The 72,089-nt window shown below is 36.8% G+C and overlaps 2 protein-coding genes across 8 annotated transcripts; both read left to right on the forward strand.

The window, feature by feature from the left end:
• Window positions 1-38,576: 38,576 nt before the first annotated feature.
• On the forward strand, window positions 38,577-44,590 carry LOC116257219 (L-type lectin-domain containing receptor kinase IV.2-like). The gene is made up of 2 exons (XM_031633830.1): window positions 38,577-39,445; window positions 43,843-44,590. Exons 1-2 carry the CDS (start codon window positions 38,577-38,579, stop codon window positions 44,588-44,590), a joined length of 1,617 nt encoding a protein of 538 aa, XP_031489690.1.
• Window positions 44,591-63,770: 19,180 nt separating this feature from the next.
• On the forward strand, window positions 63,771-71,324 carry LOC116257026 (protein unc-13 homolog). Of its 7 annotated transcripts, none has more exons than XM_031633620.2 (5): window positions 63,771-63,864; window positions 64,434-64,686; window positions 70,268-70,458; window positions 70,546-70,645; window positions 71,123-71,324. In XM_031633620.2, exons 2-4 carry the CDS (start codon window positions 64,587-64,589, stop codon window positions 70,561-70,563), a joined length of 309 nt encoding a protein of 102 aa, XP_031489480.1. In that variant the 5' UTR covers window positions 63,771-63,864; window positions 64,434-64,586; the 3' UTR covers window positions 70,564-70,645; window positions 71,123-71,324. The 7 variants fall into 7 exon arrangements, 4 of the variants coding, with proteins under 4 accessions (XP_031489480.1, XP_031489478.1, XP_031489479.1 ...); XR_004173289.1 differs by lacking the exon at window positions 63,771-63,864 and adding an exon at window positions 70,711-70,783 and having other exon boundaries at window positions 63,871-64,686; window positions 70,546-70,613; XR_007573772.1 differs by lacking the exon at window positions 63,771-63,864 and adding an exon at window positions 70,711-70,783 and having other exon boundaries at window positions 63,871-64,686; window positions 70,268-70,354; window positions 70,546-70,613.
• The last annotated feature ends 765 nt before the right edge of the window (window positions 71,325-72,089 follow it).

The following is a 72,089-nucleotide window of genomic DNA, read 5'->3' on the forward strand; positions in this document are numbered from 1 at the left end:
CTTTCGACGTTACCTAATGAATCCCTCTTGGTTTTAAATATCCACTTACAACCAATGGGTTTCACACCTTCAGGCAAGGGAACAACTTCCCATACGTCATTGTCCATCATAGACTTTATTTCTTCATTCATGGCATCTATCCACTTATGAGATTTAGAACTCTTTATTGCTTGTTGGAGGTTAATATGATCATCCTCCATTAAGACCATATCAACATCATGTCCTTGGAGATAGACAAAATCATTTGAAATTGACTTCTCTCTCTAGTGGATCTCCTCAATGGCACCTCTACTTGATTTTCATGAGGCTGTTGAGTTTGTTCTTCAGTAGGGAGACCGACATCATTGTCTTCTTCTGAATATGTTGATGAAACAATGGCAGGAACAAAGACCTAACTATTGCTTACAACATCTGTATGAGTAGAGTCACGTCTATCTTCAAAGACAATATGTTTAACCTAATCACCTCCCCTAAACTCAATATCCTCATAGAAATGGTCATTTTCCGTTTCAAAGAAAAACTTACTGGTTGGATTATAAAACTTATAACCCCTTAATGTTTGTTTCCATTGCATAGAGACACTTATGTGAGTAGTAGCACATGAATCTACCCACCAAGTGTCTATGGGTACTGAAGTTAAATTAACCTCAGAACAAACCAAAGTTAGAAGTGTACCATTCCTTTCACGCCATGCGTGAAACTTGGTACAATCTTTTTTCATATGACCTTCACTCATGCAAAAGAAGCAGTCTGATAGGCCTTCCTTATGCTTCTTCTGTTTCTTAACGGATGATTGGTCAACTGCAACTTCCTTAACAGTCTTTCTTTTCTTACTTATAAAAATCGAATCATTTAACTCAGGAATAGTACTCAAATTTGTAAGTATCATAGAAGCAGAACTCACTATACAAAGAACAAAAATACTAAACATGTTCACAATCAAAACATGTACAAAGATGAAATAACAAATATAAATGAATTTAAATACAATGGTTTAAATCTCATCACAAGGTACCGGTGCAACGCTAATATCCAATCTTTGGATTGAAATATTAACTGCAAGTGGTATTCTTGGTCAACAATGAATATAGATAATTAACCCTGTCAAACAACGAGCCCATCTTTGGATTGACTCACTATTCACATGGAAACCTAAAAAATTATCACATATTCATTGCCCTGTATACTTAAACCTGACCAAGCAACAATCCTCCTTTGGGTTGATCATTGCCCGCATGGATCAAGCATACTATCATCTAATGTTCAAAACAGGCAAATTCGTACAACAGTGGTCACTTTGGCAACATAAAGTACAAACCTACTCATTTAAAACAATAGACATGGCCAAAGAATAAATTCATAATCCAAATATTCATCTATGGTACACCCACAATTTTAATAACATGCAAAACATGATACATATATTAAAATTAAATACAAAATTGTCTTACATTGAATCCAAAACCAAATGATTCAATAAAATAGGCCTAAAAAAGTTCAAAATTTCATGAACCGATACCATAATTGTGTTTAAATGGGTCAAGAACCACTGAATCGGACTTAAAATGGCCTGTATCGTTCTTAAACCACAACTAAACCACTCACATGGCCCTAAATAGGCCTGAACCGGTTTAGAAATTGAACGAACCATACAAAATTAGATCGTATCGATTCCAAAACCCACTGAACCGGTTTGAAAATGGCTAGAATCAGTTCAAAAACTGATTGAACCGGTCTGAAAAGCCCTGAATCGGTCTGAAAAGGGTCCGAATCAGTTCCAAAACTGAATGAACCGGTCCTGAAAGCCTTGAATCGGTTTGAAAATCAACTGAATCGGTTCTGAAAATCATGAACCGATTTGAAAATCAATTGAACTGATCTGAAAAACAATTGAACCGGTCTAAAAAGAGTCTGAATTGATTCAGAAAGGTGCGAACCGGTTCTAAATCAAACGGAATCAGTTCTAAGCTTAATGAACCGGTTCTGTTTCAAAACAAACCCTATGAGTACGGGTCGGGTCCTATCGGACCCGACCTGGTCCGAAAAATATAAAGCGGGCTGGCGGGCGGGAAAATTATAAAGCGGGCTGGCGGTCCGAAAAATATAAAGCGGGCTTGCAAATGTTGAACTTGTTCTGCTAATCACCATGCAGGAAAATTTGGTTGCAGAAGATCATAATGTCCTTGTGTTTTCTCAGACACGGAAGATGTTAGACATCATTCAGGTATGGTTTGGCATTGTTTAGAATTATTATTGAACATGATTTATGCCTATGTCTGGGATTGATCTGTTTGAAAGTTGAACTAATCGATCTATTTAGGCCGTTGCTTGAATTCAATTAATCAGGTCTTAAACAACTTTTTACCAGCAGGCAAAAAGTTTATTGCGATCCCAATTTATAAACCCTGGGTCCAATTCTTATCCATTTCTCCATTTAGTTCAAGTCTTCTGAAACACTGTCAGTTGCACTGTACTCCTGGCTGGGAAGCCATTTTAGCTGTCAAGCTGAAGGAGGTCAAGGATTTGGTGATATGTCTCATGGCATATTAAGGTAGCAAAAATGTTCTTTAGGTTGTGAATACAAGGAGTAGAAGAGAAAAGTCGGCAAAAGAAATTGCATGAAAAAGTGAAGGGGACTTACGTATGATGTTTCAATGAAAGAATCTTGTTCATAGAATGAGGATGTCATTCTGGAGCAAATAGAACAAAATTGGACAAATTCGTGCAAATTTAATTGGAATAGCGAAAAAAGCTGGAGGTTTACGGATTGGGAAGGGCCTACATGCATCTAGCTGTTTGGCATTCTCTTCAATCTAAAGACTCTGCAATTGTGGAGGCGTTGCTCACTTACAATTGCAGTGCTACTGATAATGTATGACCTACTACTTTGAAGAAGGAAATTTTGCCAGTTGGTTTTGTTTTGTAGGAGATACTAACATGACACTGTTTTTGCAGGAAGGGAAGGCTCCGCTAGATCATCTTTTACACGTCCGTGAATAAATAGTTGATTTTTATGTCTTTGTAAGTGTTGGGGGGCTGGAATGTGATTCTGTGAATTGTCATGGATGTGATAAGTTTAATTTTTGTTTTCCTTTGTGACCAAAATCTTGTTTCTGTTGTAATAGATAAGTTTTCTTTTTGTGTTCCTTGGTAACGAGTTAATCGAGCCTTAATCGAGCTCGATAAGGATGAGTAGTCCCAAACGAGTTTATCGAGCCTTAATCGAGCTCGAGCTCAACAAGGACGGATGAGTAGTCTCAAACGAGTTTATCGAGCTTAGTCGAGTCGAGCTTGAGCTCGACACATGACTATCGAGTCGAGTTCGAGCTAGTGTAGTCGAGCTATTTTCGAGCTCGAGGTCTTACTTAGTCGAGCCGAGTTCGAGCTGGCCGAGCTCGGGCTCGACTCGGCTCCTGTTCAGCCCTAATCATAATTAGAGAACATATAACAAGTTTCTTTACAATGACAAATACAGAAACTTGAGTTACATTGAATATGAAACTGGAGCACCATTCTTCGTTTCTCTTCCTCAAAAGGCATAGCATAGCTGGTTAAGGAATGAGCATGGGCACTGTTAACACCCCAAATTTTTCCACATCAAAATTGAAGCAATGTGAAAATTTCACAAAAGAATGTGAAAATTTGCAATTTCAAAGCCAATTTCGAATCTAAAGAACAATTAGATTCAAATCGTGAATTTAACCCGATACACGAATCCCAATGCAGGATTACGAGTCCAAATTCAATTGCAAATGTCATTTGAAATCCAAATCCAATTGCAAAATGCAAATTTTGACTTAGATCCAAGAATTGGATCTAATTCAGTCTAAAATGCTACGTGGGACCCACGTGTGGGCCCCACCTAGCCCGTGTGGTCAAGAGCCCCCCCAGGGGCCATGCCCCCTCCATGTCAAAAAAATAATAAATAAATATTTTCTCTCAAATTAATTGAAGAAAAGTCATTTTCAAGAAGAAATAAAGGAGAAACCTAGGAAAAGAGAGACATTTATGTCTCTCTCTCTTCTTTAACCAGGTCCTCCTTAAAGAAAAAAATCATTTTCAAGGAAGCAATTACTAGACTGGTCAAACTCACCTAACCTACTTAATCCAAGTAGGTTTGACCCGGGTGCACTCAAATGTGGTGCCAATTCCAGCTAGGTTCGGTCACCATGGGCTCAACACAGTCAAAACGTAAGTCTGTCTCATGATCCAATTAATGGACGAAAATAGACTTTGACCGAACCAAACCCACTTTGACTAAACTCAGTCAAAGTACAATTTAGCTCAATTAAGAGCTTTCTTGACCCAAATTTATCAAATTACCTCAAATAAAGTCAAACTACTTGCAAATGAGCTTTGACTTTGGTCAATTGGTCGAAATTGATCAATTTGGACAATTTTGCCCTTCTGCGGTCAACTTAAGATTAAAAAGCCTAAAATGGTTTATGAAAGGCAAATAAACATTTGAATTTGTCAAATGCTTGAATCAAATACCAAATTTAAATTGAATTTCTCAAGTGAAAGTTTGATTCAGTTGAAATCCATTTTCAATCAAGTTTTGGACGAAAATACCCTTTTCGAACCAAATTTGATAAAATTTTTAAATTTTATTAAAATTTAAATTTAATTATCATAATTCAATGGCATTTGGAGCTTAGTAACTAGGTTTTAACCTTATAAGCTCGATTTCAAACAAAAAATAAATAAATAGTACAAAATAAGGGCAAAACCCTGTGCAAGGGCATTTTCGTCCAAAATTTTGGTCAAAATGGTCACCTAGGTCTGAACCCAAGTTGACCAAACCTAGCCCAGCCCACCTAGCTCGTGGAAATGGGCTGAGAAATGGTCAATTAGAGCCTTTAAAGTCTATTTAACTCATTTTACAAGTCCCCAAGGTCTTAAGTAAGTTCCCAAGGTGAGTTAAGAAGGTGGTTGAACCCACCTCCTCCTCTATATAAACCTCCCCTTGGCCACCAAGGGGGAGGACGAAATTTTGGAGCATTCCATCAAATTGCTGCAGCCAAGGAGCTAGGAGGGAGAAGCCAAGGAAGAGAGAAGAGGTTCGTCCAAGCCCCCTTCCCCTTTTTCTCCCATTCTCTTCTTCACTTTCTTCTATTCTCCCCATTGATTTTGCTAAGTTAGGGTGCTTAAGTGAACCCTTACTTAGGATTTTCGTGGTGAGAAGCCCTCTTTACCACTCCAAATTCCAGCAAGCAAGCTATTTCTTATTCTAGCTTTGCTAAGCTTGAATCCACGGTTGGATTCTTGCTTAGGATTGCTTGGGTTAGAAAACAAGTGAAGACGAAGGACAAACATCAAGACCGACCGCAAGGTAGGTGATCTTAACTCACTTCTCTTCTACTTTAGCTTATTGTTGATTTATTTTAATTCCAGCAATTCGTGGGAGGGTTTATTTTCATTTGCTTACGGCTGGGAATGATGTCCAGCTAAGGGAAACCTACGCTTCAATGTACATGTTAATGCATAATGCATGCATATGTCGGTTTTTTTCTTAAATATGAACCCAAGTATCAAATTTTGAAATGGGCCCCAAGGCCACGTCCCTTTCAAAGGAACCAACTTAATACCATTTTGAACTCCCTACCATGAGAGAATCCCACGGTGAGAGAGTGATTTTGCTACATCACGTATGATGAAAATGCCTATAAGGGATGGATACGTTTTTATGAATGTGATCCACCCTTGCATGGCGAAATGATGGACGAATAAGCTTGAGTATTGTTTTATTTTCTTTCTTATTCACAGTCATTTCGATTCATGTCTTTCAATTTAATTAATCAAGGGTAGTAGGGAAGATTTGAAACAAGTTCTCAATCTTCCTACATAAAAGAACCCAGCCATGAATCATCATGATTCATGAGTCATGCGGTCCCTTGATAAACTTTCATTTTGAAAAGTATGGTACGTATATGTATACATTGTTATATATGTACATATATGTATCCAATTTCTTGTCAAAAATTACATTCCTCCCTTAAAATCAGGTTGGAACATGTTTCCAAACCGGTCTTTAAGGAAATGGGCCATTTTTATTGATTTTTCTAGTGCAAGATTATAAATTATTTTCATTTCATTTTTACTTAATTTCAGCAAACCCATACGTAAGATGTATGTATGTTGTTGAAATCAGACCATGTTTCATAGGAATTGGTTCAAGAATATCAAAATTTACATATTTGAAATACCAACCATCCTAGAATCATCCAAAGGAGTTGATGATTTCATTACTACGAAATCTGGAATTTGAATAGATTTGAAAAACTCATTGTTTCTATCTAAGAAACAAGTCCTTATTGGAATCAATGTCCACAATTTTCAGCTATTTAAATCAACACAAGGTCTGATTTTTAGCTATTTTGAGACAAAAGTGGACGTCATCCATGTCTCCCATCAATTTCAAAGATTGAACTTGACATCATTTATATATTTTCATCATTTTGATAATTTTATGTCAAGCCTCAAGCTTATGGACTACATCTCTAATTCATGTGCTTAATCATATAATGAGCACATATAGAGAAAGTCCTACATTTTAATCAATCTTCATGTATAGATTGTATGACGTGCAATACGGACTTTGAGAGATTATGAGGGAGTGAAGAATGTATGTTTCATATGAATGAATCTTGATGGATTATGAGAGAGAGAAGAATGAATGTTCCATATAGTTTCCATTCTCGTTTCATGCATTCACTTTCACTCAAAATCAATGGCACCACATGCACATTCTCAAGAAATTAAGTGATTCAAATTTAAGTTGCAAAAAGTGACCAAGTCATATTGCAATGAGAATTTGTAAACTTCACTTAACTTCAAAAGAAAACACATTCATAATCTTTTGGCCAAAGTGCATTTGAAAAACATGTTTTCTAACAATTTGGAACCTATGTTCTTTCAAAAGAATGAATTCTACAAATCACATGATTTGACAAAAGAAGAGTTCAAAATCAATTTTTATCATCATCTAGAGTTCACAACAAAGAACTCAATTCCAAATCTTCAAAAATCCTCAAGAATTATGTGTTTCAAATAACACCAAAACAAAGGTTTTTAAACGAACTTGAAAACCCCCAATATTCAAATTCATTTATTCAAAAAAATGAATTTCGGTTCTTGAATCCAAAACCTCAATGCATAAGTATATAGGACTTACATCAATAACTCGTATATGATCCAAATGATCCTTAGTCCTTGGTCTAATTACCCCTGTTAAAGGCGGCAGGAACGGTTGGACCTCGTACCGACGAGCGGATCCCTTTCTCTTGAAAATTTTCTCAAAACCCCAATTTTAAAAGAATTTTGCTGACTCGCATTTCGACCTTCTTGAAAAAGGAGTGGGGTGCGAACAGGCACCAAATGCATCTCCTTTTCAATTTTAAAGACAGTAATGTTTCTTTCTTGTGGTGTTGAGATGGATTAGAGGGAGAAAAGAAATGCACCTCCTTTTCAATTTTAAAGACACTAATCGTTCTTGTGGTGTTGAGATAGATTAGAGGGAGATTTTTCTCTCTCATGCACGTGCTTGCATGCATGCAAACATACACACAAACACACTTTTTTTTAATGTAATATCTCGAAGAAATCTCCCCCAAGCAGTGGCGGAGCCAGCGTGGGCGCCTCCCCACGCTGGCCCATCGTTCCCCTCCCAACACCTTACTCCCACTACCTCCAAAAGCAAACCGGGAAAGAGAAACTAATTCCTCTGTTTCCCTAGGCGCCCATGCCAGCCCATCATTCCCCTCCCAACACCTTACTCCTGCTACATCCAAAAGCAAACTGGGAAAGAGAATTCCTCTGTTTCCCTCTCAAATTCCCAACGAAATCTGAGTGAAAAACTGCAACAAAGGGGAAAAGGACTTAGAATTTTCCTTACAGAGAGAGAGAGGAGAAGGGGAAAAAAGAAAAAGCAGTCAATGTGTAGCTTTTTCACCAGACCTCAGTGGGAGGAAGAGAACGACACAGAGACTGTCGAAGAAACCAACCTTTCAGAGGCTCCTCCCTTTCGTCGTACCACTTTCCTTCTCCTCTTTCTCCTTTTCTCCCCTTCTTCTTTTCTTCGTTTATTTTCTTGCTTCGAGGTTCCCTTATGCTTGTTGCATCTTCATGTACTATGTACTCCGCCACTGCACCCAAGTCGAGAGGTTTTTGGTGCTGGGCTGCTAGAGTACAACTCCGTTGTCAGTACTTGCTCCAGGGTCGATACTACTTCTAAACTGGTGACATGAATCCCAATAGGGGTGAGATTTTGCCTCATCTGCCATTTTTGTATGCTCTTTTTTGTATGTTTTTCTTGGGGTCCCCGGATGACTATCCCAGATTGTCCAATCGCACTTTTATAGATTTTGCAGGTTGGCTGCAATGGTTTAGATAAGAGGATCCAAATGGGTGGCAACGGATCCTCAGCAGCTCTTTCAAAAAAAGATGAATTGAACGACTTAGAAAGGTGATGAAGCCAGAGGAATTTATTTGTCACTGACATGTTAGAGGGCATGAGAGAGTTGTGGCATTATTTGACATAAACTGTTGCAGCTATGTGGTCGGTAGAGAAGTGCGCTCCATCACCATCCACGTCGCCGTCGCTGCCGGAAGGCCTATTTTCAGCTTCCAAGTATGTTGATACTACAAAAGGCATCGGCTGGCAAGTGTCATGCATGGATGTATGTGATGCATGATGACATGTGGCTTATGGGTTTGAACTGGTGACATGAATGGCAGTAAGGGTTGGGGCAGAAATTTTTTACGAGGATATGCTAAAATTTTGACATATGCTAAAATATCATTTTCAAAATTTTTATATAAAAAATTAAATTTTTTAAAAAATCCTTATAAGTAAATTTAAGATTTTTTTTTTAAAGGGGTGGGACACATGGCACAGCTGTTCTTCCCTCTGCCCCTGACCCCACCAACCCGCCCGGCTGCACTAAGCCCCTCAAACCAAGATATAAAGTCTTTTTAAAATGACAAATTGCCATTTTGGGCAATGCAACTATTTCAACGAATTAAAAATAAATGAGTTCTTTAGAAGTTTGAACGGGGAACCGACACGTAGACCACCGGCCAGACGAAGTTAAAGGCAGTCCAGGAATGGCTGTTTAACATTTGACCAAGGGTTTTGATATTTGACCAAGGGTTTTGATATTCAAACATTACCAAGCGTAGTATTGGTCATACGCCTATCGCTTCTCCCACGTGCATTCTACTCTCGCAGGCCGTTGGAACCTTTTGAAGTTCCAAACAGACTAACAAAGGCTTTTGGTCATAAGAGGAAGTCAGGAAGAAGTGTCGTACTTGCCAATTTTGGAAGCAATACACCAAATGAATCTTTCCCGAACATGTGATTGCCGATGCACGGAAGAGCTCGTCTAAGTCACATGATTTGAAAGGTTAATAGGGAAACATGAGAGACAATGTCTAGGGTTTCCTCTCATCGGAAGGTGCTGGAAGATTTCTGGATATCCCTCGTTGTGAATGGAGATGGAAGTACACATGGAGATGGCAGGTGGAGATATGAAAAGTTGCGCAGAGATTGTTGAACAACATCAGTTGCAAATAGGGACCTTATGCCGTGTTGGACGTGCAAATCTGTGCAGATTAGGAAATTGCATAATGTTAGGAACCATTGTAACATTAACTTTATTTTTGGTAAGCTGCTATATTTGTGTGAAGTCAGGGATATGGACATTGCTAGTCCTTATCCTCCATCATTTTGAAGTCTTGTATTGTTCATAGAAAAGTAATGAAATTGTATTGCTTTCTTTTTAGTTTTCTCTTATCGCACATTATCATGGTATCAAAGCTAAAGGGACTCTAAAGATCAACCGAGGTAGAATCTCGTGGAGCAACGAGGCCTTCATTAAACTCAATGTCGTCCACTCAAGATGATAGCCCATCTTACCTCCATCATTCAGATAATCCTGGTACTTGTGCTGTTTCTCAACAACTTTCTGGAGATACTTATGAAACATGGAAAAGAGCCATGACCATGGCATTTTTAGCCAAGAATAAGACGGGTTTGTCGATATCTTTTATCTATTGCAGTCATCAAAGGTTGGAGTCTTTTTCAAGTTGACGTCAACAATGCTTTCCTCCACGGTGATCCACATACTGAAGTCTACATGACTCTTCCTCCCAGCTTTATCAAACATGGGAAGAATAAGGAGTGTCGGCCAAAAAGAACATTTTATGGTGTCAAACAGTCATCTTGCAATTGGTTTTTAAAATTAGCAGAGACTCTCAAACAACTTGGCTTCTCTCAATCCAAGGCAGATTATTCCTTCTTTTCTAATGTCAATAAATGGGGTAGTGCTTTCATCATTGTATATGTTAATGACATAATCATCGCAAAAAGACAAGCGTGATGCCATCAAAAAGTTGAATGTCGTCATCGATAGTAAATTTTGGTTGAAAGATTTGGGAGAATTAAAATATATTTTGGTCATGGAAGTAGCTCAATCCAAGAAAGGGATTTTTTATTCCAAAAGAAATAGACAATCGATGTGGTACATGAAACCGGATATAGTGGTGCTAAAGCTAGTAAAACACCCATAGAGCAACATTCGAAATTTGATGATGAAAAGGTAGAACCATTAAAGGATCCCACATTTTTCAGAAAAATAATTGGTCATTTGGTCCATATAATCATTACACGACTCGGTATTTTGCACAGTGTTCACACGTTGAGTCATTCATGTTGCAGTCAAGAGCAACACACTTAGAGGCAGCTTTCAGGATTCTTTGGTACAACAAGTCCATAAGTAGTTATGGGGTTCTTTTATCATTCCATAGTAACATCTTGGTCAAAACGTTTTATGATTCTGATTGAGCATCTTGCCCAATGACAACGAGGTCCTCTTTAGGTTTTTGCATTTCCATCAAAGAGAGACCAATGTTATGGAAAGTCAAGAAACAAACAACTATTTCAAGGTCCTTGGCGGAAGCCAAATATAAATCATTGGCATTGATCTCTTGCGAGATGACTCGGATAAGGTACATTCTTAATTTCCTGGGAATTGTTCACCACCAACCAATGGAATTGCATTGTGACTGTGAAGCAGCAATTCACATTTCTGCCAATCCGGTGTTTCATGAAAAAACTAAACATATAAAAATCGATTGCCATGTTGTTCGAGAAAAGATCCAAAGCAAAGAGATTTGTGCTAAGCAAATTGACAATGAAAATCAAATTGCAGACGTATTTCCAAATGCGTTGGGAAAGGACTCGTTCATCAAATTCAGATGCAAGTTGGGTCTACTTGATCTTGGAGAAGCAACTTGAGGAGCAGTGTTGGACATTGCAAATCTGTGCACATTATGAAATCGCATAATGTTAGGAATCATTGTAACAATAACTTTATTTTTGACAAACTGTTGCATCTGCATGAAGTCAGAGAAATGGACATTACTAGTCTTTATCCTCCAACATTTTAAATTATTGTAGTGTTCATGAGAAAGTAATGAAATCGTATTGCTTCATTTCTTGTTTTCTCTTATTGCACATATTCATGTTGTGGTCAATAACTACCCTTAGCATGCATGGCCATAGGCTGCCCTTGCCATAGGTTTTGTGCTAAAAAATAATTAGGCAAGGTAGCAGCCATGGTCAAAAGGTTTTTGGTCACGACACATCTTTTTATTGGCCATGATGCAGGCAACGGCTAATAATATAATTGGTGGCCTGAACCAAATCGAGTGACTATCAATACTACAAAAGCTCTTTTCGTGCATCATATATATATATATATATATAATGAGAGAAAAAAAATTCCACAAACTAAAATTTCATTACAAAAGAGTTGCACAATATTGAGTTCAGTTATTTATATAAAATAAAAAGTTTATGCATGCGTATAGACTGTCCCCATTGATCAAGTACCATTTCCATATTTTCAACTTCAAATTGACTTGTTGCATCCAACTCTTGGCCCATAACCATCAAATACAACTTTACTTGTTCTTGAGCATGCTAACCTATTGCTGCATCACATTATTCTTATAAAAGCAGTGAGATTAGATTAAAAACTCTATAAATTAACTTCAAATATTTACATTAATTGCTATCCAAAAAAGCATCATCAAAAGTAATGGAATTGATGTAGTGATGATTCAGGGCATCAATTGAACTGAAATAACTTTTGAATTGCTAAAAAATTATGCACTTTAGCTAAACAAACAAAGTAAACATAATTAATAAACAAGTGGTAGCATTGTACAAGAGCATTAAGCTGGATTTAAGGCAGAGTTGTTGCAAGTAATACCAAACTTTCATTGAACAAAAGTTTATAGTGGGATATGTCTTCTATATCTATAGTTACCAAATAAGCAAAATGATAGCAAACTTTCCTAAAAAGAAATTGCTTGCTCGGTAACAAAAGTCTGGAACTATTCTATTTCAAGTTCATCAAGTTTAATTTCCAAAGTGATCTATATATAATACCTTCTACCCCTATGTGCAAAAAATGATATTAAGATCCATTGCAACCTTTTTTTTTTCAGAGATTTCTTCAAATCAGCAAATTTAGGAAACTTTGTTACAAGAAAATAGCTAAGAAAGAGATAGCACTAAAGTAGAAGTTGTAACCTTTATCTCATAACTTCCTTCAGTTTCTCCTGAAAGCATATCAAATATGAATAATAGCAAGGTGAAAACCATCTTCACACCCCTTTGTAGATAGCATAGGCTAGAAAATTGATGATGGAAGAGTTTAATATGTAGCATTCCAAACAAGCCAGAAAATTGAATATGTAATGAAGCTTAAATAGATGAGAAAAGTCTATGCAAGAAGATGTTTTCAAAAGTCAAAAAATGTAAATAAAATGTTTAAGGTCAAAAATATAAGCTCTTGAACATGAGATTTTGTACACTTATAATCATAAAATTGAAATAACAAATTGATTTCAAATTTCAAGTGATCTCCATGGGCATTTTGGATCAGAATATTTATAAGTAGTAGAAACATGTTGGAATTTGATATTCAATCAAGAAAATTAGACTGATAATTGTAAATGATTACCTCTTACCAAAGATGAGTAATGATAGCCATAGAAGCTACAACCATAGTATAGAACACTTCATCAGCATCCCTTAATTCATCAAAAAGAACTGGGCACTTCCTGACTTGGAGAGGAAAGAGAGTTTTCAGTTAACCATGGTTTTGAGCATTAACGGAACATTTGTCGAAATGGTTTTGAAATATCATATTTGCAATGAGTTACATTTCAATTAAGAAATAAATTTAGCTAGTAAAACACATAGCTCAAACTCAAAGATTACTGCTTTCAATTATTTTACTTAAAAGATATGTCTCAAATAGAGATGTAAATGTAGATATTTGGAGGATGCATGTACTGTAACTAACAACTGCATTTACTATAAATAACAATAAATGCTAATGTAGAAGTCAAATGATAGTTTTATGGAAGGCCAATGAAAAACACATTCATCTTTCAATTAAAGGAAGAAAGACAACAAAGATTCTAAACAGATCATATATATCTTCACCAAGACATTGTCATAGTATCAGTCATTTCGATATGCTGTAGCTCATACTAATTTTTCATAATGAGGAACAACCTTATTGTTGGAAACTATGATGAAAATAGGATCTTAGATCAGTTAACATCTTATTATATAAGTAGTAAAACAGTTTTAAGATGTACTATTAGATATCTGCACAAAGTTTTGTTTGAAGTATCATATTATCCCCTTGCCCAAATAATGAAAGTAATCTTGAATAATGTGAGGCTATATAACTCTGTGACCGTTTAGTACTTAACTGAAAAGATGACATATACCATCAATCCATACAGTGAGAGTTAACATGACACTTAGACAAACAAAACCACCAATTAAAAGGGTATGAGGTTTAAGTAACCAACAAACGAGAGATTAGTTGTCTTGAGACTAGCAGTCATGAACTAAGAGATCAAATCTAGGCTGGACCCACAACATTACACAAGTGCACATTCAAACCTTGATGTAGTAGTCAGAATCCAAAAACTAGACCTGATCAACTCATTTTAAACCCAAAATGGGAGCTGGGAGACAGGCAATTATAGTGCATGACAAAACTAAGTGGAAGGAAGGTTTTAGGAAACAATTTACATATTATTGCAAGATCATGCTGCACACTCATATAAGTGCTTTTAACATTGTTTTGTAAAGGTTCATGAAGTTGACATGATATTGACAATTATTTTGTAGAATGTAAGGCTTACTAAGGACAGTGTCCGATTAATCATTGTCAACTTGATCATGTTGCAAGGAGATATGTTCTTATAAGTAAGTTATAGAAATTAATTTATCTCATTAACACGGTTCAAAATTTCATAGAAACAAATAAGCAAAAAAGACAATTAACTTACACATAGTCAATTTAGAGAAATCATATGCAAAATGAAGTGATGACATCTGCTTCACAACTGAGATGTAGTTTGGTTGCTGCTCCAAAATACGCTTATTTATTTGTTGCATTGGACTGATTTAAAAACCATTCATTAATGTATGCAGATGGTAAGACAATGACTTAAGAGGAATATACAAGATGTTAGTTGAATATCTTACATCAAATTCTAAACTTGTCATTTTTATTGCTTATGCTTTATCTTACTGTTAGCCCTTGTAAACATTTGTAGTTAAGACTAAGCTTCAATTTGAAAAAATGGACACAATAATGAATCTAGATGGAAACAACTTGGCACTTCCTATTTTACATTCAAGCATCAAAGCACATGGAAATGTAGCTACTAATTTCAGTACGCAACAAAAATGATAGTTAATGGAAAGAACTCATGCATCATCTTTTCTTTTTCCATGTAGCTATAGGAGAATAGCTTTCAAAGACAACAAGTCTGAAAACACAGGGAGTCTTATGGACCTTATTTCTTAGTATGCTGTTAGTGGAAGTCATCAATAAAATTGGTGTCTAAAGGTAAAAAGGGTAAACCATACACAAAACTGTCCATATTCTCCATTTCTAGCAGCAAAGTCAACTCACACACTGACACATATCCATACTTACCATACAATGAATACTAAGGCCAATTATAAATTAGAGACAAAGATTAAACAAACCTTTGAGTATAAAATTTTGCAATAGAGATCATATAAAAGGGCTTTTAACAACAACCTAGATTAGACACGATTTAAAGTGGCTAAAGTAAATTCATCAGGTAGGAGGGAATGTGTTAATAAACTTTAAAAAATGAACAGAAAATTCAGGAAATTTGGCAATTTGTAATCTTTCTAGGGCTTTGAATAAATAAATTTTATCCGTGTTAACAGTTACATTGATAATGACATTCCATTCCTAAAATGACTGGCTTGTTTGCAAACAAAAGAAAATCTTGGAAAGCAAGCATAGGTAGAATCTGTTAAGGAAATCCCTGAAGTCAAGGAGAAGAAATAATGGCAAGAAGAGATCATGGCTAAAATATAGCAGATGATTGAGAATCTTCAGTTGAGATCAGATCAGAGAAACAGAAAATCTTTGCAGATCCCGTAGGGCTATGAGCTATCCTTTCTTAAATGTCTCTCAATTGTAAACTATATATAGAGGTGTAAACTATCGTGTAAATTATCTTCTTCTTCTTCCTCCTTGCAAGATAATAGAAGTTTATTTCTCGAGCTATCCTTTTATGGTATCAGAGCAAGGGAAACTAATCGCAAGGAAATTGTTGCTGTAGCTAAAGTAGAATTCAACTTGACGGAAGATCTTCTTCGGCATCTCTTCACCTAAAAGAGGCCGGTGTCATTGTTGTCGTCTGGGTTGCGTTATGGTATAAGAAGAAACCTTGAAAAACAGAGCAAGAACAAAGGACGTTATCACCTGTTCATGATGAGACTTTCTACTGGCGTTATCAAACCCAATCTCTGTAGCCGTCGAGTAGGAGTTCAAATGATTCCTGGACGTCTGCAGATCCTTTTAGTGCATTTGAAATTTTTTTTTGGAGCATCGAGGAAGGAGCACTTGATTTTGAAAGAGTCACTAGTGCTTAGACTCTGTCCTGTGGCTGATATGCGTCTGCCGGTGACAGGCGGCAGAGAATATGTCTACAGCTCATTCTGTTGAAGGAGATTGCTGTCGAGCTGAATACGACTCAAATCCTGACTGTTTGAGGATCATCCTGGAGCAATTTCAGCTCCAATCAAGTTAGCAGCTGAGAACGCCCAATTTATCTTCTATCGCCAGCTGCTGTAATTCTGCAGAAGCCTATGACGAGGACATACCCCGACCTTGATTGGATTTTCTACTAAAATATAGTGATGAATCTAGGCTTTCAATCTTGAATTGTTTTTTTGATTTGTTCAAATGGCATCATCTTTCTCCTCTGTCCCTGCTACTCAATTTACTCAAGTCTCTATTGCCTGAAAGAGAGACATGTCAAAATATGCCACAACTGGAAAACCGGACTTCATTCAGCACCTTCAACAATCGAGGAAGAGGACGTGGATTTGGTGGCAGTCATAGTGCAGGACGATTCCAAGGACAGGGACGAGGATACCAAGCTCAAAATCAAGATCGAGGTAACACCAACAATCAATCCCAATATAACCATGATTCTAGAAAAGGCTATCAGAAAAATTCTATTATATGTCAATATTGTGGCAGAAAGGGACATTCTGCTAGATCATGCTATGATATTCCTCAGGCATTCTCTGCTCTGAATATTCAAGAAACTGCACAAGAATATTGGTACCCCGACACTAGCACTACAAATTACATTGTAGCCAATGATGACACGATGAAAAACAAAACAACACATGCTGAATCAAGCGGTGTTATGATCTAATGGCTGCCATCTGTCTATTTCTCATAAAGGAGATTTATCTATTAACATGGATGGAAATTTTTTTCAGCTCAAGAACTCATTACATGTTCCTATAATTGCTCATAATTTATTATCTGTGGGAAAGTTTACATCTAATAATAGTTGCACTTTTGAGTTCTTACCTCATAAATTTATTATAAAGGATCTATAGATGGGGAAGGAACGGGGAAGGTACTACTTCGGGGACCAAAGCAACCTAATGGACTATATCTAATCTCTGCATCAAGAGAAGGCACAAGAAGAGGAGCAACAATGTTCAGTAGTTGGTTTCCATTACATTATAATTCTGTAAATTTTTCTTTGTGGCATAGGCAATTAGGCCATGCAAATAAAACTATTGTTAATTTTCTCAATTCACATAGTTTTATTTCAATAAAATGTTCTAAAGGCTCTAGATTGTGTGAATGGTGCCTCATTGAAAAATCTCACAAACAGCCTTTCCATACTTCTGAATTTCGTGCTACTCGTCCATTACAAACCTTGCATATGCACGTTTGGGGACCAGCCCCTATGGAGGCTAGAGATGGATTCAGATATTTCATGCTCATTGTGGATAACTTTTCTCATTACTTCTAGATTTTTCCGTTGAAGGCAAAATTTGAGGTCACTGAATGCTTCAAAAATTTCAGATTATTTGTGGAGAAGTAACTAGGATATTACATATCCACTATCCAATCAGATAATGGAGAAGAGTTTTGTAATAATGAGCTGCGCCAGTTTTGTAAAGCGAATGGTATCTTACATCGTTTTTCATGTCCATATACCCCTGAGCAGAATGGAATAGTCAAACGCAAGAGCTGCATGTCGTAGAAACTGCTCTCAGTATGATGCATGATTGAAGATTAAAATATTCTTTTTGGATTGATGCTTGTAGAACAACCATATATATTATTAATCGGCTTCCGTCTATTAAGTTAGATCATCAATCTCCTTTTCAAAAATTGTTTGGACAGCCACCACACTATGGTCATGTACAAGTTTTTGGTTCAAAATGCTATCCCTTTCCTACTCCCACCAATTGCTCGAAATTTCAACCCAAGATTGTTAAATGCACTTTTCTCGGATATGCGAGCAGACAAAAAGGATATCTCTACTTTGATGAAAGCCTACAAATAATATTGTCACTCGTCATGTAACATTTGATGAGGCACCCTTTGAAGATCATTCTTCTCATGAGGTCTCACTATCCAAGGATGACGTGGAAAAGGAACTTCAACTCTGGTATCAAGCAGAAAAAAGTCTTGACAATGATCATATTAACCATCTGCCTCCTCAAGGTATTGTTCTACCTAATGTTACCATTACGTCTCCAGTTATGCAAGATCAAGATGATCTCCATGACATTACTTCAGCTCTTCAACCAAATTTATTGTCTTCCAATGAGGGAGCGATATCTCTGGTTGCTCAAGATATTACAGATTCTAATAATGTCAATCATGAATCATTGCTATCACAAGAGACAAGCTATAACAGAGAAATTGACCTACCTATCTCTAGCCCACCTTATCATACTCACCCAATGACAACTAGGTCAATGACTGGGTCATTAACTCCCAAGGCACTTATTGGAGCAATTGAATCAAAGGAACCAGTAGTTGAATCAAAGGAACCCACGACTCGGAAAGAAGCTTCCACCAATAAACTATGGCAGCAAGCAATGCTCAAGGAATTCACTATGCTTCAACAAAATCAAACATGGCACCTAGTTCCACCTATACCAGAATACAATGTCATCAGCTCTAAATGAGTGTATAAAATCAAGCGTAATGCCGATGGGTCCATCGCTCGATATAAAGCACTACTGGTTGCTCGAGGATTCCTACAAGAAGCTGGCATTGATTATCAGGAGACTGTTACTCCCATGTTAAACCCACGACAATCAGCGTCCTTCTTACCATGGCTATGCAATTTGGATGAGATCTATGTCAACTAGGCTTTGACAATGCATTTTTAAATGGCTATCTTGATGAGGACGTCTACATGGCCCATCCTGATGGTTTTGTTGATCCTCAACATCCTACTTATGTTTGCAAACTTGACAAATCACTCTTATGGCCTCAAACAGGCACCAAGAGCATGGTATTCTCGACTCAGTTTCTATTTTCAAAATCTTGGATTCCAGATTTTTCAATCCGATCCTTCGCTATTCATCTACACCAAAGGAGAAGTAAGATTATTCTTATTAGTCTATGTTGATGATCTCATTGTTACTGGGTCTTCTTCCACTTGTATTTCCAAAATAATTCAGCAGCTTGGGCAAGAATTTTTGTCAAAGATTTAGCACAATTATCCAACTTTCCTGGAGTTGAGGTCACTCGAATAGAAAATGCTTTATATATATGTCAACAACAATATATCAAAAATATTATCCGCTGAGCAAATATGAGTACATCCAAAACATCTATTTCTCCAATGAGCCCAACTAATACTAAAAACCAGGATGATTGGTTGTTTCATGATCCATCTCTCTATCGCAGCATAGTTGGGGCCTTGAAATATGCTACTCTTACACGACCTGACATTGCGTTTGCTGTCAACAGAGCATGCCAATTCATGCATACACCTTCGGCTGGTCATTGGACTATAGTAAAGTGAATCCTATGCTATCTTAATGGAACCAGTCACTATGCTCTTAAATTGGTTCCATCTCCATCACTGCAGCTTAGCATCTTCACTGATGCTGATTGGGGTGGAAGTTTTGGGGATTGAAAATCAACTGGGGGATTTGTCACATTTTAGGCAATAATGCTGTATCTTGAGCTTCTAGAAAACAACACACTGTTGCTCGTTCTAGCACTGCGGCTGAATACAAGTCCCTCGCGTGTGCTGCTGCAGAAGTGCTTTGGCTAAAATCTCTCCTTCAGGAACTAGGAGAAAAGGTGGTTCAACCACCTATACTATGGTTTGATAATCTTGGAGCATTATGTCTTGCAAGAAACCCTGTATTTCATGCACACACCAAACACATTAAGTTCATTTTCATTTTGTACAGGACGAATAAAATTCATTCGGACAAACGAACAACTAGCCGATGGTTTAACAAAGGCACTCAGCTGTAGTTCTTTCAGACATTTCAGAACCAAGCTGAATATTGTGGAACCCCCATTCAGCTTGAGGGAGCGTGTTAAGGAAATCCCTCAATTCAAGGAGAAGAGATAATGGCAAGAAGAGATCATGGCTAAAATATAGCAGATGATTGAGAATCTTAAGTTGAGATCAGATCAGAGAAACAGAAAATCTTTGCAGATCCCATAGGGCTATGAGCTATCCTTCCTTAAATGTCTCTCAATTGTAAATTATATATAGTGGTGTAAACTATCATGTAAATTGTCTTCTTCTTCTTCCTCCTTGCAAGATAATAGAAGTTTCTTTCTTGAGCTATCCTTTTAGAATCTAGTTATCCGAGCATTGGGAGGCGGAAGGGTGGGAAAGGGATAGAAAAAGGGGAGAAAAGGAGAGAGCAAGATGAAGAAGGGAGAGAGAGAGAAAAAGAGAGAGTGAGAGAGAGAGAGTAAAAAAATTAGATCAATGTTACTAAAGTAGAGTCCAACAGGATGTTGAAAACCTACATGATGTCACACACAGGGCGCAAAAAATCATAGAACAGAAATAACACCCAACTCACCCACGAGAATTCCACCCCCTCCCCCCATGTATAACCCATACATTAAATAGTATGCCATAACACAAGTTGTTTAAATCCAGCACCATACTTCAAAAAAATACATCATTTATAACCAGCCATATGCGTCACCATGTTAGAGCCAACTAAGTCCTCCATAGTCTTGTAGCATGTTTTTGCTCATCTGATCTCGTATGATTCCATAATTAGGTCCCAAATCCTGGAGTCACTTCTGACAATCACTCTTGGTAAATGCGATGTTCTGTCACAAACTTCCTCATAACTGGGCAGTCCCACAACTGAGTGATGTTTTCCTCTGTCCTACAAAGGCAATGCCAACTAGCCATGTGCATGGAATCCTATCCTTTTAAGTAATGGTCCATGAGCACCAATCCTGTAAGATGAACAAAGTAATAAACTATGACTTGGTGATGGCCCTGTCCCCCATAATGTGTCCCTTAGAAAACACCCGATGAAGACACCATCCACTGAAAAGCCGCTTGTCCTTGTGTAATGTGATCGTTCCTATCTTGAAAAAATTGGAAAGCTTTGTTACATGATGACCAAATATTAGACTTCTATCCAACCATTTTAATGAGGACCTTAGGCTCATTAACAGCTAGTCCATCCTTATTTATGAGAAACACAGCCCAAGAATCACGAGAGATAAAAGTAATGCAATCACCAAATCTGCAAATTTATTCAAAGATGAGTTTGGGCTTACGAGCTCTGGTGGAGTGCAGGGTCGGTTCAGAATGCTCAGGGTCTCTCCTTTTGGATGTTGGATTCTTCCTAGGGTGTGTCTTAGCAACCTAGAACTTGTTCTCAAGCAATAATTCAGTCTGCTTGATTTGAGATTGTGGTATGCTCACACCCAGCAAATGGAGAAATTCACATGCCAATTTACCAAGGGGAAGAGTGTGCTGGATGGGTTCAATAGGGCGCAGTAAATGGGATAGTTGGGATGAGGGCTGCTGAATTGGAAATGCATGTTAACTTTGAAACGAATAAAGAAATACGTCTGAACTTGGTTGGATAAAGATCCTGCCCACAGGCTAGATGAAGAGGACACCAGAAATGAGAAGGGGATGGGTCGATTTATGCTGGGATTAAGAAAGCATGCGGCAGATTCCAGAGACGATGAATGGAGGTCCCTAAAGGGTGAGTGATTGCCTTGTGCGTGTGCCACCCAAATTGTCTGCTGCATTATGCCTTGAACGGCTCAACAACCACATCTGATTTACTAAATTCATTGCAGCCTCCTGTTACAGTATTCCCCATGCCACACAAGGAGCGTGAAGGACTGGCATAATCCTTAACATCTGCCTAGTGCAATAATTGCCGTGCATCACTTTCTTGTGAGGCAATGGAGATTGAACCGTCACCCTGTACCCAGTCACCATCTCCAACAAGCTCACCCTGTTTTGCCTCGGCAATGGAGGACGACAATCAAGAGAGCAGGTGAGAAATGACTGACCATTGAGGTGACCTTGTGTTTCCCTCTCAACCTTTTTTTCTTTTTTATTTTTTGGATGTCATTGAGGCTGTCCAATGAAAATGGAAAGAATGGCTTCAATTGTATTCATCGGATATGTCAGAAGGGTTATATGCCTCTTCCGACTATATATATATATATATATATATATATATATATATATATATATATATATATATATATATGTATATATAAACACCCCCAAGACTATAACCTTTTTTAAAGTTCATAATCCACATATTAGTTTATGAACAAGTTCACTTGTGAAAGGCCACTGCTTCATGTTTTAAATAATATTGTATAGTAGATTTTTTTTTTTAAATTGTATCAAGCAGAACCTTTAGAACCCAAAGTGTTATCGATGATCTGCATTGGCGAACTTGTTAACTACCGATCTTGGTCGTCCATAACAAAAATGGTTTTCAACATAAAAATTGACATCTTATTACTTTATTATTATGTCAATAAAAAGTCTACAGCTGATGTAAGCCAAGCCCGCTAACAGGGTCATCTTATTATCAACATGATGCATAGATATATGCAGACCAACATATCAAAATATATTTCAATGTTGGGGTTCATGTGATGCTGATATTAAGGAAAGAACTTTTTCTTCCTTCACTTTTCCATTTTTATTTTGTGGGAAGAGGATTGATGGGGTTTTTTTTGTTGGGGGGGGGGGGAGGTGGACGGTATGCGGGGGCGGGGCAAGCACAAGGTTGTGGCTTTCAGCATGTTTAAGAGTTTTTCACAAACATTCCAATGAAATTGTCATATTTAATCAGCTTTTCATTGGATTCAGTTGTGAATTTAAAGTCAGGTTTACAATAGATTCAGATTTTGAATTGAAATTAAAATTAGATTTGGATCAGTTTCGGATCTCAAATTTAAAATTGGTTTTGGATCAGAATCAGATTTCAAAAATAAATATCAGATTCATAGTCCAAATCTAAGAGTCAGTTACATATTTGGATTTAGAAGCTGGATTCAGACTTCAAATTTATAAGTCAGATTTCAGATACTATATATATATATATATATATATATATATATATATAGTATTTCATCTGCAGTTAAATCTGAATTTGAATACAAATATATTGATATATGAAAAGACAGATATGGTAAAGGGTACATCCGAATTGAATACAATCCGTTGATATCCCAATTGTTGTCAGAGAAATTGGTAATAAGTTGTTGCATGACAGTATGTGCCTTTCGTGTTTTTCAACTTGAGGTCCTCTCAACAATAATTTAATCCAAAGTGATTCAGATGTAGGTCTTGCAAGAGCATTATATTCCGCTTCTGTTGAAGAACAAGTAGTGTTTATTGCTTGTTTGATGCCCAAGATATAGTATTTGTCCGAAGGTACAAAAGGTATTCGCGAGATGAATCTAAGGTAGATGACTACAATGAACTAAACATTGAAAAGTGTAAACCATAGCCAACGGCTCAGTTAGTATGCCTTAATATGCATTTTACGTGTGGGTAATGCTCATCACTTGGCTACTGCACAAACTGACATGCCTTATCATAAAAAAGGCAACACCATGCCTAGTAAATGTACTAGATTGGAGTCCCCCGACATGTCTGTATAGAGTTGCATATGAATAATCAAGAAGCTGCTTTTCTTGCCTTGAGAGGGTGATATTGGCAGCAATAAGCATTCCCATAACCTTATATTGATCCATTTGAGGTCAACAACCCCCTTAATATACCTTAATATGTATTTTACACATGATTAATGTTCATCACTTGTTTACTGCACAAGCTGACATGCTCTGTCATAGCAAAGGCAATGCCACGCCTGGTAAATGTAGCATATTGGGGTCCCCCCAACTTGTCTGTATAGAGTTGCATATGAATATTCAAGAAGCTTCCTTTCTTGCCTTGAGAGGGTGATATTGGTAGCAATAAGCATTCTTGTGACCGTACATTGATCCATTTGAGCCTTGATAAGCAATTATTTCAAATAGCATTGTTGGTTTAGGAGGATCCTATCATCTTCTTTAGTTCGTTCAGATATCATTGTTGAGTTAGGAGGACCCTATCTTCTTCCCTAATGACTTTTTACACCAAGAAAGTAGTTAAACTCTCCAACATATTTAATGGAAAATATACTCCTGTTGGTTGTTATTACTTATTAAACTTGAGAAGAAGATCTAGTTTCTAGCAGTGATTGTATCGTAAACATAGATAAGAATCTTGACCAACGCACCTCGATTTTCAAGAATGAATAGAAGCATGTCTTATAAGGATTCCTTGAGTCCTTGTTGAAGAAAATATAGCTTTAACTTTTCAAACCATGTTGTCGGTGCCCATTACAGTCCATTTTCAATTTTCAAACATGTTGATGTAGTCACCCAGTATCCAAATTTTGGAGGTTGTGCCATATATGTATAATGCTCTTTCAATTCTCCAGGAAAAAAAACATAGTTTACATCAAATTGCTGCAATAGTGATTAATATTCTAATTATACATGGGTCTTACGACTAGGCTAATGGTCATATACAATAGTCTATGCTTTCTAGTATGTCGCATGCTTTGGCTGTAATGCGTTAATATCGAGTAGTATATGCATATGAGCTTCTTTCAATTTGAAATACCTACTTCAATCCAACTAGATTTTTAGCTTGATTTGTTGGGACCAGCTCCACATGTTTTTATGAAGTGCTTTTGTCTCTTCTTCCGTTTTCTTCACCCAATGATCACCTTTTAAGGCCTCAAGTACGTGTGCACTAAGTTCTTGTCAATTGGACTAAATGCCAAATAAGTTTTAGGGGCATGAGTTCCATCAATGGAGCAAGCTAGAATGGGATGAACTCATTCAATAGTTTATCAATGATTAAGTTGATGCTTGGTGATTATGAACAAGGATTGTCTATCATGCGTGGAACTCAATCAGTAAGTATATCAACGACTAGGTTGATGCCCAGTGGTGGTGAAGGACAATCATTTGCTCCACTGTCTTCAACATAACTCAACTTGCCATTTCAAGGTTGGTTCTTCATCGTCATTTTTCTCCTGCTCATTAAACACAAGTTTGCTGCCATGATTGGGTAACATGGCCATGAAGGATCACATCTTTGTGAATTTTGAGCTTGGGTTTGAGAAAGCTTGAGTTATATCAGTTTGCAACATCTTCTGACACTGGCGGCTGAAATCCATGATAAAAAGCTTAAAACTTTGTTGATTGGAGGCAACTTTTCTGCAACATATCTATAGACACAAATACGTGGTTGGAGAGAGGATCATAAAGTAAGAAGTTTTTGTGAACCATTTCATATACAATAAATTAATATGCAAGGTCAATTGTGATTTTGAATCAAATTTATTGGACTTATATGGCATGAATAAAAGATCGATAGAATGTGCAGCTAAAAAACCTAAGATGCTCATAAGTAGGGATTTGATCTAATAAATGCTCATAAGGAGATTTTTCTTAAAGCCTTCTTAATGGCAGCATGTTAATAAGATAGAAGGTAGTTCTACAAAAGTCTATAAATGCAATGGTAGACTGACATAAGTCATCAAGCTCATTCCCATCTATGTAACACATTGATACTCTTAAGAGCTCTATTTCGATTGAGAGTGCGAGGACATGTTAGAAGTCACTCAATTCCTTTAAGAAATTCATCGAATTGGTAGTTAACAAATTTTCCACCACCGTCTCTATGAAAGATTTTAATAGGAAAACCACATTTCTTTTCCACCTTGGTTTTAAAATGTTGAAAGCAATTGAAAGTTTCTGACTTAGGCTGCAAATGAAGAAAAATAAATTATGTGAAGCATGACAAATTATCCACAAAAAGGATTAATATTAATGTGCTTCTTGTACCACACAAGGGACCAGTCCCCAGAGATCCGCATGCAACTTTCCAAGAAGAGCATTAGCTCAAATTTCAATATTCTCCAACAGCAGTTTATGATATTTACTAATTTAGTAAGTACAGAAAAACAAATGATTGAATTTTTTTCAATTGGAACAAGTTAACTTTTATGTAATCTATCTAGGAGTTGTTTTCCTATACTCAATCCAACAATACTACAATTAACTTGGCCTTTTATTTTGAGCAGCAACACAGGCTAAAGGAGCATTTTCTTAGTTCATCCTCCATTGATAGAGATCATCATGAAGCTGTCCTTGATGCAGGATTTTCTTGGTCTTCTTATTTTTTTACAAGAAACTTTGAATGATGAGATTTGAAATAACAATTGTTATTTGCAGACTTGCAGTAAATTTGTCAACAAGAAGCACATGAAGAACATTTCTTAATGTAAACTTGAAATTCATGAAATGCACACATGTTCTGACCATGGTTAAGGCTGCTCTATTGTCAATGGTGACCTTGTTTGGTCTAGAATACTCAGTTTGATCCTTTACATTGGATGCCTCGGCTGCCATATGGTTGGACACTATAGTGCCTTGATGCTGATTAGGATCATAAAAGGTTTCTATAGACCATGTAGCAGATGCCTTATGTGTCTCATAACATTGGCATGTCATGTGGTTTTGAACCACAAAATTGTCGAATTATATTATTTATGTCCAAAGAAATAGAATTTTGATTTTGTCGCTCAATTAGATGAAGTTGCTCCTAATTGATTGTCGTAGATTACTGAAGTTGGGCTCACTGTAACTATTGTAGTTTAATTGGACGATAGTTGTTGAAACGTCACTACTCCCCTAGCCATGGTTATTGTTCCACATTCCTATAGCTTGAGGAACAAAAGCAACAACCGATTTTTCTAATGCTAAACAGAGTTTATAAGAACTCGTTTTTCTCCACTAAAATGTAGGTTGTGAATTTTATCAGTGTGAATTGAAAGCAGTCACAATAGTGATAATGCCTTCATAATTGAATTGAATATATATATATATATATATAATATATAATATATATATATATATATGTACATATATACATATATATATATATATATATAAAGAAATTGGTAGAAACCAGAACATTACGTCAGGAATAAAATCTGATGCTTTAATTTTTGCTAAAAATTTGCAGCTAAATAAATTATAACAACTTAATATGTTTAAAAACTATACCGATATTAAAATTTTACAAGGCTGGGCCAGCCCGAGCTGCAAAAATGGCACCCGGCTTGAGCCCGACTTCTAGTCGGGCCAGCCCAGCCCTGCCTGGCGCCCACCCCTAGTTGGGCACCTCCAGCTAAGTACTCCACACAGGTCAAGTGTGTCATGTTGGTCCCTTGACAACTATCAAGTCAGCAAGCATGGTTGGTTATGTTAGGACTAAGCGTAATCTTAAACTTATCATGGAGCAGGGATTCCAAGGCAAATATAATGCTATTTTGAACTAGTAACTTCAACTAGAATGGTTAATAATCAACAAAATGATCTAGTCTATTCTCATCATCATCATGATATGGTTGGTTATGTTAGCTTTTCTTTTTTTTTTTTAGCAATAGCCATGCACTTTAATCCATTAACCCATTGAAATAAAATGCAAGATGAGGAGGATGACCTGAGTGAATGGAAAGGTTGAGGCGAGTGCAAGGTGGACCCTAGAGACACTGGGTTTGGTGGAGCCAATATGCCTCAAGAGGGAGATAGGAGCACTTGGCTGCAGCCCTCTATTCCGGCACTAAGTCGCTGAATCGAGGGTTGAGAATGCTGGAGCTGGAGGCATTTGAAGCAGGGAAGGAGGACGCCTGGAACAAGCAGAACAGGGTCCGTCGGGCTCTATGACATGGGTTCAAGTCAATGCCATTATTTGTTTAGTTAAAGTCATGTTATGCTCTATGACATGGGTTGATCCTCAAAGTGTCTCTTTCTATCATTTTTTATTTCAAATATTTATCTAGTCGACAACTATATCCATACATTCTTCTGTAATGATGTGTATATAATGGCAGAGCCAATATAAGAAAGATGCCAATATTACTACATAGTGTATAGAATTAGGATGGTATGTTCCCTCTATTATCTTTATCCTTAACCTTCGTTCATTTTTGTTGGAAAAATTTGTTTGAATTTGAAAGCTTCCTATTTGGTGTGTGCAAGCCTTTGTGTGTGTGTGTGTTTGTCCAGTCCCATATGCAATGGAAAGAAAGTGGTTCAATGGTGATTGCTTACTATTACCATTTCTTGTAGTTATGTAATACTCTTGAAATTAAACATTATCAACAAGCTATTACTTATGTCTTAAGGTTTGAATTTCCTCCATGTTAGGTCGAAGGCAAAGATTTCTTGTTGCTGAATCTCTAGAATGGTTTTCAAAAGAGAAACAAAATTTGATGTAGAAGCTCCTGTGCTGGCCAAAACATCCATAGTGCTTAACCATAACGGAAATCCATCTTTTGTCATTTCAACTGGGCAATCAAGGATATCAGCTCCATCGTATATAGCTTGTTGTTAAAAGTGTATTTGTGTCTTATCATAATAAATTGATGCACACCTAGGACTGAGGTATGATTTGAGACCTCACTGAAGAAAACTGAGGCACCAAGTTTGCAATGTTAGGCATGTAATGAAATGACAACTCAGCAAAGACAACATGGCATATCATAAAATGACAAAAAATATTATCTGCTGGTATTAGATTATATTCATAAGTTCATACAACTTACATAATTAAGCCCTTTTGGCAAAATTTATTATGCTCCCATCTACTGAATCTAGTAAACTGGAAGAAGCTGGAGAGCTTAACAGGCTTTCAACCAATAATCTAAAACCATAACAAACTGCTTATGAAGGGAACTACATATTATACACCAAGAAGAACTATGCCTATTTGCTAAGACGATGTCACAAGTATGAGTTGAGACTTTCCATGGCATGTGTACCAAAAGGTAAGCACAAACACATGTACATAATATGTACACAAGGTGAGTGGCACTTGAGAACTTTTTGTCCTAAGCATGTCCTAGCACCTCAAAGAATAATATTTTTGTTTATTGATTAAGACATTTCTTCCTTAGATGAGCTTTAGCTTCACTGGAAGCCAATAGATCAACTTGCACCAAAAGTTTCATGAAATAGAAGTGAAGGTTCCTTTTCATTGACAGTTTGATCTTAACCATGTTTTACTTTAAAGCATAATGATATTATGAATGGTAGATTGTACAAGTGTAGGTATCATTTTGTAGCCTTGTAGGTAAAGCGACTATGTCCGCAAAAGTTTACGACTCTTCTATCCCACAAACTATTCACGCTGGGCTCTTCACAAATTTTTATAGAAGATGGTAAAAGCACACAGACCCATGTCGTGTTAGCTGGAAAATAATCGACAAAAATGGTCTCTTATTCATAAAATAAAGAAACACTATCATCATCATAACCAGGTGGAAAATTAGGATAAGTAAAGAAGTTACGTAAAACACATATATTGCAGTATTTATCTTACAACATTGAATAATTTGCACAACTGAAGGCAATTCCCAACCTTAAATTGAGGTTTTCGATTTTACCAAAACTTCCAAAAACAGTTTTTGCAAATACTGTGAAAACGGGTTAAGAAAATGCTATAACAGGGAAATCTAATCGTACACCATCAATAGAGAAATTTGTACCGTTGACGTAGGACAGTGTTAACACCTGAAATTTTTTGTTCAACTTCAGGAGGCAATTCCAGAAACATACGAAGAACAAAAATGATTGTGAAAATGCTTAATTTCAAATTGAATTTTCAACCCAAACTCAATTAGGTTTGAATCTTGAATTTAACTCATAGCACAAATCCTAATGCAAAACTACGAGTCCAAATCTCATTCCAGTGCACAATATTGGATCTAAATTAGGTTTGCAACCCAAATCCATTTGCAATTGTCATTTTGAATCCAAATCAAACTATGAATTCAAATATGAATTACAAATCCAAAATAGTATCCAACAAGATATAAAAAATGTCATGTGGGACCCATGTGTGGGCCCCACATAGCCTGCACGGCTTAGTCTCACCCAATGGTGAGGCCAATCCTAGGAGGCTAAATCAAACTTGAACCTATTGAACCTGTCAATCAATCTAGTCATGGACCAAATACTCTTTGACTAAACCCTACATACCTTTGACTAAGCTTAGTCAAAACACAATCCAAATTGGAATTAGCAAATAAACTAATTGAATGTTGTCTAGTGTCAAAATCATCAAACTGCATTGGATTTAGTTGAAGTCAAAGCGTGAATTGGACATTGACCATGGTCAAACCATCCAATCAATTCAATTTTATGACAAAATTGTCTCTATGAATCAAGCTCAAATGATAAAGTCCTAATGTATGGTTTTAAGCAAATCAATTACGTGTTTGAACTTGTAAGTCATATGATTCAAATATACAATCATACAATCTCAATTAGGGTTTTGACCAAGGTAAACCCATTTTCACTCAAATTTGGATAAAGATGTCTTTTATAATTCATTTGACATAATAAATTTAAAAAATGAATTGAATTGTTGAATTTATCGATAAGGGAAGTCTACAATTCAATGAAATTTAAATATAGGTCTATAGGTCAAAGCCAAGCAGACCCAAGTCAAACTGGAACACACCCAAGAGAGAGTGTGTGTTCAAAGTCAAAGTGAAAGCTTTTCTCGTCAAAGTTTGAGTTATAATTTGAAACTATGTTTAAACCCAAAGTTTTAAATTAAAATCACAATTTTGTTTGGTCAAAATCATGTTAGACTTGACCTAAACCAAACCTACCTAGCTCATGCATGTGGACTAGGTGAGACCATTGTCGGAATAAAAAAAGTACTAAAATTTCTTGGGAATTAACATGGGTGATGTGACAGCCACAATCACCCAAGTAGTGATGACAATCTTTCCACCTAGACGACCAACCATTGGTTGGTCCATGCCACCTCAAAAGGGTGGACCAGCCCAAAGATGTCACACCAAAAGAATGTCTCCCAAGGAGGGGGATTTTCTTTTCAAAAACTTTTGAAAAAAGCAAAAAAAAAAAAAAGAGGGGGTGCAGCCCATCCTTGCTCCTCCATTGTAGGCAAATCAAAGTCAAAATGAAAAAGAAGAAGAAAAATCCTTTTTAACCCCCTTGAGGCCCGGGCCATCATCCAACCTCTCTCTCTCTCTCTCTCTCATTTTCCCATTTGATTGCTCCTAGTCTTGCTAATTTAGTCTACTTCATTGGACTCTTGCTTAGGATTTCTAGTACAAGGAAATCATCTTTGTACCCCTTTTTAAGGAAGAAGACCTTCTTCTTCTAACTTTCCTAAACTCGAATCTAAGCTTTGATTTTTACTTAGGATTGCTTTATTTAGAGAACTAGAAAAAAGAAGTTCCAAACACCAAAGCCAACCACAAGGTAAAGGGTGATTCTAGCTTGTTCTTCATCCATGTTTGCTTCTTTCTATTTCTTTTCAAGTTCAATATTTATGGGAGGGTTTCATTTTAAGTTCTTATTCACGGCTGGGAATAATGTACTGTTAAGGTGTGCTATGTTCCAATGTACATTTTAATGCATTTTTCATGTATCAATCAGATTTTCTAAAAAAAAAAACCCATGGATCTATCTTCTAAAAGGGCCCCAAGGCCCCACTCCTTTCAAAAATAGCTTGCCTAAACCCATTTTCAACTCCTCACCATGAGAGGATTCTATGGTGAGAGTGTGATTTATATTTTCTGCAATATATAATCTAATCTTCTATTAGGGATGGATGCAATCTCATGAATGTGATCCACCCTCACATGGAAAAAAACATAGAGAAACTTGCTTGAGCATTCTCTTAATTTCTTCTATTTTGAGTTGTGCATTCATTATCTAATTGATTAAGGGTGGTGGTGGATCATCATGGTTTGTGTGCTAAGAGGTTCTCTTTCTTATTTTTCATTATAACAGGCAAAACATGTGTGTTTTGTGTATATATGTACATATATCTATATATATATATATAACATCTTATTGAATCTCATTTTTTCTCATTAAAATAAGGTCAGAACTTGTTTTCAAACTGGTTTAAGAAAGTAAATCTTCATTTTGGTCTTTGTAGTTCAAAACTACAAGATTATTTAATATTTTATCTCAAAACCTTGCCTATTCCAGCAATACATGTGTAAAAGTGCATGCATGTTGCTAAATTCAGACCTTAATGCCATGAAATTTAGCTTAAAACGTCATAGTTTAGAGCTACTGCAAAGTTAATTCAGCAACGACTTTGCTATTTTCTAAAGAACTAGAGAAAGTTTTAATCTCATTCAAACCAGCACCCTAAAAAAAAATTTAAAAGTTGTTGGTTTCATTCATACATTTCTAGATTTGCATGGGATTAATCAATATCTCAAAGTGTTCCAAAATTATATTCAAAACCTAATTTTCATTTTTACCAAAATAGAATATCAAATGTGTGAAAATCATCCATAGAATGGATGAATCTTTTCGCAAAAACATCTAAAACCAATTTCGCTTTTAGAAAATAAAGTTTCCAAAACTTTATGTCTAAGCCCAATATGAATGCCCAACATGAATGAGAGCATGCCGTCAAGAGGAACATCCCTTGTGCTGATCTAAAGGCTTAACTTATAGAAAGACAAGCAAAATTTTAATAATTTGTCATCATTTTCTAAGGAACAAGCTCTCTAAAAATCGACATTTCTGATTTTCAGCTACATAAATCAGTATGAAACCTGATTTTATGGATATTTAAGATAAAATTTGATGTTATTGACATCTCCCATATATATCATTTACATGATTTTCATAATTTCGTTGATTTGATCTCAAGTCTCAAGCTTGTGGACTGCCTCCCTAACTCTTGTGCTTAATAATATATCAAGCACACTTAGAGAAAGTCTTACATTCCAACCAAAAATCAATCTTTGTATGTGTGGATTATGAAATAAATATTTACATTGAATGAATGTTGAGAGATTATGAGAGAGAAGAATGAATGTCTCATTTAGTTTATCTTCTCCTATCATGCATTCAGACACCAAAATCGATTGCACACAAGAACATTCTCAAGAAATTAAGTATTTATATTTCAAAATACAAAAAAGTGGCCAAATCATATTGTAATAAGAATGTGAAAATCTCACCTAGTTTCAAAAGAAGACAGAAGAATCGTATCATAATTTGACCAAAATACGTTTGAAAACAATATATTGTCTAACATTTTGGAAACTACATTTCATCATAAGATTGAGTTTATTTGGTACCTAACTCTTCCCTAAAAAGAGAATTCACTTTAAATCATGTTCATATCTGATACCAAATCATGTGATTTGGCAAAAAAGGATTTCAAAATTAATCAGTTTGCTAAGAACACTTAGCTGTCTTTTGTCTGAAATCAATACATTTGCTACATGAACCTAGCCATTTTCCCAAAAACTTGATCACAAGTTGATCTTAATTCAATTCAAAATCATGCAATGATCTTGAGTTCACAACAAATAACTAGATCTCCACCTCTAAAACCTCAAATTTTCAAATAATTTTTCAATTTATTATATAATATTTAATTCAAAATTACCAAATTATGAAGAAAAGGTCTAAACTCTTGGGTCAAAACCACATTCCAAGTCAATTTTCAAGACCATTGCCATCTGATGACACATTTTTGTTAATAAAAAAAATGGTCTCCAATTTGAACATTGTTCAACTTTTCAATTTTGTTAAAATTTACCCAATTTCCCAAACAAACTAGTTGAATTTCAAATAGTTTACCAAAATAAGTAAATTTTAAAAAAATGTGTCCGAATTCTGTTCCAATTTACTTAAAAACAAGTTTAGAAATCACTTGCTCAAAACCAAGTTCAAAATGAACTTTCAATTTCAATTTCAATTCTCTACGCACAAACTTATCAGATTGTGCAAATGAGTTGCAGATGATCCGGGAAATACTTAGCCCCTGATCCAATTGCCCCTACTAAAGACGACAAGAATGGTTGGACGTCGTACCGGTGGGCGGGTCCCTTTCTCTTAAGATTTTCTCAAAACCCAATTTGAAATTGTGCTGCTTTGTGTAACTCCCCACACTCAATCAACACCTTAAGGACAGGAGGGGTGCTAACCAACAAGCATTCAACCATACGATTGTTGGAATAATTGTAGCTTAAAGCATTGTCATTTGCAAAACCAGATGCAAGGACTACCAATCCTGGTGTATAAGCATATGAAACAAGATATGTATGAGGAAGTAGATATTGATATGCACTAGTGGGTAGTCTTAGTAGCATGATTGAAAAAAAGAAAACCACCATTCTATAGACTGAGAATCAACATGAATAACATCAAAATTACCTATCTAAATTTAACAAGCATTCTTTTCAAAGGCCTCAAGATAGTTCGACATGTATAATGGACAACTATTAGACAGTGAAACATTGTCGCACATGAAGAATTGTTAAGACAACTCAAAAGGAAAATTGTAACCAGCTATAAAGAAACCCGATCATATGTAGACAAAAAAGAGTGAAACTTTCATATCATGCTAATTGATTTCATACGCTGCTTTAGGATTGATAAATTGTCCACAATGCTTTGAGATGCTGAGTCGATGGAAAGAGGAAGAGCATGAGTTCAGGTATCTTTTCTTTGTCATTGGCCTTTGCTTGTGCAGAAACCAAAAGGTTTGAGAGACTAAGGAACATTTGATAAGGATAACTTACAAGTGACCCAAAGGTGTTGTCTGAGTCTGGTTCACTTGAGAAGAATATGTTGATGTCTGGCAAGATTTCCATGAAAACTGTATTTGGAAGAAGAAAAAATTAGGAAAGTTGTTATTGAAGGAAACATAGAAATACTTGACACTACTTTGTTTGTATTAACCCTAACAGAATGTATCATTTCCTAGTTTTAACATCATTGTTGAGCCTTTTTGTATCTTGTAGCTTTCAAACCTTGAAGGCTCGAACTGAGTTGCCATAGAACTCAACCTACGTTCAACTATTGATAAAAGAATCGATTACTCCAATTGACAAACATTTTTTTGGTGTCTGGATTTGCAGAAAAGCTACCTCATATGCTGAAGGTTAATTTCTTTATATTCTTAAGGCACTTGGCAGTGAATCACAAAGGCATCTAGAGGACTGTTTATAAGAATATTGGCATCACTCTCTTTTGCCATAGAACACTTAAGATAGATATTATGTGTTATGAACTTCATTTTTCTAAAGAAAATCTGTTGTCTTACATTGATGAATTCCTACCTATTGGTGCCTAAGGGTTTGCTTTTCTATCATCTGTTAGAGGTCTCTTGCTCTGTTTCTCAAACCCAAGAAGGATCACAAGTACCGTATCCACTGAACTTCTACCACCATTCTATGGGCTATAGAGCCTTCATCTTGAGCATTATTAATGTCTTTAAAGGGTTAAACATATTTCAAAAGAAATTGTATTCAGAGCCATCATCTACCACCCTATCTACTGAACACCATTCTATTGGCCACATAGCCATCGTCTTGAGCATTTAAGATTGTAATCAGCTAATTCTACGTTGGGTTATGTTTTAAATTTCAGCTATGAAATATGTAATCTACCAAATTTTAGGTGGTGTCTACATATTTTCTTAATGAAAAATTTTCGTGCAGCCTTCACTTCTTTTTTTTACAGGCTGAATTATTAAATTTGTTACAAAATCATCAATTTGGAGAGACGAAAGTTAGCTATTGGTGATGAAGGTTCAAAAATATTGTTTAGGAAATTGTTATGTACTTTACACATTGCTGATCAACTCTGCTGTTGAGGTAGTATAGAAATACATTTATGTTTGCTTTTCATATGCTATTTTTATCGATATCAATTTTGATTCCTTCCGGTTTTTACAGCCTTATGACTGTTTGCATTCAAATGGCATCTTATAGAATTTGAATTGCAGCAACACTATATGTAGGTACTTTAATGTACGGAACAAGGACAAGCATAGGAGTTGGAATGGCCTCCTAAATATATTGATGTAGCGTTAATTTCATTAGATGTATGCAATATTTAAATCCTTTATAGAATTTTACTATTGGGTTTTTCTTTTTTCATTCATAATGGACATACTAGTGATAAAGTGCATCGAAAAAGGCAAAGAATGGCGGGGTCACCTCTAAACAGTGAAATAAATCACCTCTAAACCTAGAGTAATGGCAACCTAAGCTTTTAAGGTGACTTTTTCACTGGTGGTGCTAGCCGTAGTGATGAAATAGTCGACAACTCTACCGATGACACGCATTCACCGCTATAGGCTACCCGAACACGACAAACAGTAGTGACAGTATCGGCATTACTTTCACCGGTGTAGGCTTGTTTTTGTAGTGAATTCTAAGGAAGGAGAGTTTTATGCAGATATAGTTATGTAGATGTGAAGATTGATACTGGTTAAGTGGTATAGCTGCCTTTCCTCATCAGTGTGTTTCACTTAGTGCCTGATGCCTGAAATTTTTTTTTGGTTTCCTGATCCTTTTTTTGGAGTAAAAGTAGGTAAACTAGCTACCACCTGGCATATCCTTAGTTGGAAATTTTTCTTTGTTAAATTGAGCATTAACTCATCCTATATGCATCAATTGTTATAGCATAATTGTTGCATGGGCAGATGTGTAGAAGACATGTTGCTTGTTTGGTTCCCAAGGGTTTTACATTCCTGGGCTTGAGAAGTGAGATTCTGACACTCAAGTTCAAGGGTGTCCCACACCCCGGCCCACCCAAATTTGATGCAAGCGGGGAGGGTGGGGGTGAGGTTCTTTTCGATCTTTTTACGTCAATTCACCTTAGCAAATGTTAAATGGTAAAAATACCTACACTAATTACAAGACACAAAATCAATGGAAAGAACTGATCTCAACAAAATTGATAGCCTCAAAATTAAGAAATATTGTTTTAAATTAAAGATATTATGAATAGGTCAAAGGCCCTCTTCCCTTATGCTGGCCACTTAGATTGATGTACACATCGGGACCTGGGTAAGACTTCGTCTACTTTACTGTTTATGAGTTTTTTTCTTTCATTTAAATGTACGTTTTTTCAAAAAATAAACAACGAATTAAGGAACACAAACGTTCAAAGAAAAGAAAACAAGTACACGATATGTGTGCACAAGGTTTATTAATGTTAGATTTAGTTGCTACTAATCAAAATCTTTTTCAAATATATTTTTTGGACTTTTTAATTTTCTATGTCCACTATAATTTTCATTACATTAAATAATTACAGCATTGAATTTATTCTAGTTGAGACAAAAAAGTGGTTCTAAAATCATTCTCTTCCTTCTTGTTGTAATGTTTTATTTCCTAAAAATCTTATAATTTGTCATCAACTTTTGGAAAACTTATTTTTCCTCCAACGCAGCATCTTTATAAAGCTATAAATCCTTGAAAATTTCTCTATTTTATTTATGTGGCAACATGTTGGTTGAAGAATAAAGTTTGTTACTTAGAGCTACATATCAAGGGTACATTTCTTAATCATTTTCATTTCTTGATAATAAAGAGAAAAAATCCATGAAAATTTCTCTATTTTATTTTTGTGGCAATATTTTGGTTGTAAAATAAAAGCTGTTATTTGGGGCTACATATCAAGGGTACATTTCTTGACTGTTTTCATTTCTTCACAGTAATTATAAGCGCATTCCTTCCCAGTGCATGTAAATTACATAACATAAATTAGTAATGCTTTGTAAAAAATTTAAAAAATTATGTTATCGCTTTGGTAAATATTCCATTCCAACATTTTGATTTCCACTCATATGATACAACAAATGAATCTCTTACTTGAATTTTTCCTTTTCATTCCATTCCAAACCAAGTCTTTTCATTTCAAATCAACCATTGATGTCATTCTAGCAAAAAAAAAAACTGACGCAACTATCCCTTTCTTCCGCTTGTTTGCAAAATTCCTTTTTATTTTTTTTCGAAAACACAAAGGGCTTGCTGTGTACACTCAGCCGTTAGCGTCAATAGTGGACGACCTTGTGAAAAAGCAAATTGAGCCCTTCAAGCTGCTAAGATCTCATCTGATGCGATAGAGCATTAAATGCATGGTCGGAATTCATTTCTTCGATATAAAATTAAGACACGATCTAGGGCTCACAAGGGCTGACAAGGATTACAAATAGTTTGAACTCAAATCGAATTCCCTCGCCAAAATTGTATTCAAACTTGACTCATCTATAAGTAAGAATTTAACTTGTAAGAATTCGACTAGTTTAAACTGGATTCGGTTTGGTTCGGCTACATAATAAATGTTCAAATATAATAAAGAACTAAGAGTAGCAACTAAATGAGTTAAAGCATACGACGCAGGTCTAACATTGAGTTAAACAAGTTAAGCAAGTAAGTCGAGCTCAAACCCAACACTGACTTGAGTTCAGTTTGAGTCAAAGCTCAGAGTTTTCTAAGTCAAGTCCAACTCGAGCTACCCAGTGCCCCGTCTCCCCTCCAACACGCAAGTGGGCCTCTAACACTATCATGAAAGGAACTTTTTTTTTAATGACCCACCAATAAATTCCAGTTGTTGGCCCAACCAAAGACCTCCGGGAAATATGTTTCGCGCTTCTCATTGAAATGGTCTTCGGAAAATACGTGTCCCTTTGTCCCTTCATCATCGAACATAAGAGGGTGTCGATTGACGCCGAAAGGTGGAATTGAAATATCGAATACGTCGTGCTTCTGGTGATTTTCTGTCCTCTTCCTAGTCATGGCCCTTCAGCTTTCAAGATTCCTCATATTCTTCCTTTACATTCTAGCTCATATCGCTAGATCACCTGCAACTTCACCCAATAGCACCTTTCTCTTCAATAGCTTCCGCCAGTCAGACCTTAACTTGTCTGGCTCTGCAACTGTTACTAGGACTAGGGCTCTTCAAATGACTAACGGTCAACATTCCATGGAACCAGGCATCAAAGGCAATGCATTCTTCACTGCCAGTCTACAGTTTAAGAAGCCTACCGCTTCCAAGAGAACCAAATCATTCAGTACTCGTTTTGTGTTCACAATTGTCTCCAAAGCCCATCAATCAGGTGGCCATGGCTTCGCATTCATCGTTGCGCCGTCCCCCAACTTCTCCAACGCCATGGGAGGTCGCTTCTTTGGCCTCTTCAGCATCAGGAACAATGGAAACACAAGGAATCAAATATTTGTAGTTGAATTCGACATAGTTCAACAAACAAATTTGCATGATATAGATGAAAGCCATGTGGGTGTCGACATCAATGGTGTGAACCCCAGTGCCTCCGAACCGGCTGCTTACTATACAGGGAATCGCAAAAAAGAACAGGGGGTCCTAGACAGCCAGACACCCATTCAAGCATGGATAGAATATGATGGGCCGATGAAGCAGCTGAATGTCACCATAGCTCCATTGTCACACCAACTCAAGCCTAATTGCACACTCATTTCACGTTCCATTGATTTGTCCCCTGTTCTGCTTGAACACATGTATGTTGGATTCTCTTTTGGTACACAAAAGCTGGTAAGCAAGTGCTATATTTTGGCATGGAGCTTTGCAATGGATGGAAAAGTTCCAGAGTTGGACCTTTCACACCTTCCCCTCTATTCCTCAGGATTGTACTCCTCTGTGGAAGTCTTTTAAGCTGTACCTATACATTTTTGTAGCTTTAGTGGCTCTATTGGTTATCATCGTCACATTTAGCATTTCCTATTTGACCAAAAGAAAGAGAAAGCTGACATCTGAGAAGATAGAAGGCTGGGAGATGGACTACCCACATAAGCTTCCCTCCAAAGTGTTAACCAAAATACCAAGAAGACTCTCAAAGTGAATTACTTGGGAGATGAAAAGTCATGTCTCTTAAGGGATGAAAAGTCACGTATGTTGGGAGATGAAAAGTCATGTCTCTTGGGAGATAAAAAGACATGTTTCTTGAGAGACGAAAAGTCATGTCTGTTGAAAGATGAAAACTCATGTCTGTTGAAAGATGAAAAGTCATGTCTCTTGGGAATTAGAGATCCCTTATGTAACTCCTCTATATAAAGAAGTCTCTCCACCAAAGGAATGCAAGCAAGAAATAATAGAGCAGTGGACGTAGGCCTATTGGCTGAACCACTTTAAAAATTCATGTCCCTTTAATTACTTTTTCATTTGGATTTCTAACATGGTATCAGAGCCACTGGTCTTTGTTAGTGTTGCTACTAGATCCTAAGGATTACATCTTGTGTTGCTGCTTTTCATTCTCATAGAAGATCAAGAAGCATCATCAAATATAGGAGTCAACTCTTATACGGGTATGAATTTCCTTGTTTCTCCTCACCATCAAGTTAAATTCTGAAAATTATCTTATTTGAGAATCTCAATTCACTTCAATCTTGATCTCATTTGATCTTATGGGATACATTGATGGAAGCAAACCTGCTCCATCAATGTGTAGATGTAGAACAACTAAAATTAGTTCAGAATATATTGAATGCCTGAGAAAGGATCAGTTACTTTTGAGTTGGATTAAGTCCTCTCTATCTGAAGCAATACATACCCAATGAGGTTTGGAGTGCTCTTAAACAGTCATATGTTGCTCAATCCAGGGCTCGAATAATGTAATTAAAATCACAGTTTCAAGATTTGAAAAAGGGGTGGAGATGCAGTAAAAATCAGAGATGGATCAGGTTTAAGAATTTTTTATATTGTTTCTTCAAAGACATCTCAAAGTTTAGTTTTAAATGGTCTCCTTCATGTGCCCAAAATAACAAGAAACTTGTTATTCGTACAACGTTTTTCTAAAGATAATGGAGTCTATTTTGAGTTTCATCCTAATATGTGCTATGTTAAGCAACAAGGAATAGGAAAAATTCTTCATCAGGAACTAATAGTGATGGGCTATATAAGATAGACCTTAATAGTAGAAAAAAGGGAGCGCAACTTGGAGAAAGGCAGACTATTGGGCAATGGCACAAAAGACTTGGTCACCCTTCATTTTCCATTGTTAAGAAGGTTTTGAACAAGTGTTATTTGTCTTATTATGATGATTGATTGTTTGAATTATTTGTGTGAAGCTTGTCAAAAAGCTAAGAGTCATAAACTTCTATTCAATGCTATTTCAAATAAGGTGAAACACCCGCTTGAACTCATTTATGCTGATGTATGGGGTCCAGCTCCGGTGGAGAGTGTGAATGGTTTTAAGTACTACGTGATTTTTATGGATGCCTTTTCATGGTATTCTTGGATTTATTTGATGAAGAAAAAATCAGATGTTATTCATGATTTCAAAGCTTTCAAGGAACTTTCTAAAAAACTCATTGGACACAACATAAAATATTTTCACTTAGATTGGGGAGGAGAATTTCAAGGACTTCAATCATACATTATTGATAATGAGATTGGATATAGAATATCATGTCCTCATACCCCTGAACAAAATAGAGCAGCTGAAAGGAGACATAAACATATTGTTGAAACAAGTTTATCTCTAATGGCAGAAGGTAATATTCTCAAGAACTTTTGGTCCTATACTTTTTGTACTGTTGTTTATTTGATTAACCGAATGCCAACGAAGGTTTTTGATTTTGCTTCTCCTTTGGAAAAATTGTTCAAAGAGAAACCTGATTATGACTTCCTCAAGATCTTTGGATGTGAATGTTTTCCTTGTTTAAGAGTTTATCAGAAAAATAAATTAGATTATCGATCTGAAAGATGTGTTTTCTTGGGCTATGCTCCTCAACATAAAAGATATTATTGTTTGGGTGTACAGACCGGTAAAATCTCTATTTCAAAGCATGTCTAATGTAATGAGAGAAAATTTCCTTTTATTGATACTCAAGAAACTAGAACTCAAGATCTAGAAAGTCAATACCTCCACAATATCAGGGGAACCCTTACTTCAGTTTGAAACAAATAGTGAATATCAATCTAAAACTCTTGGAAATGAGAAGTCAACCCAATCCAATGAAAATGAACCAAATCAAGAACGAGTCCATCCTATGACTACTAGATCTCAAGTGAGAACCTTCAAACCTAATCCTAAATACAATGAGTTTCATACATATTTTTCTAGTAAACACTATCTTTCAAAAGCTTTTGTCTCTATTCTTCTTGAAGACAAAGAACCCCCAAATTTCAAGAAAGCATATGAAGATGAAAATTGGAGGAAGGCCATGTAAGAAGCATATGATGTTCTCATTTGAAACAATACTTGGAAACTTATTCCAAAGAAAGAAGCCAAACACATTGTAGGACGTAAATGGGTGTTCAAAATCAAGCGAAAGGCAGATGGATCGTTGGAAAGATACAAAGCTAGACTCGTCGCCAAGGGGTACAGTCAAAAAGAAGGAATTGACTATACTAAAACCTTCAGCCCTGTTGTAAAGCATACTACAATTCAGACAGTATTGACTATTTCTATTAGTCATAAATGGAAAATACATCAGCTGGATATTCAAAATGCATTTCTATATAGATCTATTACAGAAGAAGTTTATATGGTTTAACCACCCAGATTTCAAAATCATTCTTTCCCAAATCATGTATGCAAGCTTGAACGTCTTTATATGGTTTAAAATAGGCTCCTAGGGCATGGTTTGCCCGTCTTAGTCTATTCCTCCAAAATCTTGGTTTTAAAGGGGCTCAAACAGATTCATCTCTTTTTATTTTGAGAAAATGAGAAATACTTCCATATGTTTTGGTATACGTGGATGACATGATCATAATAGGAAGCTCACCTGAATATATTCATAAAATTATTTGTCAATTCAAAAGTGAGTTTGCCATTAAAGATTTGGGTGAGCTTAATTTCTTTTTGGGCATAGAAGCAAAAAGAATTGACAATAAGCTAATATTGTCTCAAAGGAGATATATATTTAAGCTTCTCAAAAGATCAAATATGTTAGGAGCTAAGGGAGTTTCAACTCCCATTGCATGCTCCCCTGCTTCATCTGCTCAAACTGGATCAAATTTTTATGATCCAATTCTTTATCGCATCATTGTTGGTGCTCTTCAATATTCTACTATGACTCGTCCAGACATCTCTTATGCTGTCAACAAGGTTTGTCAATATATGTATCATCCTACTGATGCCCATTGGGATGCCGTAAAGAGAAGCCTAAGATATTTGAAACACACTATTGATTATGGTCTTGTTATTAGACCTAGTTCAGTTCTTAATATTAATGCTTACAGTGATACAGATTGGGCAGGATGTCTTGATGATAGACGGCCTATAGGTGGACATGTAGTGTTTATTGGATCTAATCTAGTTATATGGAGTGCTAAAAAGCAATCAGTTATCTCTCATTCTAGCACTGAGGCTGAGTATCGATCTATTGCCAATACCACTGCTGAAATCATGTGGTTATAATTTTTATTAAAAGAACTTTGTGTTTTTCAATCACAACCTCCCATATTATGGTGCAACAACATCGGCGCAGCCTATCTTGCAGCTCACCCTGTGTATCATAGCCATAGCAAACACATAGAGATTGACCTTCATTTTTTTCTAGAAAAATTGGCCAAAGGAGATTTGAAAATTCAATACATCTCTTCTAAAGATCAGGTTGCTGATATTTTAACTAAGTCACTTAGTAAGCAGCACCATTATCAAATAATTAACAAGCTCAATCTTATTGTTGGAGCATTGAGCTTGTGGGGGGATGTTAACAGAAGTACCAAGAAGGCTCTCAAGGTGAATTACTTAGGAGATAAAAAGTCATGTCTCTTAAGGGATGAAAAGTCATGTATGTTGGGAGATGAAAAGTCATGTCTCTTGGGAGATGAAAAGACATGTCTCTTGAGAGACGAAAAGTCATGTTTGTTGAAATATGAATAGTCATGTCTGTTGAAAGATGAAAAGTTGTCTCTTGGGAATTAGATACCCCTTATGTAACTTCTCTATATAAAGGCACCTCTCCACCAAAGGAATGCAAGCAAGAAATAATAGAGCAGTGGACATAGGCATATTGGCTGAACCACTTTAAAAATTCATGTCCCTTTAATTACTTTTTCATTTTGATTTCTAACACAGAGAACTCTACGGCGCAACCAAAGGTTTCAAGGAGGAGTTGGGGGAAGGAGGGTTTGGCAGTGTCTACAAAGGTGTGCTTTCCAGGAGCGGAATCGAGGTTGCAGTTAAGAGAGTATCGCATGGTTCAAAGCAAGGGATGAGGGAGTTTGTGGTGGAAATATCAAGCCTGGGGAGGATGAGGCACAGGATCGTGGTCCAATTGCATGGTTGGTGTAGACGAGGCGATGACCTGCTCCTGGCTTATGAATTCATGCCATATGGGAGTATAGACAATTTTCTTTTTGATGTGAAAGGTAGAAGCCTGAGTTGGGAACAGAGGTTCAAGATTCTAAAGGGAATTGCTTCCGGCCTGTTGTATCTTCATGAAGAGTGGGAGCAAGTGGTTGCGCACAGAGATGTTAAAGCAAGTAACGTGTTGTTAGATGGTGATCTAAATGGCAGGTTGGGTGATTTTGGTCTTTCCAGACTCTATGAGCATGGGGCCAACCCCAAGACAACCCAAATCGTTGGGAGTTTTGGGTACATGGTGCCGGAGTTCTCCCGCACCTGGAAGTCCAGCACGAGTGCCAATGTCTACTCTTATGGTGCTTTGCTTCTAGAGGTGGCCTACGGAAGGAGGCCTATTGAGCCGGAGAGACATTGTGAAGAGATGGTTCTAGTGGAGTTAGTCCACTCTTTGTGGAAGGATGGACGTATACTGGACGCCATGGCAAAAGGCTTGGGAATAGCTACGTGGTGGAGGAAGTAGAGCTTGTGCTGAAGCTTGGCATTCTCTGTTCACAGGCTGCACCTGAATCAAGGCCAAACATGCGGCAATTAACTCAGTATCTTGACCATGACGCCTCACTACCAGATCTAGAATGCCAGAATCTTGTTATTCAAGACGATCCAGGCTTGGACCAAATAATTGTGTAGTACCCTTCCTCTGAGAACCTGTCACCAACTTTAGGAAACTCAGGCCTGTAACCTATGAACACAACTGCAGCATGTCGTTGCAGACCCATCAATCAAAAGTCATAGATCAGTAAACCATTTCGCAAGTTGTCAAATAGCAGAATACCATGCTTTGCTTTAGGTTCTTCATGTCTGGTTCGCTATAAGATCTCTCATGTCTGTTATTTTTGGAGCCGAGTGCGATACCCCGTTTCTCTACTCTTTGTATAGTCTTGGCCTACCAAAATGTTTGTATGATTTTATACCAGCAGTGTAATATAAAATACAACTAATTACCTAATGACGATCGTTTTTTTTTTCTGTTTTAGTTTTTTCCTGAATCAAGGGTACAGAATAGATTATCTCATTTTACACATTATTTTATCTTTGTTTTCTCGCTGTGCATTTTAGATGTTTGAACGTATACTTGTGATATTGCTATAAATATAAGGTCATTTTTTCTTTACCATTATATTAATTTCTATTAATTTTCATGTTATTTTTATTTATTTATTTGTACTTCCTATACTACTAGTGTTCACTTGTAATTTCTTTGCTTCTATAGTTACTTTGTAAGCGCATGCTTCTTGGATCAAAGAACAATTAAAGAAAACTAGGAAGTATTTCAAACTTGTAAGAAATCTAGGGTCAGTAAAGAACACCAAATATGTGTTGGTGGTACTAGCGGTAACACCATGCATCAGATGACTAAAAGGAAAAGAGTAAAAATTGTCGAGAATGTATGAATTTGTCTACTGCTTATTAATGATCAACATGCTGCAGGCGTTGCCAACCTGCAAGAAAGGTCAGCTGGTAAAGGATGTGTGCACATGAAGTATATAGGTTACATGTTTTCTCATTCAAGCAAAAAACTGCTGGGGGTGCAAACACAGTCTCCTTCTTAGTTATGTTATGCCCCAATTTTATCCCATTTTCCACTTAACTTGATTCTCCATCTTGTGTTGATCTTCATGGCTGGCTTCTATTTGATTGGGATGGTGTCCAGGTACTTGGCTACAGATTTGCTTCCCTTTGTTTTTCTGTATCTAGGATTTCAAGTATGAATTGACGGAGCCAACCAAGTAGATAAAACTTGATAATCATAGTGTAAAATATAATTTAGGTGATGGATTTATGCCTTCTCATTATTCATACAGTCGACTCATGCTTCTTTTGTTGGTAATAAACAATAAAGGAACACAAGAGAGCACTCATACAACTCACGACTCCCATAAGGCTACCTTGGCACACTTTACACTTGATACAAATGGCACAAACCAATGCACCTATTTATAGGCTACCTCAAGACACTCAACTTATAACTCATAAACCTCCACACTAATGGTCATTACAAACATGATATTAAAAGATATTAAAAAATAAAAAACCTCCCCATTACCACAATTTATTATGTCATAACTATTGACATTAAACTCTTAATTCACTATGCCATAACACTATGACATTAAAACAAAAACTACAATATTTATTCCACATATTTACTAAAATTGTTTGCATCGTAGTTTAACACTCTTATTTGATGCAAAACTTGATACTCCAAGAGATGACCTGAATTTTACGAACTTTGAATGGTTGAGTGCTTTCGTAAATCTGTCTGCAACTTGATCATTTGTGGAACAATATTTCATTATTATCATTCCATCAATAACAGCTTCACAGACAAAGTGATGACACAAATGTGTTTAGCTCTTCTGTGGGATACCGGATTATTTGTCATGATGATTGTTGCATGATTATCACAAAAAGTTCAGTCGCCTCATCTTGTTTTTGTGCAAGTCCCTCAAAATTTTTCGAATCCAAATAGCTTGACATGCAGATGTGGTGGCTGCAATATACTTCACTTCAGAAGATGATAGAGTTATAGTTGTTTACATTTTAGACATCTACTACAAAGCCCCCGATCCAAGAATAAAAGCATATTCACTTGTGCTTTTTCTGTCATCAACAAAACCAGCCTAGAAGCTGTCAAAAAAGCCAATTAACTTAAAATTGGAATTAGATCGATACCAAATCCTATAGTTAAATGTTGATCAGATGTAACAAAGGATCTGTTTTGCTGCTCCAAAATGATGTATTGATGGACAATACAAAAACCTTGAAATCAGACTAACTGGGTACACAATATCTGGGCGTGTCTATGTGAGGTACATTAATTTCCAACTGGACTTCCATATAACTTTTCATCAGCTTTCACAGTACCATCATTTATCGTTAACTTCTCATGAGAGTGAAACATAATTTGCATAATAACACATTAAATTTCTGAAGTATGTTAAAAACATAGTTTTCTTGAGAAATAAAAATTCCATTGTTAGTCTATTGAACCTGAAGTTCAAGAACATAATGTAACAATCCCAGATCTGACATGTCAAATTCACACGTCATGATTATCTTAAATTTTTCAATGAGAATATTAAAGGAACTTGTATAAATGATGTTATCTACATAAACACATACTATGAGAATATCATTACATATTCCCTTTATGTATAATGTGGGTTCACTTTCACTTTTGTGAAAACCATTATGCATTAAGTATGTATCTAATCTCTCATACCAAGCTCATGGTGCTTGCCTAAGATCATAAAGAGCTTTTTTCATCCTTGTACCTTCTCTTCTTTTCCATTAATAACAAATCCCTATGGTTGGCAAACATATACTTCTTCTTTAAAAAACCATTTAAAAATGCAGACTTCATATCAAACTAAAAAACCTAACCATTTGGTATGAGAAGCAAATGCTAAAATGATTCTAATAGTTTCAAAACATGCAATAGAAAAAAAAGTTTCTGAGAATTTTACCCCATACATTTGAGCATACCTTTTTGCGACAAGTCTTGCTTTATATTTTTGCATGCTTCCATCAACATTGTATTTTATTTATGTAGACCTATTTTAACACCAATGGCATTTTGGCCATCTGGTAGATCTACAAGTTTCCAAGTGTCATTCCTTTGAATGGCCATTATTTCTTCTTCCATGGATTTTTCGCATTCTTGTTTTCCGCAAACATCTTCAAAACATGTTGGTTTTGTAACCATCAAAGCAAGTGCACAACTATAAAGATTATCAATTCTCCTTACCTTTCTTCAAGGACTATCACTATCCATAATGGGTCTAATATTTTGGTTTCTTTAGCTCTCCAAGGAAATGGTGTTGTTGGTGGAGGCTGAGATTCATCTTTTTCAAATTAATTTGGTTCGTTTAGGTCATTTTCAATAACCAAGTCTCTTTTTTGTTAACTTACTTCCAAAAACTATTTTCATCAAAAATAACATCCCACCGAATAATAAGTTTCTTGGTATCAGGGTTATACAACTGATACCCTTTCGTAACATCCGAATATCCAACAAATATACATTTTTCACTTTTCTTGTCCAACTTAGTATGCTCACTTGAATCAATTAAAGCATATGAAATACATTAAAAAACTCATAAATTAGTTACATTAGGTTTGTGTTTCCACCAAGCTTAATAGCGTGTTCGATTGCGTATTGTTTTAATTGCTATGACATGTTGCACCTATGAACTTGTATGGATCAAATCATTATTGACAGACATGAATATCCTAGTTAGTCAACCCATGGAGCTCAAATGTGACAACATGGCAGCAATGCATATAAGTGTGAATCTGATATTTCATGAAAGAATTAAACATATAAAGTGGACTGCAATTTTGTCTGTGAGAAGATTCTAAGCAAATAAATATTCACCACATGATAGCAGTTGAGTTAAACTTGCAGACATTTTTACCAAGTCCCTACACTGTGATCAGTAAAAGAAGATAATTGACAAGTTGGGGCAGATTAGCACCTGCACTCCAACTTTAAGGAGAGCGTATATACCATTGAAATTCCCTGTCTTTTTCATGTAATCCTCATTCCATTGTAGGAGGAATATAGTTTTGGGCAAGGTCTTGTCAGTTTCCCAGTAAACAAAAAAATGTTTCTTCCTTGAGTAGGAAGGGTGCCTCCTACTCATTATACTTTGATGAGGAGCCATTCCCTTTAATGGTCATCATTGTAATGGTGAAAGAAGGTGAATGAAAAGTAGCAGTGTAAGATTTCCTCACTGTGGATGTAGACTGTATTGCCTAACCACACAAGGTTGGTGTGCTTGTGCTAATTGCTTGAATAGATCTCTTTTAAGAAGGTAATCTATGATGGTTCCCTATTATATAAAATAGTTATATATTTTTTCATTAGGGGCTGTGAAGTTTAAGGAATCCCATTTCAAGAAGCAGATTAAGGTTAAAGGACAACGACTCACACCCTACGTCAAGGTAGTACCATAAGCTACTGATCTTGAAGACATCAACCCATGGTAGACGTGACATAAGCATGAGGATATCTAACTAGAGCACTTGTGTATCATATATATACTATACTAGTTTAGTTAGTAGTTAATTACTTTGCTTTCATTTATTTTTGTATACTTCATCCAGGCATTGACCATTTGTGTTTTAGTGGTGAGTAGTTTTGTTAGACAAATGGATGTTTCAAGCATCTTATTTGGGGCTACTCAACAAGTAGTGCTTTGAGTAATCATAATTATGGTTCGTTGATGATGTAGAAAACTACATTTTCTATAAACACAGTGGTGGTGCATACTATAAAATCGTACCTGACATCAATATGTTTTGTCATCTCATGATACATCTAATCTTTGGTCAAGTGAACGACACTTTGACTATCATAATAAATAATCAACTTTTCTTGACTTGTATAAAGTTACGATAACATGCCCCTCAACTACTGCTTACGAGATTGATTCAAGTCATATAATGATTTCTTTAGAAAACACGCATGATTATCTTTTCCTTCAACAACAAAATCTTCAAATTGATGCATATATATACATATATATATATATATTTTTAATAATTTACCAAATAAAAATGTTGTTTTAACGTCAAGCTATTCTAATTTCATATCATACATGGCAACTAAAGCAAGTATAGAACTATGCTTATCAACAAGAGAAAAAAATATCACTAAAATTAGTTTCTTCTACCTAGTTGTAGCCTTTTGCAACTAACCATGCTTTGTCCTTTGCATCTACTAACTGTGAGGTACCTTCCTTTTTCTTAAAGACACACTTGCAAAAAATCATCATCTTGTCCTTAAGTAATTTACAAGCTTTCATGTTTGATTTCTATGCAGAGATTTACAAGCCAAGGGGAGTTCATGAAAAGTGGTAGAGGTCTTCAGCAAGGTAGTCTTTTATCACCTTTTCTTTTTTTGATTTGATGGAGAATTTTTCAAGGAACCTCCAAGCTAAGATCATGAGGTGGAAAAATGATATTCCTATTCTAGGAAGAGGTGCTCCTAAGTATGGCTCTATCCCGTATGTTGATGATGTGTTGTTCTTCATGCAGGCTAATGATAAATTGTTAAGACATTTGCTGGGATGTCTAAATGAATTTAATAGAGGATCAGGTATGCAGATCTAATTTTGTATCAAGGAAGACTCCAACATACTGATTGGAAGGAAGGGTAGTTTCTATTGGAGTATTTAGGACTGCCTCTATCCCCATATAGGCTAGAGGGAAATGTTTGGGACCCTGTGGTTCTCAAAGTTCAGAAAAAATTGTGCTTATGGAAAGGAAGGCTATTGTCGTTTGAAGGAAAAAATTGCTTGATCAATTTTTTTCTTCACACTCTTCATATATATAGGATGATGGTTCTATTAATATGCACGGATGCCATAGTTAAAAATTTAAAGATGCTCATGTCTGGGTTTTTGTGGGATAATTCAGAAGTTGGCCATAGATCCAATTTGGTTGCTTTGGAGGTTTTGGCTAGACCTCACTTGGAGGGAGGAGTTGGTTTTTGCAGATTAAAAGATAAGAATGTGGCTAATCTTGCTTTTTTGGGATATAAGGCATTGACTGAGGATAATACATGGGCAAAACACCTGTAGACAAAAAGTATCTTAGTCTTATGAGTGCTTGGACTTGCAGGATTGGAAGCAAAGAGTCTCTAATTTGGAAGGACATTAGGAAAATATGGAAGAGGGTTTGTAACAATATTTGTTGGCAGGTGAAAGATGGGAAGAAAGCCAATTTTTTATCTGTGGAATAATGGAATTCTATTGGAATGCATAGAGTTTATTAACTCAGCTGAAATACACTCCAAAGAAAATCAGTATACATTAGATGTATTATGAAATATTTTTTATATCAGGCCTTGCGTGAAAGATTAGAAGTGGCTAGGCATGCTGGAACTCGTGGTGGAGCAGAGCAATGCTGGAATTCGTGGTGGAGCAGTGCAACAACTATTTGTTATAACAGAAAATATCTTTTTAAGAACATTCTTTTGTTTTTAGTATATAAAGCACAGTTGTGCTCATTGTAAAGTAGTGCGACAGAAAAGCACAAATAGAAAAATAGAAGTTCTCTCTTTCCTTTATGGTATCAGAGCTCGAGAGAGCAGCATCCATGGCGTCTCCCATTGAAGCAGCAGTCACAAACTAGAAGTACTCCTACCCGTCCATGCTGAATGTGGCAAATTTTGTGTCCATAAAACTCTCCCCAATGAATTTCCTTCTCTGGAAGACCCAGGTTCTTGGTTTGATCGAGAGTCAAGATTTGCATGGATTCATCAATGACGAAATCTTTGTTCCTGATCAGTACATTATCAATGAAGATAAGCGAGAGATTAACCCAGACTACTTGCAACGGAAGAAATCGGACCGACTCCTACGTGGGTGGATCATGGGCACCCTATCTGAAGAAGTCCTAGGGATCGTTGTTGGTTTGAAAACATCAGAATAGGTATGGAGGACACTCGAGGAGGCATACGCTTTGGATTCTCAAGAAAGAGAATGTTGTCTGCTACAAAAATTGCAGACACACAAAAAGAAGAATATGATTATGGCTGATTACATACGGATTTTCAAAAGTATTTGCGATGAATTGCAGGCCATTGGATGACCGGTGAATGACCATACAAAGGTCTTTCTTCTCTTAAATGGATTGGGGCCTGAATATGAGTCGTTTGTGACGTCAATGTTGAAGCCCCCAATTCCTGTTTATAAGGACGTTATACCATTGCTACAAAGCCACGAAACATTGAAGTCACTCAATCAATATGAAGGAGAAATCCAGCACCAATCTTCATTTTATGCCCAAAGTCAGATGTTCTATGGTAAACGTGGAGGAAGAGGAAGACAATACTTCTCTTCTCAAGGCAGGGGTTTTATCCATATAACCATGGGCAACAAGATAATCAAGGAAACATTGCCAAGGCTTCAACAAATCACAAGAAATTTACAGATGCCAAAAGAAACACCACAGTGAACAAAGAAAAGGGTATGGTATGCCAGATTTGCTTTAAATCGAATCACTCTACTCTTAGATGCTGGCACAGATTTGATAATGCATATAAGGTAGAAGAAGCTGCATAAGCTTTAGCGGCAATAACTATGGTTGATAACCAGGATCATGCCTGTTTTCCAAACTCTGGAGCGACTTCGCACATAGCATCATACTCAGGTATGCTTCTGAACACAACCAAATATAGAGGTACAGAAAGAGTTATAGTGGAAAATGGACAATCTCTTAAGATTACACAAGTTGGAGAAGCAAAAATCGGCTCTAACCAAAATAGATTAAAATAGATTAGAGTTGAAGAATGTTTTAGTTGTTTCTGAAATTAGAAGAAATTTGATTTCACTAAGTCAACTAATAAGAGACTTACCAGTGGATTTTTGTTTTTCGCATGACCATTTCCAAATTAAGATCAGGGAAACAAAGCGAGTGTTAGCTGAAGGACGTCGTCAAGGTGATCTTTACATGCATGACGTAGGAATAAAGGAGGCATGTTTTTCAAACCATCAAAACATAGTCAGTTTGGAGATATGATACAGAAGGCTAGCTCATGTTAACTATAGTGTTTTGAAATTTCTAAATAGATAAAAACAAATATGTAGTTTGAATGTTAAAGAGAAAAATATATGTGTTGGATGTTCTATGGCAAAATCTTCTCGTTTACCATTCTTTACTACAGATAAACAAGAGACACAACCTTTTGATATGCTCCACTGTGATTTATGGGGGCCATCACCAATAGTTTCAGTACAAGGGATGAGATATTATGCAATTTTTGTTGATGATTCCACAAAATATTGCTGGATTTTTGCTCTAAGAGAGAAATCAGATTTTGTGTCTTGTTTTGAGAAGTTTATTGTATACATAAAGAATCAGTTCAATAAAATGATCAAGATCATTCATTCAGACGGGGGAACAGAATTTGATAATAATAGAATGAAAAAAAAATTTGACGACAATGGAATTCGTCATATAATGTCTTGCCCATACACACCACAGCAGAATGGGCAAGCTGAAAGAAGACATCGAATTGTTACTGAGTTGGGTCTAGCGATGTTATTCTATGCAAATTTACCCCTAAAGTATTGGGTGGATGCATTTAACGCTGTTGTTTGGGTTCATAACAGAATTCCTACAACACTCTTGAATATGAAATTGCCTTATGAGAAGCTGTTTGGTGTCAGGCCTGAGTATGATTACATGAAAACATTCAGGTGCTTATGCTACCCATACTTGAGAGATTATGCCAGACATATGCTAGAACCAATATCATTACCTTGTATATTTTTGGGTTACAACACTTTGCATAAAGGCAATAGATGTTTACACCTTAAATTAGGACGAGTTTACATCTCCAAGCATTGCATATTTGATGAACACAGCTTTCCATGCAAGAGTGTGGTAGACACAAAGGTTGAAAATGTTAGAACTCAGTACGATGCTTGGTTTCCTGAAAATGAAGAAACAAAGAAATACTTGGGTGCCAAGACACAAGAACAAGAACCTATGTCTGTTTTGTCAGAAAGTGAAATAGCCAAGATGCATGGAATAGAGGAAGTGGTTGGTGATGAACATAACCACAATACTTCAAGCTCTCACATCAGAAGTTTGAACATTAATGAGCAGGAAAACAACAACTCACAGGAGACAGACACATTTGCAAATGAGCAAAACCTGAAGTAGGCATAACACCAACTCTCATACAGTAGATTGAGACACGTTCGATGCATGGAATAGTTAAGCCCAACCCACTATACCTACTGTCATGTACATTACTTCCTAAAGAACCTGATTCTATCAAAGAAGCCTTATCACATAGAGGTTGGGCAGCTGCCATGAAGGAGGAGATGATGCTCTTAAAACCACTGAAACGTGGGACTTGGTTCCAAGAAAACATGCAAAACACATCATTGGATGCAAGTGGGTTTTCAAAGCCAAAGTTAAAGTGGATGGAAGCTTGGACATGTTGAAGGCGAGGCTTCTGGCAAAGGGCTACAACCAAATACCAAGAGTGGACTTCATTGAAACATTTTCACCCTTTATTAAGCCAACAACAATCGGAATTATATTTACTGTTGCCTTGTCAAGAAAATGGAGGATACATCAAATGTTCATCAAGAATGTTTTCCTCCATGGCGAACTAGATGAACCTGTCTTCATGGATCAGCCACCAGGATTTAGAGACCCAAATAAGCCTAACTACGTTTGTAGACTAAATAAGGCTTTATATGGGCTGCGTCAATCTGCAAGAATGTGGTTTGACAAATTCAGCAACTTTCTAACAAATTATGGATTTTTCTGCAGTCCAGTAGACTCATCGCTGTTCATTTACAAAGGCAAGCATGGAACCATATTGCTGCTTTTATACGTTGATGATATTCTAATTACTGGTGATAGACAAGATATAATCATAAGTTTTATTGCAGATATCAGTTCAGCTTTGCTATGAAAGATCTAGGAGATGTCCATCACTTCCTAGGCATACAAGTACAACAAGAAGAAGATGCCATATTCTTAAATCAAACAAGATATGCAAAGGAAATTCTTCAACATGCAAACTTGAGTGATTGTAAGCCTAGCAACACACCTATGGCAGAAACTCCTCATTGCAATCAGTCGAGCCCATGTTTCCAAGTTGCCACATTTTTTCGAAGCATAGTAGGTTGTCTGCAATATCTTACCTTCACTCGTCCGGACTTGGCATACAGTGTCAATTTTGTGTCACAGTATATGCAATCACCATCTCAATAGTATATACAATCACCATCTCAATTCCATTTTCAATTAGTTAAGAAAATTCTCAGATATGTGAAGGCCACTATAGAACATGGACTCTGGATACAACCAACTGATTGCATGCTTCTTCAAGGGTACTCTGACACTGATTCGGTTGGGTGTCCAATCACCCGATGTTCAACAACTGGATATGGCATTTATCTTGGCCCAAACTGCATCTCATGGTCTGCTAAGAAACAGCCGACAGTAGCACGTTCAAGCTCAGAAGCAGAGTACCGTGCATTAGCCTCGATAGTAGCAGAGATGACTTGGATCACTTATATATTGCATGATATTGGGGTTAGTCTATCCAAGACACCAATATTGTACTATGATAATATGTCTGCATTACACATGACCATTAACCCAGTAATGCACAACAGGTCCAAACACATTGAATTGGACTACCATTATATCAGAGAAAGAGTTGCATCCAAACTCCTTGAAACTAGATATATCCCTTCAGCAGAACAGGTGGCAGATATCTTCACAAAACCATTGGGATGAGCTCGATTTCTTTATTTAAGGAACAAACTTGGACTAAAGCTACAACACCCAATCCAGTTTGAGGGGGGATATTAACTCAGCTGAAATACACTCCAAAGAAAATCAGTATCCGTTAGATGTATTATGAAATATTTTTGATATCATGCCTTGCGTGAAAGATTAGAAGTGGCTAGGCTTGTTGGAACTCGTGGTGGAGCAGAGCAATGCTGGAATTCGTGGTCGAGCAAAGCAACAACTATTTGTTATAACAAAAATATCTTTTTAAGAATATTCTTTTGTTTTTAGTATACAAAGCACAATTGTGGTCATTGTAAAGTAGTGCGACAGAAAAGCACAAATAGAAAAATAGAAGTTCTCTCTTTCCTTTAGAGTTACACAATCTCGTTAATTAGCAGGAAGATCTTAAGGTCAACATGGAAAATGCACTGCTAAGATATAAGGGGGAAGCCAGATGGAAAGTTTTTGCTTCTATAGGAGAAAGGTGTAATGTTCAACTGATCCAGGGTCATGACACCATATGTTGGCGTAACAACAACCCTCCAATCACATCCAAAAGCCAGATTTGGGAGAGGATTTGAAAAAAGAGTACAACTATTAATTGGAGAAAGAAAATCTAGCTGTCTGGCTCCCTTCCTAGGGCTTGTTGGGTAGTCTATATAGGTAGCTTTGGGGTGTCATGACCCAAGTTTTTTTACACCAATTTTTTTTTTATAGATAATAACAAAAGAAACATTGAGTCTTATTCCGAACAAACTTGAGCAATGACCAAAACAGAAAACAAATCAAATGCCAACAAAAGAGACACTCTTTTTGACTCCACATAGAACACTTAGACTAAAACAACTAAAGTATCCATAAAGTCCAAACTCGACGTAGTGTCCAGATTGCCAATGCCGGTCCATCACAAAGACTGAGGATGTCACTCCTGTAGCCACGATCTCTCAAGAACTACCTATAGGGATCGAAAGAAGAGTCAGATTTCTTTTGAGTATGGAAACATCCAGTCATTCATGGAACATGGTCTGACAAAATAAGTTTAGAATTATGTTAAACAATACATATGGGGACTTTATGGTCGATGTCCGTAAGTCATCAATCCATAATGCACCTTAGGGTTGGATCTTATCATTATGAATGAGGTGTAACTGACCTCCATATGTTTGTAGAACTAACCGTGGTCCATTAACAATGATCATGGTCATCGTGACGAACCAACAACAAAAAACCCTATAGGCACAACTCACAGGTTGCACAGATTATATCTTCACCATGCGATCCAAACTGAACAAGGGTAACCTGAAGTGAAGCCTCCTGAGATATCCCAGATCGCCGCTGCAGCACAGGGTCCAACCACCGGTGTTACCCAAAGTGGTAGACCGGCCCCTTTAGGCACTCGGGTTGAGGGATAGGAGACGCCCTGCTCTCCAACCAAAAGCATAACAAAATCCCGAGCCCTTGTGCCGCCCAATACCCTGTGTGTCATCAAGCGCAGACGGAGGAGTGTGCGACTAAAGTAAGCTCGTGCGCATCACCATCTCCCTAGACAAAACCAACTACTAGACCAAAGTTCATGCTCGCACTCGCATGTACCATTGTATAATACATAGTCCACGCCTTGTTCTATGCATTCAAATGTGAGGGTTATCCTTACTAGACATAGTTTATTAACTCTCCCGAAAGCCAACTTTAGGCCCCAATCCCAAAACAAAACCAGTCTAGCCAATTTAAATTCCCAAGAATTAGGGACAACCACTATAACATACACATCAGGTATACACTACCAAACTTTGTTTATTTATGGTCCTTTATCAATTTGTATATATGTGTATCCACTGGTATGGAATACACCTCATACATTCATATATCTCCTTGTTTCTATATATATATATATATATATATATATATATATATATATATATATATATATATGGCTGAACCACCCTAAGGCTTTATACTAACGATTCAGGCTATTGTCCCCTCACAATTTGTTCATATTTGAGGGCACAACCAACTTAATTTAAGTACATGAGATAGCAACGTTTGAGTTACCTCAGCTCTTTGTTAAAGAACTGTAGCATTTACATACAATTGTTTATTACATCTCTAGCTATTTTTTTGTTTCCTCCCCTACTGGAATTTCTTTGTTCTCAGTAGTTGCTTTCAACATTTTACCTTTGTATTCATGTTTATCACTTTTAGTAGGAAGAACCACATGTCCAAGTTAGCTACACCGATCTCTGAAACCACATCTTTTACAGTTTTTCTCCATTCATCCCCACACTGCACACACCCTACAATAATACCTTAACTCTTATGGAGCTTGGTGGTTTCAGCCAACAGTTTCAACCAGATATTTTAGAAGTTTGATTGTCGACTTCTACTAGTTTCTATTTGGTGTATTCTCATTTCCTGTCCTGAAAATTTCTGTAAATTTTTTATCCTGATTCTATTTCTGGTTCCCCTGTTCTTGTTAGTTTTGCTTATTGAATGAATTTTCTGTATTAGGCAAAACAACAATTCCTTTGATGACATTCCTAGGCTAACCTTACTCAAAAAGGTGATTCTATCTATTTAGATTCATCCCATTGATCTCTTCTGGTTAATTCGTAGATAACATGAGAATCTTACTGTTCTTTAATCAAATCTGCAGGTTTACTAAATAATTTTTATTTCCAACCATTCTAAGCATGTGCGGCTACTCACTGTTGCTCAGCATGTCATCAAGGGATGACTGAGTATTTCAGAATTTCCTCACCCAAATCAGATTGAGTTCTGTTATGTGTTATTATATAAACATACCAATGTATAAGAGCTGCGTGCTTCTATTACGATTAAATATTCCCCTACATATCTAGTATTACTAACTTCAACTGAGTGACAATCATAGAGTACTAAGCAGTCCCCTGCTAAGTAGGCCTTGTATCAATCGTGTTATGTTTTGCATAGGTCTAGTTAATGTTGATGCAAGACTCTCTCTTTTTCTTTCTTGTGTTTTGTTATGATTTAAACACTAACATAATGCATGAGATCCTTAGAAGGATATGACAGAAACATAATAGCTAAGAGACATGGTTGATATATCCTACTCCTACTGAATTTTGGTGATATACATCTACAGTTTCCTATCATCACCAAACCCATTCACGAAGGAACTTACCACCCATATCATTTCAACATGCAAGCACATTTGTATTCAGTCCAGCTACTGCAACATATATCCCGCAAATTGAATTCACAGCTACATATAAGTATGTATAAGTATACACTGAAGATCTATATGTGTACCTTATATATAGATGCATATATATTTATATATATATACAGATCTTCATAAGAACAGGGGTTTTCCCTGTTGAACTTACAACTAAGTGCCACCAGCTACAGAAAATATCAATCTATGCACATCTTAAATTTAGATATCATCACGTCACATCACCCATACATTCACCGTCTATCGTAAGACTGATCATGCAAAATACTTCCTTAATAAATCTGATTGTATTCTAAATTTCAGAAACAACTCCATAATCGTGATCATCCTTTCATTTTAATGTAATGCATACTAACTATTTCAGTCCAACAGCCTACTTATTACTCTAGGCCTGTTCGGATACACATTACATATTTACTTACATGCATCTATATTTCATGAGCATAACATACATGAACTACATGCTGATGTCTGAATATCCCCATACCTTATTGCTTCATGCTGCAGTCAATTCAGTCCACCAAGAGGGCTGTCGTTCCAAGGTAGTCTAAAATGATTTCTTTGCAAAACATGCATTCTCATGTGTAATTTCAGCCCCACCAAGTAGAATTCTCCTTGCTTATTATATATATACCTACCTATACAGACTATGTATAAAAGAAACTATATAACACTTACCAGGGTCTCTCTAACTGTACAGCCCCTGATTTTTTACTATCAGCACCCTAGCTCCATAGCTTTCTTGATCCTCCAAGCCGCGGATGATAGTCATGTGGACCAGTTCCTCTTTGCTCTTGATCTTCACCCCAAGATGCAGGAAAAACAGGGGTTAGCTTTCACTTTTCCGAAATAACCTTTCAATTTTTTACTATTTCAGTTACTTCTTCCAGCCAGGTATATGTTTAGTAACCCCTTTCCTTCCTTTCCATTACTGCCCCTCTATTATGTAGTTGATAGTTTCAACTATTTTTAAGAGTCATTTAAATCTACCGTTTATAACCTGTACCTATATTTATGTTTTCACAATAATTAAAGAAAAAGAAAAATTCGTGGGAGTTACATGGGAGGCTACCCATGGAAGTTAGGGCACAACGTTTTGGCCTAAACATGGCATCGATCTATTTGGGCTTTTGTGGCTACTCCCACAAATATGTCTACTTGCTCCTTCACTGCTAATATTTGGGCTTTTGTGGCTGCATGATTTGGCATTGGTCGGAAGCCAGTTAGGGACATTTGCGCTAAGATTGTGTGGTGGTTTAACAAAAGACTGCTATGAAAAGAGATGAAGAAATGTTGGGAGGTTTGGTTTTAATCTTGTCATTTGGAGAATATGGTGTTTTAGAAACAAGGTTAAACACCAGAACGTGTGCAGGAAAACAAGAGAGGCAAAAAAGAAGGTTTGGAATGCCTGTGTTGAATTGATATTAAAGCAAGATTGGCCACTACATGTGGAGTGAGCGATTCAATTGTGGAAAAGAACTAGTATTTTTAGTTTTTTACCCTTTTTTGGCTTACTAAGAATTTGTTGGGTTGGGTCATAAAATTGACCTTCATGAAGGAAGGAGCAAGGAAGATTCTATGCAGGGCTTCTTTGGAAAGATAGTTCCATGAAAGGAGTAAACTCTTGGTGGATAATAATAGGGGGGCCAGTTTTGGATACTGCTTATTTGAATTGGATATTTCCGCTAATAGTCTAGGATAATTCTTGTATATTCTTGAAATCTAATAGTGTAGCATGGAAGTCTTCGTTGCAGAAATTTTGCAATGGGCCATAATCTGCCTGCTCGCATCAGGGTTGTCTTTGGTTTTTCCAGGTGGATTCAAAATAACGTTGTGTGTAATGATTTCATTTCTATAGAAGTGGTATCCTTGCTCTCTAAACAAGAGCGGTGGTGAACTGAGTGTCTGAGCTGCTCATTTGTTATTTTTATTAGTCGTTCATTCTTTCAGCTTTAATGGAGTAGGGGTGATCCTCCAACCCGTTTTTGCTTAAAAAAATAACTCTCTGGCTATAAATGTAGCCAGCTGATTTCAGTTACACACACACACACACACATGCATGCACACACACTCTTTGCTTACATCCATGGGCAAAGGAGGAGCACCATTCTACTATTAATCAAGTCAAATAGAGGCTACAACGAGGCAATACAATAAAATCCCTCAAGACCCAAATCGAGCAATGCCCTAGAGGGAATCGCAAGAAGGAGGGAACTGAAGAGAATAAGATAATACCTTTTTCTCTCTCAAAAAGGAGGAATATAGGCAAATACCTCTAGAAATAGCCTCTAATTCAAAGATGGAGCCTTTGTCGTAAATGGCGAGCCAAAATGCTTCTTTTCGCTTTTCTTTCTCAAATTTTTCCCAAGAAATAAACCCCTAGACCCTAATTTGTAAAAGGAAGAGTGCCCTTTATGGTTCCCTTATTTTTTCATAACTCACATCATTAAGTGGAAAATATTTCTCTTATGTGGGGTTCAAGGTACACGTAACAAATCTCTTCCTTAACTTATACACCATCATAGCTTTGACAAAATAGTTTACAGACTCCACCTTCACCAACATAGCCTGAAAAAGGCTCATCTTAAAAAGTAAAAACACCAATCAAATTCAGTCATTGCTTGAACTTAGCAATTAGAACTGCTTGGTTAAAACATATGCAGGATTTTCAATGGTACCAATTTTCTTCACAATAAGTTTATCCAGTGCAATAATATCTTCGAATAAAATCATACCTGACATCAATATGTTTTGTCATCTCATGATACATCTAATCTTTGGTCAAGTGAACGACACTTTGACTATCGTAATAAATAATCAACTTTTCTTGACTTGTATAAAGTTACGATAACATGCCCCTCAACTACTGCTTACGAGATTGCTTCAAGTAATATAATGATTTCTTTAGAAAACACACATGATTATCTTTTCCTTCAACAACAAAATCAAATAATTGATGTATATATATATATATATATATATATATATATATATTCTTTTAATAATTTACCAAATAAAAATGTTATTTTAACATCAAGCTATTCTAATTTCATATCATACATGGCAACTAAAGCAAGTATAGAACTATGCTTATCAACAAGAGAAAAAAATATCACTAAAATTAGTTTCTTCTACCTAGTTGTAGCCTTTTGCAACTAACCAAGCTTTGTCCTTTGCATCTACTAACTGTGAGGTACCTTCCTTTTTCTTAAAGACACACTTGCAAAAAATCATCATCTTGTCCTTAAGTAATTTACAAGCTTTCATGTTTGATTTCTATGCAGAGATTCAATTTCTTCATGCATCACAACTAGGGCTGAAGACAAGCCAAGTCAAGTCCGAGCTCACCCAGCTCGAACTCAGCTTGGCTCTTATTTTGCTTAGTTCGAGCTCGAGCCAAGCTTCATAAAGCTCGCCTGAAATCGAATCGGTTGACAATAATGGAACTTGAGCTCAACTCATCGAGATTGTTTACCTTCAGCAGAGGCCTCGCTTCTTTCTTCCTTGCTACAAAAGGAGATGGTAGAGATGGCTGCAGGGGCGAGATGATGAGAGCCAAACTTCGAAGGCGTATGCAGAAAAAAGAAATGACAAAAACCTAAAAAAAAAAATCAGATCAAGGGTTTTGTGCTCAAAGCCCTCAATTGAGCAAGCGATAGATCCCTCGAGTGAGGGTTATGGGCTCAGAGGCTGAGAGCCCTGGCTCAGCTCAAGCAGAGAACCCAAGCTCATGTGAGTAAGGTACTTGGTTTTGACCAGAGAAACCTCACTTAAGGATTTTGAGTAGAGAACCGGGGAACCCTCGCTCGAGCGAGGATTTTGAGTAGAGAACCAGGGAACCCTCGCTCGAGCGAGGATTTTGAGTAGAGAACCAGGGAACCTCACTCGAGCGAGCAAGGGGACCATCAAAACCCTCGCTCAAGCAAAAAGGTTTTTGAGAGCTCAGAACCCTTGCTATAGAGGGAGAGAGAGAGAGAGACAAATTAGAAGAGGAAGGAAGAAGAAGGGCTGCAGATGACTTACCATTGGTCATCTGTGTATGTGTGGCTGGAGAGAGAGAGAGAGATTAGAAGAGGAAGGAAGAACAAGGGCTGCAGACTAGAAGAGGAAGGAAGAACAAGGGCTGCAGATGACTTACCATTGGTCATCTGTGTATGTGTGGCTGGAGAGAGAGAGAGAGAGCATGTACTATGCCAAGTGTCACATTTAAACCACTTTTAAGACCCACCTTTTGTCCCTCCTTGAACCAGATGGTGCAGGTGTACGTTTATACTTGACTCAGTCCCCATTAGGGTGTAAACCCTTGATTTTCTAGAGTCACATTACCAACCAGGCCCAGCCCATGCTAATCTAAGCACCTCGGTCCCAGCATCCCAAAAATGGGTGTTTCAGACAACCAAACATTTGTAAGGCTTATGCATTTGAACTGATCTACGTTTTCTAGACATTCAGCTATATACTACCTACCATTTTTATCTTTTTTGTTGAAAATTAAGTGGGATGTGTTTTTTGTGTTTGGACATATATAAGTGGTAAAGTACATGTTCCAAAATATGTGTTATTAAATAAATTTTATAAGGGAAAGATCGAAGGAAAATCAGAACGTTGGAAACCAAATTGTTGACAGAGCTTTACTTTTCTTCCTCTTCTTCTTCCTTCTCTTAGAAACTTTGTCAATTAGAAAAACCATTTTTAAATTGGCCAAGAACAATGACCATATGTGCTGACTCATTAAGCTTTCCAAGATCTCATTTAGGTGAGCATGGGAGACCTACCACCCAAATTTAAGTCATCTTTACTGCTCTTAAGATACTTGGTTTGCTTTTGGTGCATCGAGAAACCATCTCTGTAATGCTTAAAGTAGCACATTGTTCGCTTAATTACAAACCCTCTTCAATTTTCACGAGCCAGACGATAGATCTCTTTGCAAATCTGATCCAATTGGAGAATCCACAATTCGTAGATACTTGGTGTGCAATTAATCCAGAAACTGAACCCTAATATTTTCTGGAGCGAAATCATTTTGGACTTACTTGTTATGTTATAGGTGAAATGAGATCTGGTTTTGATTAGATATCCAAGCCAACCTGTCGTGAAAATTGACGGACCCGAGGTGTGGTGTATTGGAAAATTCTTTTCGGGTCGGTTACAGATTCGGTTTGCCCTTTTGAACCCACGGTAACAACAAATCTCGTAGCACTGCTCTCTCTCTTGTCTCTCATTTTCGAAGAGGAAAAGCAAAAGAGGTTGTACTTCATCTCCCTTTCTCCTCCTAGCTGGAATTCTTTTCATGGTTTCTCTCAATTTCTATGGAAATTTTTGTCTATTCAGTTGAATGCGGACTGCGATTACGGGCTTCTTTCTTTCTTCTTCGTTTCGCGCTCTCCGATTGGTTAGAGTGTGGACATTACAACATGGCCTCTAATTTATTGTTTTTCTCGAGTGTTACCGGTGATTAGATTTAGTATGTGTTGGGTGTGCGGACGGATCAGTTTGGCAGTTTAGGCGCTGTGGATGTTATCTTGCTTAAACCCTTGCCAGAGTTTGTTTTCTTTCTTGTTTGATGGATCATTTTACTTCATCTCCCTTTTTCCTCCTAGCTGGAATTCTTTTTAGGGTTTCTCTCAATTTCTGAGAAATTTTTCTCCTATTCAGTTGAATGCGGGCTGTGATTACGGGCTTCTTTCTTTCGTCTTCATTTCGTGCTTTCTGATCAGTTAGAGCGTTGGACATTGCAAGTTGATTTTCCTTTGATTTATTGTTTCTCTTCTCGAACGTTATCGGTGATTAGATTTAGTACATGTTTGGCGTGCAGATGGATTAGTTTGGTGGTTCAGGCGCTGTGGATGTTCTCTTGCTTAAACCCTTGCCAGAGTTTGTTTCCTTTCTTGTTTGATGCACCGGGAGAGTTTGAAGAGTTTTTGGGTGGTCCCTTGTGGGTTTTACGATTGCAGACTTGTAGAACAGAATGGGCGATCTGGGCATTGAGGCGCGGAAGCCACTCCTAGGTTTGTCTACGTCGCTTGAGGGCAAAAGGAGGAGCAAGAAGAAAGTGCTCGAGAATGAAGGTAGAGGTGCCGTTAAATTTGCTTGATTACATATTCCGTGCGGTTCATTTTTTAAATTTTTTAACGAATTTTGGCCGCAACCAATTTTTGACCTTTGATGTAATCGGAGTTTAAATGTCAGGCATGGCCAATTTATAGGTCGTAGTATCAGGTTAACTGAAATTCGAGGTAGGGTTAGCTTTTTGCAGGATCATATTTCCGTTTTGTATGATTTTCTATATTGAGGAGCTTCTTATTTAATTTTTCGATTATTTAAATTTCAGTCTGGTATTTGTGCTTCAAATCTGCAGCCTTTTAAGTGAAACTATGTCAATTAGGAACTTGATCTCCCCCATCTAATTTCTTAGAATTGACAGTCTAGATGATTCCCATTAAATATGGTATATGTGCACATGGTAGTTACCTTTTTCAATGTGTGCGTATGTGTGCCAAATGATTCCCATTAATTTTGATATGTGAGCATATGTAATTACAAGTTTCGCAATATATATATATATATATATATATATATATATATATATATATATATATATATTAAACTAATAGTTTATGTTGGTTGTTATTTTTTATTTTGCGTTGTTTAAAAGTCTACCAAAAATGCATTTGCAACATCTAGTTATTTGGCCGTAACTTTTAGTGAGGGTACACCTTTTGCAATAGTTTTGAGTGATAAAAAATTTAAAAAAAACCATCCGGCGGAGGAAAGAAATGATGGTGACAATGATAGACCCGTGGTTTGAGAAATGGAATCACCCTGAGGGGTTGGGGAAAGCTCACAAGGCCTTGCCTGATACCGACGATCATTCAAGGGAGCGGGAAGGTCTCAAAAGGATGAAGGAGGCTGGTGTGCAGGGCATGGCAGGGAATCAGTGATATAGTTCTTGGGCGGTGATCATCAAAAGTGCAGCAGGCAAAGAGGCGGATTGGGAAGATGCGTTGGATATCCCCGATCTTGGCATTCAGAATGTTAATGGACATTGGGCCTTGGTGATTTCTGATGAGATTCATGAAAGAATGGTGCTGCCTTTCTGAGGCCTGCGATTGGGACCCTAGTTGGGGAAATCCTAGGGTCAAATGCATATATTGGAAAGCTTTGAACATTTGGAATCAACTCCCTTTACAATGTTGCAGAAGGGACTGTTTCTCATTCAAGCATCGTCTAAGGGGGCGTTGGTGGAAATCTTGTTGCCTATAAAATGGAAAGTTCATGATAGGTATTTGGTAATTAGCAAATGGGAATCGGGGAAGCCAATGAAGATGAAGGTAGCCTCTAGTGTACCAATATGGGATTGTTTGCCAGATATGCATATTTTGGCAGGTATTGAAAAGCTGATTGGCGGCCACTGGGTGGCTGAAGACAATTTAACTAAATAATTTGCAAGGAATCGATTTGCTCGAATACGAACCTTTGTTCCTTTCAATTTTTCTCTTGTCAATTCTATGTGCATAGTAGATGGTGATTGTGTTCTTGAGCAATTGGAGGAATACGAGGCAAGAATTAGGTTCTGTATTAGATGTGGGATTTCTTCACATGGTGAAGGGGCTTGTCCTCAGGTACAGGCAGCTTCCCCCTCTCATTGCTTCCTTTAATCCTCGAAAGTACTTGCTCCAGTAGTTCATCCACTAATTGACAAGTGGACCCAAGTCAAGGTGGTGAGACGTAAATCGAAATCTGGTTGGTCTCAGATTACAGGAAGCAATCAGAGGGGGAATATGTTGTCAGTGCTTGGTAATAAAATTCAAGACGCGCCACAAACTGATCTTGATAGGGAACAACCAGATCGCTGGAGAGAAAAGGAGGAAGTAAAAGGGGTGTGGAGATGGGTGGAATATCATCTATGGCATAAGACTTTGACGGAAAATCAGATGTGGGTTTGAATCCTAATGGTGGGGAATTGGAGATGGAGATTTTCTATGGTGAGGAGCAGACTGGGTCAGATAAGAACATAGAGGATCGAACACTAAGTTCAAACATGGTTGTACATGTTGTGCAAGATAAGAGTTCCAAAAGTAAGAATTCTAAAGCCAGCAGGAAGAAACCTCTTGCTAACAAGGAGTTGAGTATGTTGAAGAAGAAAGGAAATACTAAGAATCATAATTATGTTCTGAAAGAAAATTAAGAGGTGAATGTTTGGCCTGGGGGACAAAATATGAAATTCAACCTAGCAGGAGGGGAGGAGAATATCGTAGGGGTATCTAACCACTAGGGGACAAACTTTTAATCTCTAATCAAGGATGAAAGTGGTATTATGGAACGCCAGGGGATTGTCCAGTAAGGCTGCACAAACAGACTGACTGAATCTGGTTAGTCATGAGAATCTTAATATTATTTTCTTCTTTGATTTGATGCTAACTGAAGAGTGTCCGTTAAGCTTTTTTAGGCGATTTCAAAATTTTGATATGGAATCTCATACTGAAGTAGAAGGTAAATGGGCTAGGATTAGTTGTGCCTAGAAGAAAAATGAGTTTAAATTTCTGAGTTGTCGGTTTAATTTGCATTGAAACGATTGTATCTTCATGGAAAAGACAAGAGGGAAGAGGATTGATGTCATTGGGGTCTATTTGCATACTGATTTTAGGGTCAGACATGGCCAGTGAATTATGTTGGCGGCTATGTTGACGGGCAGGCATAGTCCAATGCTGATCTTGGGGGATTTTAATTCAGTCAGAAAATCTTCTAAGAAGTTGGTAGGGCCTCGGCATTTTTGGCTTGCACGGCCTTCAATTCTTTCATCCAATTTGTTGGTCTAGAATAATTAATGGATGGGAAAGATTCTTTGCTTGGTTGAATCATCGTAAGTCCGCAGAGTAGTTATGAGTAAAATCAACTGATGCTTCTACAATAAAACTTGAGCTGAGATGTTTGATGAATCACTGAAGTTAAGGTGAGATTTTAGAGCCTCTTTTGATCATGCAGCGTTGGTGGATTTTTCTGTTTCACAGATTCAACGTGAGTTTGGCAAGAAGGTGTTCAAATATTCCTTTCACTGGGACAAACACCTAAGTTGCCAAAATATTATATCTAGATTATGGCAGGTTGAAGACAAGGGCTGCCCTATGATGCAGCCATGTGCGAAGCTGGACAAAATAAGAAAGGGTCTATGCCACTGGAGAAGGAATGCTTTAGAAAAAGTAGATCTAAAAGTTGATCGTTTGCAGAAAGCGCTGGATGATATTCATTTTTGTGATGATAGGGGTTCAAACCATTGGTTTGAGAAGGAAGAAAAAATCAGATCTGAGCTGAATAAGACCCTGGAAGAAAAAGAGATCTATTGGAAGCAGAGGTCCGACGTGTAGTGGTTAAGGACAACTGGACAAGAGATGGAAATAATAGATTTTTCCTTTCTATGGTGAAAAGGATGGTTCAGAAGAGAAGGCTTGCTGAAACTTCAATTGATGAGGGCTCATTTAATGACCCCATGCAAATTCAAATCAGTTGAAAAAATCATTTAAAAAAAAATTCTCTACAGATGACTCAAAAGGATCCCTGCCTGAAGATCTATGGCCTGGCATGTTAGTTTCTGATCAGGATAATGAGTATCTGCTTAAACCAGTGACAGAAGAGGAGATCAGACAGGCTGTAATAGGCTAGAAGGTGGATAACTTTTTGGGGCCTGAAGGCTTTCCCCATGGATTTTTTCAAAAACAATGGTAAATAGTAGAAGATTTGGTGAGCAGAACTATCATAGAGGGGCGAGTTTGGAAACTGCTTATTTGAATTGGATATTTCCACTAATAGTTTAGGATAATTCTTGTATATTCTTGAAATCTAATAGTGTAGCATGGTAGTCATCGCTGCAGAAATTTGCAACGGGCCATAATCTGCCTGCTCACGTCAGGGTTGTCTATAGAAGTGGTATCCTTGCTCTCTGAACAAGAGCGGTGGTGAACTGAGTGTCTGTGCTGCTCGTTTGTTATTTTTTTTAGTCATTCATTCTTTCAACTTTAATGGAATAGGGGTGATCCTCCAACCCGTTTTTCCTTAAAAAAAATAAATCTTTGGCTATAAATGTGGCCAGCTGATTTCAGTTATATACACACACACAGATGCATGCACACACATTCTCTCTATAGACTTAAAACGATATTTTTTAGGATTCACTAGAAAAATGAAAAGAGAAAGAGAAAAGTAGGTGAGCAGAAAAAAGATTGATAAAAACTCAACCGAAAAGTGGGAATGGTTATGTTTTCTGATCGCAATAATCCACCATAGAAATTATTAAAAAAAGAAGAAAGTTAAACCATAGGGAACAAGAGTAACACATTAATACAAGACATACGTGATTTGACAATATGCTTACACCCATGGGCAAAGGAGGAGTACGATTCTACTATTAATCAAGTCAAATAGAGGCTACAACGAGGCAATACAGTAAAATCCCTCAAGACCCAAATGGGCAATGCCCTGGAGGGAATAGCAAGAAAGAGGGAACTGAAGAGAATGAGATAATACATTTCTCTCTCTCAAAAGGGAAAAATATAAGCAAATACCTCAAGAAATAGCCTCTAAATCAAAGATGGAGCCTTTGTCGTAAATGGCGAGCCAAAATGCTTCTTTCTGCTTTTCTTTCTCACTTTTTTCCCAAAAAATAAACCACCAGACCCTAATTTGTAAAAGGAAGAGTGCCTTTATGGTTCCCTTTTTTTTCATAACTCACATCACTAGACTTATTTCCTTAAAGACTCAAATGTGGAAAATATTTCTCTTATGTGGGGTTCAAGGTACACCTAACAAATCTCTTCGAATAAAATCGTACCTGACATCAATATGTTTTGTCATCTCATGATACATCTAATCTTTAGTCAAGTGAATGACACTTTGACTATCGTAATAAATAATCAAATTTTCTTGATTTGTACAAAGTTAAGATAACATGCCCCTCAACCAAATACATTTTTTAATTGCCTCAATGATTGCTATATATTTGGCCTTTGTGTAGATAATACAATAGTAGACTATAAAGTAGTTTCCCAACTGATGGCACAACTTTCAAGAGAGAAAATCAAGCCAATAAGTGATCTCCTCCTATCAAGGCTACTTGCATAATCTGAAATCAACATATCCAACCAAGCTATCACTGTTCATACCAAAGTCTCTAATGTATCCTTCAAGAATCTAAGAATCTACTCCACTGCTTGCCTATGGCCTTTTCAGGAGATGATCTATCTACTAACAACATTAATTGCATGCGAAATGTCAAGTCTAGTACAAACCATCACATACATAATGCTGAGTCAGGCAGGCCATAACAACACTAGTTGTATCCTTCTTCAAGCTGTAGCTGTAAGATCTTCTTTTCCAGGCTCCGAGTCAACTTTTGCTTTTTCTGTTTTTCTTTGGTAGTTAAATATACTGGAAGAAGGACTTGTATAAACCAAGTGATTTGACAGTCCTTTTGGCAAAGGTTGAAGAATCTGAGGTATAACCTTCTACATAGTTGACTATTTGCCTTTTCTTTAACTTATACATGAGATGTTTACTCCTTTTCCCAAATTCAATTGGTCAATGCGTTTGCAGTCGTTTTTGCTTTATCTTATTCTGTTTTATTTTCTCTATTATAGGTTCTTCCATCTTTTGCAGGTGAAATACAAAGGAGTGAATGCCTCAGATCTCTGAGGGATATTTCCCTTGCACTTGCTGAGATGCCTGCACGTGGTGATCTAACAGGTGATGTCTGTCACTCGGCAGATGGTTACCATCTCAATGTTAAAGTATATGAGAAGCTGCTATTTAGTGTTTTTGACATACTGGACAAGGGCAAACTTGCTGAGGTTTGCTTCATACTGAAATCGTTGGCAATGGTTAGATGGCTGAACACACTAACTGCAAATATTTCATTTCTCATCTCGTTTTCACAGGAAGTAGGAGATTCGTGAACTCTTGAAATCAATCTGGCAAATTCTAGGAATCACAAGGACTATCCATGGTATATGCTATGCTTGGGTCTTATTTCAGCAGGTATCTCTTTGTAACATATCTTTTGCTTCTGTTGAAATGACTTTTTTTGCATCTACTTGTTTCAGTTATGGGAGTGTGCTGCAGTATCCAAGTTGTTGCATTGTGATATGTTTTGAAAATGAAACATCTAGAAAGAAGGTTTCTTTCTTTGACTTTCTCTTTTTCTCAACCAAAGCTTTGTAGAAAATGGAAGAAATATACTCCGTTTTAATTCATATTTTTATGAGGCCCTATTTTTAGTGACATTGAATTTGTTATCATGAATACTGGGAGGCCATATTATTATCTTTGAGAAGTTTGAATTATGAAACTTTCAAGCATGACATTAATTGTTGAGAAGTGTTTTTCTTTTACCTTTATCAATCCTGTTGTTCTTTATGCAAACGTTTAGAAACAATTGACGTTCCTTTTGTTGTCACATTTTTTTATTCTACTGTAACTAATGTAATGTTTTTCATATTGGCTTTGTTATAACAGTTTATCATAACTGGTGAACAACGGCTTCTACAACATGCCACTGAAATGCTAAGAAAGATTCCACTAAAATAACAGCGAAGTATGCAGGAAAAGTTATATTTGAAAGGCCTCTGTTTTCCAATCGAAGGAGAAATAGGGAATCAAGAATTAACATTTATGCATTCTGTCTTGTCACCTATAAAGCAGTGAGCTGATAAGCGTTTGGAGGATTATCATTGCCATTTTTTGAGGTTAGTCTCTGCTTAGAATGACTCGGTGATTGTATTTCTGAATATGATGGTTGTTGATGAACATACATCGTCAAATACAGGAAGATATTGAGCATGATTATGATAAATCTTAGAGGATTTATAATAAAGCTGCTAAGAGATAGATTGTGCTTGTTCCTAGCCCTTTTGGGGAAGGAACAGAATTTGCTGGGGCAGGTGGGGATCTACCAAGCCAGGATTTCAGCCCATGTGAGAGTGGGCTGAATTGTTATAATTGGTATCTGGTTCAACACTTGGACCTGCGGTCTTATACGCATAGACATGCTGCCTTAAGGGAGATGAAATTGAAAGTTCTACATCTAAGATTATGAAAACCTTGAAGGATTGATATGAATGCTAGCTAAAAAATAGATTGACCATTCAGGGGAGAAACTAAAACTATTAGGGGGTGGGTTGGGTCCACTAAACCAGGAGCCCAAACCCATGTAGTAATGGTTTATGTGTGGAATTTAGATGATAGAAAACATGTATTCTAATTGATTGGTGAATTTAGGTAATCACAGTTGGAGCTGATCCAGCGTTCGAAATGGTTGTGAAATTTTATCTTATTTGGGAACTTGATTAAGAGAGTTGTGATGTCCACTGGTGCTGTTCTTTGGATGATGTTGGACTGGATCAAGTCAGCATTGATATGTTCTCAACTATGCAAGAAAGGTTAGGTGACAAAGGATTTATACCGATTCAACTTCTGCAGCCAT

This window comes from Nymphaea colorata, chromosome 7 (genome assembly GCF_008831285.2).
Source record: "Nymphaea colorata isolate Beijing-Zhang1983 chromosome 7, ASM883128v2, whole genome shotgun sequence".
NCBI lineage: Eukaryota > Viridiplantae > Streptophyta > Magnoliopsida > Nymphaeales > Nymphaeaceae > Nymphaea > Nymphaea colorata.

Coding starts and splice junctions, on each gene's coding strand:
- LOC116257026 (XM_031633620.2), top strand. CDS start 64,587: ATGGGCGATCTGGGCATTGAGGCGCGGAAGCCACTCCTAGGTTTGTCT. Junction 64,687..70,267: donor GAAAGTGCTCGAGAATGAAG/GTAGAGGTGCCG, acceptor CATCTTTTGCAG/GTGAAATACAAAGGAGTGAA.
- LOC116257219 (XM_031633830.1), top strand. CDS start 38,577: ATGGCCCTTCAGCTTTCAAGATTCCTCATATTCTTCCTTTACATTCTA. Junction 39,446..43,842: donor CCCCTCTATTCCTCAGGATT/GTACTCCTCTGT, acceptor TTTCTAACACAG/AGAACTCTACGGCGCAACCA.